Below are 72,089 nucleotides of genomic sequence, written 5' to 3' on the forward strand. Positions count from 1 at the left end.
CTACTACCAATTAAGCATATTAGGTGATGTGCATCTCTGTAATGAGAAGGGGTGTGGTCTAATGACATCAACACCCTATATTAGGTGTGCATAATTATTAGGCAACTTCCTTTCCTTTGGCAAAATGGGTCAAAAGAAGGACTTGACAGGCTCAGAAAAGTCAAAAATAGTGAGATATCTTGCAGAGGGATGCAGCACTCTTAAAATTGCAAAGCTTCTGAAGCGTGATCATCGAACAATCAAGCGTTTCATTCAAAATAGTCAACAGGATCGCAAGAAGCGTGTAGAAAAACCAAGGTACAAAATAACTGCCCATGAACTGAGAAAAGTCAAGCGTGCAGCTGCCAAGATGCCACTTGCCACCAGTTTGGCCATATTTCAGAGCTGCAACATCACTGGAGTGCCCAAAAGCACAAGGTGTGCAATACTCAGAGACATGGCCAAGGTAAGAAAGGCTGAAAGACGACCACCACTGAACAAGACACACAAGCTGAAACGTCAAGACTGGGCCAAGAAACATCTCAAGACTGATTTTTCTAAGGTTTTATGGACTGATGAAATGAGAGTGAGTCTTGATGGGCCAGATGGATGGGCCCGTGGCTGGATTGGTAAAGGGCAGAGAGCTCCAGTCCGACTCAGACGCCAGCAAGGTGGAGGTGGAGTACTGGTTTGGGCTGGTATCATCAAAGATGAGCTTGTGGGGCCTTTTCGGGTTGAGGATGGAGTCAAGCTCAACTCCCAGTCCTACTGCCAGTTTCTGGAAGACACCTTCTTCAAGCAGTGGTACAGGAAGAAGTCTGCATCCTTCAAGAAAAACATGATTTTCATGCAGGATAATGCTCCATCACACGCGTCCAAGTACTCCACAGCGTGGCTGGCAAGAAAGGGTATAAAAGAAGAAAATCTAATGACATGGCCTCCTTGTTCACCTGATCTGAACCCCATTGAGAACCTGTGGTCCATCATCAAATGTGAGATTTACAAGGAGGGAAAACAGTACACCTCTCTGAACAGTGTCTGGGAGGCTGTGGTTGCTGCTGCACGCAATGTTGATGGTGAACAGATCAAAACACTGACAGAATCCATGGATGGCAGGCTTTTGAGTGTCCTTGCAAAGAAAGGTGGCTATATTGGTCACTGATTTGTTTTTGTTTTGTTTTTGAATGTCAGAAATGTATATTTGTGAATGTTGAGATGTTATATTGGTTTCACTGGTAAAAATAAATAATTGAAATGGGTATATATTTGTTTTTTGTTAAGTTGCCTAATAATTATGCACAGTAATAGTCACCTGCACACACAGATATCCCCCTAAAATAGCTAAAACTAAAAACAAACTAAAAACTACTTCCAAAAATATTCAGCTTTGATATTAATGAGTTTTTTGGGTTTATTGAGAACATGGTTGTTGTTCAATAATAAAATTAATCCTCAAAAATACAACTTGCCTAATAATTCTGCACTCCCTGTATATTCTAACACAGAGGCGTTCCCATGGTGATGGGGACGCTTCAGGTTAGAATATACTAACAGAACTGTGTACATGACTGCCCCCTGCTGCCTGGAAGGTGCCCCCCTGTAGTAAACACATTGGTGGCCAGTGCGGTCGCCCCCCCCCCTCCCCTGTAGTTAACTCATTGGTGGCCAGTGCGGCCGCCCCCCCCCCCTCCCCTGTAGTTAACTCGTTGGTGGCCAGTGGGCCCCCCCCTCCCTCCCCTGTAGTTAACTCGTTGGTGGCCAGTGGGTCTTAGGGGCCTTTCACACAGAGCTGCTGCAATCCTCTCCTTTCACCTGGGACAAAGTGCATAATGTACTTCGCCACATCTCTGGGCACTTTGCGCTTTGCACATTGTCCCATGGGGAAGGAGAGGTTTGTCCTATAAAGGTAAAAAAACAAAAACAAAAACAAAAAATCACAGGTAAGCAAAAAAGTTAATGTTCCAAAAGTTCAATAAAGTTTATAAAAGTTAATGTTCTGTTTTAAATGTTATATAAAGTTAATGTTAATAAATTTATTGTGTTACGGCCTGTTTTTTTTTTTTTTTTACCTTCTAGGTGGACCAACCGATCGACCAGCTGCAGCACTGATGTGCATTCTGACAGAAGCATTGCGCTGCTGTCAGATTACACAAAAGTCGGTGTATGCGGCGCTGCAAGACGAGATTTCTCCTTTGCAGTAAAAAAGATACGTTTGCCGAGGCTTATAAAAAATAAATAAATTCCGGCAATGATTTATTCATCCACATCGATTGATGTGAATGGAGAAATAAGGTTTGCCAGGGCATACGAGCTGAGTGGGTTTGGATGTTGGGCGGAGCTCCTATGTCCTGGCAGACGCCTTTCCCCTCCTTTTTTTTTTTGCACATTTTTTTGGCAGAGATTTTTTCATCCACATTGATCGATGCAAATGAAGAAATCTGTGCCGTTCATTTTTTCTTTCAGCCCAGAGGCTGAACGGAAAAAAAAAATCTCATTACCCGTATGCTCAATATATGGAGAATAGCAGAAACTCCTAATGCTGGCCATACATGTAATGATTGTGGAGACCCTCAAATGCCAGGGCAGTACAAACACCCCACAAATGACCCCATTTTGGAAAGAAGACACCCCAAGGTATTCGCTGAGGGGCATATTGATTCCATGAAAGATTGAACTTTTTGTCCCAAGTTAGCGGAAAGGGAGACTTTGTGAGAGAGAAAAAAAAAAAAAAAATTTCCGCTAACTTGTGCCAAAAAAAAATAATCTTCTAGCAAATCGCCGTGCCCCTCACGGAATACCTTGGGGTGTCTTCTTTCCAAAATGGGGTCACATGTGGGGTATTTATACTGCCTTGGAATTTTAGGGGCCCTAAACCGTGAGAAGTAGTCTGGAATCCAAATGTCTAAAAATGCCCTCCTAAAAGGTACTCCTTGGAATTTGGACCCCTTTGCGCACCTAGGCTGCAAAAAAGTGTCACACATCTGGTATCGCCATACTCAGGAGAAGTAGGGCAATGTGTTTTGGGGTGTATTTTTACATATACCCATGCTGGGCGAGAGAAATATCTCTGTAAATTGACAACTTTGTATAAAACAATTGGAAAAGTTGTCTTTTACAGAGATATTTCTCTCCCCCAGCATGGGTATATGTAAAAATGCACCCCAAAACACATTGCCCTACTTATCCTGAGTACGGCGATACCACATGTGTGACACTTTTTTGCAGCCTAGGTGCGCAAAGGGGCCCAAATTCCAATGAGTATCTTTACGATTTCACAGGGCATTTTTTACGCATTTGGATTCCAAACTACTTCTCATGCTTTAGGTCCCCTAAAATGGCAGGGCAGTATAAATACCCCACAAGTGACCCCATTTTGGAAATAAGACACCCCAAGGTATTTCGTGAGGGGCATGGCGAGTTCATGTAAAATTTTATTTTTTGTCACAAGTTAGTGGAATATGAGACTTTGTAAGAAAAAAAAAAAACATTTTCTGCTAACTTGTGCCAAAAAAAATAATATTCTAGGAACTCGCCATGCCCCTCACGGAATACCTTGGGGTGTCTTATTTCCAAAATGGGGTCACTTGTGGGGTATTTATACTGCCCTGGCATTTTAGGGGCCCTAAAGTGTGAGAAGTAGTTTGGAATCCAAATGCGTAAAAAATGCCTTGTGAAATCGTAAAGATACTCATTGGAATTTGGGCCCCTTTGCGTACCTAGGCTGCAAAAAAGTGTCACACATGTGGTATCGCCGTACTCAGGAGAAGTAGGGCAATGCGTATTGGGGTGTATTTTTACATATACCCATGCTGGGTGAGAGAAATATCTCTGTAAAATGACAACTTTGTATAAAAAAATGGGAAAATGTTGTCTTTTACAGAGATATTTCTCTCACCCAGCATGGGTATATGTAAAAATACACCCCAAAACACATTGCCCTACTTCTCCTGAGTACGGCGATACCACATGTGTGACACTTTTTTGCAGCCTAGGTGCGCAAAGGGGCCCAAATTCCAATGAGTATCTTTACGATTTCACAGGGCATTTTTTACGCATTTGGATTCCAAACTACTTCTCACGCTTTAGGTCCCCTAACATGCCAGGGCAGTATAAATACCCCACAAGTGACCCCATTTTGGAAAGAAGACACCCCAAGGTATTTTGTGAGGGGCATGGCGAGTTTATGTAAAATTGTATTTTTTGTCACAAGTTAGTGGAATATGAGACTTTGTAAGAAAAAAATAAATAAATCATTTTCCGCTAACTTGTGCCAAAAAATAATAATTTCTAGGAACTCGCCAGAATGTTTGGTATCGCCGTACTCAGGAGAAGTAGGGCAATGAGTTTTGGGGTGTATTTTTACATTTACCCATGCTGGGTGAGAGAAATATCTCTGTAAAATGACAACTTTGTATAAAAAAAATGACAAAAAATAAAAACTTCCATGAACTCACTATGCCCATCAGCGAATACCTTAGGGTGTCTACTTTCCAAAATGGGGTCATTTGTGGGGTGTTTCTACTGTCTGGGCATTGTAGAACCTCAGGAAACATGACAGGTGCTCAGAAAGTCAGAGCTGCTTCAAAATGCAGAAATTCACATTTTTGTACCATAGTTTGTAAACGCTATAACTTTTGCGCAAACCAATAAATATACAATTTCTTTTTATCAAAGACATGTAGAACATTAAATTTAGAGAAAAATTTATATAGAAATGTAGTTTTATTTGAAAAATTTTACAACATAAAGTGAAAATTTTCATTTTTTTTGCCAAAAGTTCGGTCAATTTTGATTAATTTCAAAAAAAGTAAAAATGTCAGCAGCAATGAAATACCACCAAATGAAAGCTCTATTAGTGAGAAGAAAAGGAGGTAAAATTCATTTGGGTGGTAAGTTGTATGACCGAGCAATAAACTGTGAATGTAGTGTAGGCAGAATTGTAAAAAGTGGTCTGGTTATTAAGGGGAGCTGAGGTGGTTAAACTCCTTCACTGTATTTGCAGCTACCACTTCTGCAGGAAGGCTATTCCATGCATCCACTACTCTCTCAGTAAAGTAATACTTCCTGATATTACTTTTAAACCTTTGCCCCTCTAATTTAAAACTATGTCCTCTTGTAGCAGTTTTTCTTCTTTTAAATATTCTCTCCTCTTTTACCTTGTTGATTCCCTTTATGTATTTAAAAGTTTCTATCATATCCCCTCTGTCTCGCCTTTCTTCCAAGCTATACATGTTAAGATCCATTAACCTTTCCTAATATGTTTTATCCTGCAATCCAGGTACTAGTTTAGTAGCTTTTCTCTGAACTCTCTCGAAAGTATCAATATCCTTCTGGAGATATGGTCTCCAGTACTGAGCACAATACTCCAAATGAGGTCTCACTAGTGCTCTGTAGAGCGGCATGAGCACCTCCCTCTTTCTACTGTTAAAACCTCTCCCTATACACCTAAGCATTCTGCTAGCATTTCCTGCTACTCTATGAAATTGTCTGCCTATCTTTAAGTCTTCTGAAATAATGACCCCTAAATCCCTTTCCTCAGATACTGAGGTAAGGACTGTATCACTGATTTTATGTTCTGCTCTTGGGTTTTTACACCCCAGGTGCATTATCTTGCACTTATCAACATAAAATTTTAGTTGCCAGATTTTTGACCATTCCTCTAGTTTTCCTAAATCCTTTTCCATTTGGTGTATCCCTCCAGGAACATCAACCCTGTTACAAATCTTTGTGTCATCAGCAAAAAGACACACCTTACCATCGAGGCCTTTTGCAATTTCGCTGATAACGATATTAAACAATATGGGTCTCAGAACAGATCCCTGAGGTACCCCACTGGTAACAAGATCTTGCATGGTGAATGCCGTAAAAAAAAAAAAGGAAGGAATTGAAGTTTTTTTTATTTTCCACAAAAACATTGAATAAAAAGAGAGAAAAAAAGTCATATGTATCCCAAAACAGTACTAATAAAAACAACAGCCTGTCCCGCAAAAAAAACAAGCCCTACACATCATTGTTTTTGTCAATGATTTCCATCAGTGATTGAGATTAGAAAATCTAGGTGAAAGAAAATCCTTCCCTTCTGAACTCTGCCATGTCCCCAAACAACAGTCTATGACCAGATATGGGTGTTGCTGTATTCAGGAAAAATGCATAACAATTTATGGAGCTAACAATTTAAGGCTAAAAAACATTTTGTTTTTGTAACAGCCAAGGGTTTCTAAATTTCTTGAAACGCTTGTTGATTCATATCGCTCACTCTGCCTCTCAATCAATTCCTTGGATGGTGTACAGTAGTTTTCAAAATGGGGTCACTTTTTCGGAGTTGCCACTATAGTGGTATCTCAGACTATCTTCAAATACAACATGGTACCTGAAAACCATTCCTTCAAAACCTGTCCTCCAAAAACAATATTGCGCGCCTTCCCTTCTGTGCCCTGCCAAATGCCCACACAGCAGTTTCTGACCACATACGGGGTGTTTTTGTAGTATTGAGGTTTATTTTGCAGTTAACTCTTGCTGTGTTACAGGAAAGAATGGATTAAAATGGAAAATCAATTTTTAATTTTAACTCCATTTTCCTTTAATTCCTGTTAAACACCTAAAGGATTAACAATGTTTAAGAAATAAGTTTTAAATAATTTGAAGGGTGTAGCTTCTAAAATGGGGTAATTTGGGTGGTTTCTATTGTCAGCCCCTTAAAGTAATTTCATACACTTCATAGTGACATTTACAAAATTATGGAGAAAAAAACCACAATGCAACAGCACTCTGCAAAATAAAATTAAGTTCAATGATACCATAGTAATAGAAAATATTCTGGTGCTAATGCTACGCCTATTTTGTAAATTGAGATTATTGGCAAATACATTTTGTACAAAATTATTTGGGCCCGTCTGCCACACGTCAAGGTGATCTCTGTAAGACAGGAACCTAACACTAAATGCTACCTGTTATGTGCCATAACGACCACCATAAAATCCAGGGAATGCAGTTACCAACATGCATGCTGAGCCCACTCTATACCTCTCCCGGTGCCAGATGGCTTCCAATGAATGCAATTAGAGTCCATTCTATACTTCTCCTGGTCCCAAAAAGCTTCCAGTGAGTGCAGGGAGAGCAGGCTACAGCTTTATACTTACACTAATTAAAATAAGCCTATGGGGAAGACACGCTAGTCAGGAGTGCATGACTAAATGGAGTCAGCCACAACTCCAGTACAAATTGTAAAGAAAAAGGGGGTCAGACAGCACATCCCAATGTGCAGGTGAGCACTGCCATGGCTAGAAACACAAAGAAAACAACAACAACACAACAGCACTCTGCAAACCAAATAAAATAAAGTACAATAATGCCATAGTAATAGAAAATATTCTGGTGCTAATGCTACGCTTATTTTGTAACTTTGAGATTCTTGGCAAATACATTTTGTACAAATTTATTTGGGCCTGTCTGCCACACATAACAGGTACCATTTAGTGTTAGGTTCCTATCTGATAGAGATCGCCTTGACATGTGGCAGATGGGCCCAAATAATTTGGTACAAAATGTATTTGCCAAGAATCTCAAATTTACAAAATAAGCGTAGCATTAGCACCAGAATATTTTCTATTGCTATGGCATTATTGTACTTTATTTTATTTGGTGTGCAGAGTGCTGTTGCATTGTGTTTTTTTTTTTGTGTTTCTAGCCATGGCAGCGTGCACCTGCACATTGGGATGTGCTGACTGACCCCCTTTTTCTTTGCCATTTACAAAATGATGTCAAATTTGATGCTTGTGTGCACCATTATGTGCATATTTTCGGAACATTTGGTTACATTTCGTGACATTTGGTGAGCCTCAACACTTTTAGAAGTGGAGTGAAAAGTAAGTCAAGATTTCAGATTGAACACCTTTAAGTCTCATTTATGATCGACTTTTTAAAAAGCATTTCCACGCCAGGCAACCCCCTTTTTGTATTTTTACAGGTGTAATCACACTGAAATTGCACCAACTATATTATTTTTGTGCTCCATTTCATACATTTTTGCATCTTCACAAACCTAAGACTGACCTAAAACTGACACCGAAACCACCTCAAACAATAAATTTCCCCCTTTATATCATGCCATACTTTCTTGATAGTTACAGGTCCTACATCTTTGACTTTCCCCTATCAGGATAATGGATATAAAGGACAAGCTACTTTACCATTATGTGAATATACCATAAATGCGAGAATATCATGTACTTATTTCAGATTACTTTATAGGAACTCAAAGAATCATTTTAAATGTGGTGACAAAATGTCATTTATGTAAAAATAAATAAATAACCACAGCAATAATATAAAACCTCGGTGTGCTTCTGGACAGTGAGGCACATTGAAGTATAGTACAGTATGTTTCCATAATATGGTAAGGGAGCTAAAATGTCAGATCCACATAACATAAATCTGTGTATACACAATGTACTGTACTGTACATGAAGCTCCTACAGAACACTTCTTATTACTTCTCACCACTGGTGGTCCATGGAAAAAAATGTAATCATTTTTTAAATATTCAGATCCAAACTTATGCTACTGTTAAATGGATGGTACCAAAATGTCAATGAATGAATGCGCTAAAAATTGTTTTTTATTTGTTCATAATGTTTTAAAATTTGTCATTAGGAATATGAAAATGCTCTACATCTTTCATTGAACCTTGCACACGGTAAATGTTGACCATAACTCTTGTGCTGAGGAAACGTTTTGTACAGTATATCACGGTGAGTTATCAGGTTGCAGATATAGCAGAGCATTAGTCAGGTTTGTACTCTACCTGAAGCAATAATATTACATGATACACAACTCTGTACAAATACAGCTCTGGAGCCACACACCTGGTGACATTTACTTGTGTTGATATACAGGACCAAACAGGCTGTCACTGAGGTATTGTCAATTAGCTCTTGCCATCCCTTAATACACACAAGACCTTTTATCAATAGAACTGAGTACACAAAAGGAAAGAAACATCTTAAAGGGGCATTTCTGTCTCTTGATACTGATGACTATCCTCAGCTGAAAATATACACTGTAGACAATACGACTGTTACATCTTCAGACAGCTTAAAATTATCTTCTCAAATGCGGGAAGATAAAATCTGGGGGTTGCTTGAGCTTAGACCCCAATAAATTCTGGCAGTAATGGGGTGGTGTTGATAGGCCATAGTTTAATTTCCCTCATAAATGACCCCTGTGGCCCAGAAAAAGTCAAAATTCATTTCCGCAAATAGCAAAAGCTACAGATTCCTGTTTACTGCCATATCTCTAATTATAACTTTTATTTCAAAGCAATAAAACACTATATGTATTTAACAAAAAGCCCTATGTAACCTTAAAGTGGACCTTTCACCCATTATGACATTGTGAACTAAGTATACAGACATGGAGAGCGGCGCCCGGGGATCTCACTGCACTTACTATTATACCTGGGCGCCGAGAAAATAACCTCCCAAGCTGTGAGCTCTGCAATGCGATTGGCCAGCGCTACAGCAGAACAAGGGCAGACTCCGCCTGCCATAACTTAGTGACTGAAATCTCCGCCTACCATAACTTAGTGAGCGGAGATACCGGAGGGCATAACGGGAGAACGGAGCGGCGCCCAGGTATAATAGTAAGTGCAGTGAGATCCCCGGGCGCCGCTCTCCATGTCTGTATACTTAGTTCACAATGTCATAATGGGTGAAAGGTCCTCTTTAAAACCAATATTAAGGCTTTGATATTTTTATATTTTTTTCTGACAACTATTATCTATTATTCAGAGCTGAGTGTCAGTGTTCAGGCTGGGAGAGTGTTATTTTCACACTCTCTCCTATTATATCCTCTTTATTTGGCTTAGATTACTGGCCAAATATACACTGTTGCAGGAGTAGGTTCATGGTATATGAGACTAGGGGTAGAGAGGTATATATTTAGTCGGGTTTCAATATATGATCATCTCTCCTTCTCCAAAAGATTATGTAATTGTCTCAGGTGCCTTTCTTTCACCCTATAGTCAGTGGTTACTGACACTCGTTCTACCTCTCATCACTGAGGCTGTTATGGTTATCACACAGGGTGAGAGAGAGCGTCTGCTGTACTTCTCTCACACCTCTTTGACAAAGCCTTAATTTTTAAAATCTAAGTCCCTATTGCTCCCCCAACATGTTTCGCCACACATGTGGCTTTATCAGGGGTAAGGAGCAAACAAACCAAGCTCTTAATTCTCCATCTCTTTAAAGGAGGTAGAAACTATCCTCCTCTTTACTTATCCATTAGGATCGCGTCTCGTGTCTAACTAGGTGGGCAGTGCTAATTCGTTGGTGGTGTGGCCATGTCAATTTCAGCCTTCACCTATGGCTTACCTCGTCTATAAAAATTCTTTAGCCAATACCCTCCTCGATTAAAGAGGCTATAATAGGAGAGAGTGTGAAAATAACACTCTCCCAGCCTGAACACTGACACTCAGCTCTGAATAATAGATAATAATTGTCAGAAAAAAATATAAAAATATCAAAGCCTTAATATTGATTTTAAGGTTACATAGGGCTTTTTGGTAAATACACATAGTGTTTTATTGCTTTGAAATAAAAGTTATATTTTATAATTAGAGATACGGCTGTAAACAGGAATCTCTAGCTTCTGCTATTTGTGGTAATGAATTTAGGCCATAGTTTATAGCAGAGGTGAAAATAAAATGTATTCCGAATGAGAGCTGTAGATACAGGTTGTATGTTAATGAAATGATTAAGGGTTGGCCACTTCCTGGTTACTTGTGACCTATGTGTATGTATGATGTTTATATGGCACTTACTAATATAGTCTTTGTTGAAACTCAAATCAGGTATTCTCCCTTCTTAGCCAAATCATTTATGCTGTCCACAGAGGTTCCTCTCCATAAAATGGCCACTGATGGAGGGTGATGTGACCAGTCACATCACTCAGTCCCTTCCATTCAAACACACTGCACGTGCACTAAACTCTCAACATATGCATATGCAGATGGCAGATGTGGTGTATTTGAGTGGAGAAGGGTGAGTGATGTGTCTGGACTGGAGTTATTTTTGCCTGAAATCCTGTGTGGACATTACAAAAGATTTGCCCAACAAGGGGACATGACTTATGAAAATCAACAAAGGCTATATTAGTAAGTGTCATATAATCATCTTACATATACATTGGTCAAAAGTAGCCCAAATGTGGCCAATCCCTTTAAATTAAATCTTTATTTTCTATCTATCTATCTATCTATCTATCTATCATATCTATCTCTCATATCTATCTATCTAACAACAAAAGAAGCAGCAGCACAGTCAGACCAAAGCAGAAGTAGGGTGCAAAATCCCCCGGGACGACCCGGCTTGACAAAGGCCTCATTAGGTGGGCTAAAACGTTGCCTTGGGAATAAATTAGTGCACCATTTTTCACCATTTTGGAGTGCTGCCTCATTTTTTGGAGATATCTATCTATCTATCTATCTATCTATCTATCTATCTATCTATCTATCTATCTATCTATCTATCATCTATCACTTGTTTTTCTTCTATCCTGTACAGTCTTTTACAGTTCACTATAATTTAGCTGACACCAATTATGGTATCTACAGTAAATGCTGTAATAATTCTTCAGGAAAGTCAATGGATATTAGATCATCTTCAACTGGGTAATTTCCATGTGACTGAACTTAGAATTTCACATTATCTTCTAGGTCATATAATGGTCAACTGGTGATTTGTAAAACCATGTGTATATCTGTGTGTGTACATGTGTTTGTATGTTTAACCGCAGTAACCTGTCGCAGTATATTAAAATGTGTATTGCAGCACAGCATATTAAGATGTCTAATGTTCATGTATAGAGACATTTCAGAAAGCATGAAATACTGTTAAGCTCTCATGGTCAAGACCGATGCTTAATATTGGTTTCTGCTGGTATATTTCTGTAGCCAATTCATCGCTGACTGCTTCGTAACACAGAACCGGCACTGTTAGTCGTAAATGGCGGTCAGATTCGGTACTGACACACGCTTACACTGGGCAGCAGTTCTTACACCTGTAGCAATTATATAAACAGCAAGATCAGTGCAGCTCTGCAGTCTAATAGCACATCTCGTGTTATTGTGTCTGCCTTGTGCTGAGCTAAGCACCCGGGAGGAGCTGTCCTCTCAGTCATGGTGCTGAAACAGACACAGCTCTCACAGCGTCAGTCACACAGAGCCTGCATTTTCTGCCCTTTCATTCCATTCATACAGTGTTATACCCAGGATAAAGAGAGATGTTCATAATTAGCCAGCGTCTTATTGATGCCGTGAAGCTAGGCCTACACCAGCAGTAGCAGGCAGATCAGACATATTATGAATAAAATATACGAACCCAACTCTCCGAAGATTAAGGATGTCGTGTTCCCGAAATGAAGGTGGCTTTGTTGCTTTGTATTTTCCCGTGCTTTCCCTTTCTGTCACTATATTTCGGCGTCTCTCTACCACTTCACAGCTCTCCCACTCCTGCTCTGCAAGAAAGAGGTTGCTATTAATAGCTTGCTCACGCCTGGCAGCGAAACTAGCACATCCTATACATTGCTGGAATTTGTATCATCCACATCTCAGGCCGGCTCTACACTATCGTCTAATATCTGTCCATTTCTATACCGCTTCTAGGCTAACATGTCTCCTTTCCTGGTGCAAGAACTTTTCCTTCTGTGGAGAGTAAAAGCCAAAGAGGAAGCGTTGTGTTGAGACTACTGATGGACATGTAATATATATTTGTTTTTGCAGAATTGCTATACTGTTGTGTTTTACAGTTAATACAACATATTTAACATATATAACTACATTACATTTCAGTTTCAATAGACTGCATTTCATTTACTGCTACATGGTTACAGAGGAGAACCTGTTTGATTTAGTTAAGGATGCCATCTGATATTTTTGGACCTTGTGCAGACAATTGGCAGATCCCTCTGGGCTTCCCCTACAATTTGTAAGGATATTTTGCATATTGGTTTTACCCAGTGATACAGTTTATACGCAGGGTAACAATGTGTTGAACTTTTGAATTTCAGGCTCCATATCTCACCATCTACTATGGCTTTGAACGTGAAACTACCATAATTTTATAGACAATCATCTTGGATATCTCATATATAAATTAGACTTGCAACTATTTAGCATATGATTATGTATGCAGATTCTTGTTATGTAACCTTATTGTTACTGTTTTGCTCCTAAAATTCTAAATTTTAATTTTTATTATTTGGTTTTCAATACTGCCTGAATCCTTCTGGGCATGCTCTCGATCAGATTCAAGCATGTCTCAATGGAAACTGTTCCCAGGTCTCTTCTACATGTTCCCAATATTGGTACATAATGGTCGACTCACTTGAGTACAAGTACAGATTTTTCTTCAACTCTACCCACAAGTGTTTGATTGGGTTGAGGTCTGGGGACTGTGGAGGACAATCTCAACGTATGCTTTGGGTCGTTGTCCTGCTAGGACACTATGTTGTCCTTTTCATACCCATAGTACTCGAGTGCATGAAGTAACTAGTCTTGTAGGATACTCACATATAGCTCAGCATTGAATCCTCCATCAATACTGGTCAGTATCCAATGCCTTTGGCTGTAAAACAACCCCATATCATCAGGCTTCCCCCACCGAACTTGACATTTCTTTCAATTTCTCAATCCATTAGCCCCCTTTTCCCTTGTTTTTTCTAGACCAATTTGCACCCATCAAATCACCCATTTGCTTTGACCCCTATGTGTCACTCCAGAAAGGAATATATGGCTGCTCATGCTTACTGCTCTCTCCATTGTAGTTTATGGGAGTTGTGAAATGTTAGTCTGTTACCACAAACCCATAATTAACAATGGAGCATGCCAGATGCAAGGATTGTCTTATCTCTGTAATGTTGGTGGTTATTGGGTAATATGTTTAGGAAGTGTCCCATATTCTCCAGATAGGCGGGAATGAAATCTGCAATTGTCAGACATGTATGACACATACTTTTGATATGCCATACATTTCTCAGATGTTAATGCCCTTTTAAGTTTTATCACAACCCTTGGGAATTTTTCAATATGACAACGTGGCCCTTGGGCCAGAGAAGGTTGTGCACCCTTGCTCTATACCCAGGGGTGCAAGAGTTCAACTGGGGCCCTCCTTCCCTCAGTGCTTTGTGGCCAGAGGCAGGGGAGCACATAGCCTTCCTGCTGCCTGAGGGAAAAATTGAAATGCCCCTCCCCTCATGCCAAATCTTTACCTAACTCCTTCACTCCAGACAGAGGTGTGACCTGCATGCTCTTTCTATAATACCAGTGTCTTCTTATGTAGCCCCACAAGGGTCTTTGGGCCCCCTAAGGATCCTGGACCCAGTAGCAAATGTTACCTCTGCACCCCCTATCGCTACGCCCCTGTCTATAACTTTTCAGCAGACATAGATTTTATTGCAGAAAACTGCCTGATTGCTTGCATTCTGCTGATGGATAAGACCAATGGCAGGTATGTGATCCCTTATTTTCCTCTAACTTGCCTATTATGAGGTTACTCCTGCTTATAAAGGAAAAATAATTCTGATAGTAGACACACAGGAATTTCCCAATATGTTCTATTTGCTTAATTTTCTAATCTATGTATACATTTTACCCAGTGTCAAATCTACCCATCCAAGAAACCTCAATTCATTGAGTGCAGTTAACACCTTCAGGACCAAAGCAATTTACTTTATCTATTTGTATAATTTTCTCCTCACCATTAATAGTTATAATTTTTCCTTTCATATAGCCATACGAGAGCTTGTTGGTTGTGAGTGTCGTTGCAATTTAAAACAAGCCCAAACTATGGGACTAAACTCGCTTCTCTGTGGGATTCAAATTGGTTAATAAGTTTTCCCCAGGTGCCAGGGGATGCGGTCGACCTAAAGAATTAAAACAGCCAGACAGGTTTGCTGGTTAAACGATTCTCTGCCAATTTTATTAGATGTACATTGTGGATCTAGCCACCCCCCTTTAGCCATTTATTTTAATATGTCCAATCACAAGTATTTATGAAAGCAACCAATCAGAAACATGATGGTATATGATAGTATGATAAATGACACGTAGACACACACGCAGGCATTACTCACATATATCATAAACATGAGTCATCTATTTGCAAAAGTCCCCCTGTCTGTATACTGTATATTACATTCTGCCAAGCGGTTCCCTATTTGGCCAACTTCCTTTAACGAATCAAGTGATGGTGACTTATATTTCTCAATCATAGATTTTAGACATAAAACCCAGAAAATGAAAATTTTGACAATTTAAATACAATTAGCACAATTCATGTTCATTAATAACTTAATTTTAGTGCTGAGCGAACCCGAACTGTAAAGTTCGGGTCTGTACCGAACTTTGCGAGTTTGGGTACCCGGACCCGAACCCGAACTTTGCTGGAAAAGTTCAGGTTTGAGTTTGGTGTTCGGCATTTAAAGCGAACCTTTCACCTCATTTTCACCTTATAAACCAGCAACAGTACCTTATAGATTATCTTGAGTGTGTTGTTATCCATGTTAGTGCCGCTTTCCTGGGCTCTTTATACTTCCAAAAATCGTCTTATAAACTTCACATTCTGTGCTCCAACAGTCATGCAAACAGTCAAGGGGGTAGCCCTTCCATCTCCTCTGGCCGTACCGCCCCTGCCCTAACCCCTCCTCTATGCTCCTAAACTGACAGCCGGCTCAGTCGCCAGGACGGCGCTCCTGAAACCTGCGCATGCGCCGTCCTCCTGCTTCGCCGCGCGATCCCGTCTTTCTTGATGACAAAAGCGCGATCATGTACGAAAATCGCGCATGCGCCTTATGCGATGCCTGCCTGTCTGCTCTCCTGCCTGCTCTCCCTCCCGTGCGCGCGCTCCACTATCTTCAGGCTCCAAGTGCCCCACGTGATCACTGTAGACTTGCCGCAGATTGCAAGCCAGTGATCATCGGGAGCGGAGCATTGTTCTAATAATCAGAAGGTATTTTATGTGTTAACACGGCTTATTATATGGGCCTAAGTATGTCTACATATATATATATTTAAACATGTGACAAACACAGATGTAATTAGTTTGGAAAATGCAAATCACTCTATACATTTCTAAAACAATAGTACTTTGTGATAAAGCTCCTCCAACACTAACTGGCTATCTATGGCCACAAAATGAATAGATTAACCCCTTAGTCCCCATATTGTAATTACAGCCCATGTTATGCACCTATAAGAATTATTATTGGTTCCGTGTTGAAAATATGAACACAACATTATTAGTCATTGCCCCCAAAGTCAACATCTTGCTAATAAGGTAGAATAAGTCTCCCTTTCAAACTCACTATTTATTGTTATTACTGCTTCGACGCCACATTTACCTGCCAACCTCATTACTGTCACTGACGCCACCGTGACATGGCGCTTATTAGCCACATTTACCTGCCCAACCTCATTACTGTTACTGACGCCACCGTGACATGGCGCTTATTAGCCGCATTTACCAGCCAACCTCATTACTGTCACTGACGCCAGCGTGACATGGCGCTTATTAGCCACATTTACCAGCCAACCTCATTACTGTTACTGACGCCAGCGTGACATGGCGCTTATTAGCCACATTTACCTGCCCAACCTCATTACTGTTACTGACGCCAACGTGACATGGCGCTTATTAGCCACATTTACCTGCCCAACCTCATTACTGTCACTGACGCCACCGTGACATGGCGCTTATTAGCCACATTTCCCTGCCCAACCTCATTACTGTCACTGACGCCACCGTGACATGTCGCTTATTAGCCACATTTACCTGCCCAACCTCAATACTGTCACTGACGCCACCGTGACATGGCGCTTATTAGCCACATTTACCTGCCCAACCTCATTACTGTCACTGACGCCACCGTGACATGGCGCTTATTAGCCGCATTTACATTCCCAACCTCATTACTGTTACTGACGCCACCGTGACATGGCGCTTATTAGCCACATTTACCTGCCCAACCTCATTACTGTCACTGACGCCACCGTGACATGGCGCTTATTAGCCGCATTTACATTCCCAACCTCATTACTGTTACTGACGCCACCGTGACATGGCGCTTATTAGCCACATTTACCTGCCAACCTCATTACTGTCACTGACGCCACCGTGACATGGCGCTTATTAGCCACATTTACCTGCCCAACCTCATTACTGTTACTGACGCCACCGTGACATGGCGCTTATTAGCCGCATTTACATTCCCAACCTCATTACTGTTACTGACGCCACCGTGACATGGCGTTTATTAGCCACATTTACCTGCCAACCTCATTACTGTTACTGACGCCACCGTGACATGGCGCTTATTAGCCACATTTACCTGCCAACCTCATTACTGTCACTGACGCCACCATGACATGGCGCTTATTAGCCACATTTACCAGCCAACCTCATTACTGTCACTGACGCCACCGTGACATGGCGCTTATTAGCCACATTTACCTGCCAACCTCATTACTGTCACTGACGCCACCGTGACATGGCGCTTATTAGCCGCATTTACCTGCCCAACCTCATTACTGTTACTGACGCCACCGTGACATGGCGCTTATTAGCCGCATTTACATTCCCAACCTCATTACTGTTACTGACGCCACCGTGACATGGCGCTTATTAGCCGCATTTACCTGCCAAACCTCATTACTGTCACTGACGCCAGCGTGACATGGCGCTTATTAGCCACATTTACCTGCCAAACCTCATTACTGTCACTGACGCCAGCGTGACATGGCGCTTATTAGCCACATTTACCTGCCCAACCTCATTACTGTTACTGACGCCACCGTGACATGGCGCTTATTAGCCACATTTACCTGCCAACCTCATTACTGTTACTGACGCCACCGTGACATGGCGCTTATTAGCCACATTTACCTGCCAACCTCATTACTGTCACTGACGCCACCGTGACATGGCGCTTATTAGCCACATTTACCTGCCCAACCTCATTACTGTTACTGACGCCACCGTGACATGGCGCTTATTAGCCGCATTTACATTCCCAACCTCATTACTGTTACTGACGCCACCGTGACATGGCGCTTATTAGCCACATTTACCTGCCAACCTCATTACTGTCACTGACGCCACCGTGACATGGCGCTTATTAGCCACATTTACCAGCCAACCTCATTACTGTCAGTGACGCCACCGTGACATGGCGCATATTAGCCACATTTACCTGCCCAACCTCATTACTGTCACTGACGCCACCGTGACATGGCGCTTATTAGCCACATTTACCTGCCCAACCTCATTACTGTCACTGACGCCACCGTGACATGGCGCTTATTAGCCACATTTACCTGCCAACCTCATTACTGTCACTGACGCCACCGTGACATGGCGCTTATTAGCCACATTTACCTGCCCAACCTCATTACTGTTACTGACGCCACCGTGACATGGCGCTTATTAGCCACATTTACCTGCCAACCTCATTACTGTCACTGACGCCACCATGACATGGCGCTTATTAGCCACATTTACCTGCCCAACCTCATTACTGTTACTGACGCCACCGTGACATGGCGCTTATTAGCCACATTTACCTGCCAACCTCATTACTGTTACTGACGCCACCGTGACATGGCGCTTATTAGCCACATTTACCTGCCAACCTCATTACTGTCACTGACGCCACCGTGACATGGCGCTTATTAGCCACATTTACCTGCCCAACCTCATTACTGTTACTGACGCCACCGTGACATGGCGCTTATTAGCCGCATTTACATTCCCAACCTCATTACTGTTACTGACGCCACCGTGACATGGCGCTTATTAGCCACATTTACCTGCCAACCTCATTACTGTCACTGACGCCACCGTGACATGGCGCTTATTAGCCACATTTACCAGCCAACCTCATTACTGTCAGTGACGCCACCGTGACATGGCGCATATTAGCCACATTTACCTGCCCAACCTCATTACTGTCACTGACGCCACCGTGACATGGCGCTTATTAGCCACATTTACCTGCCCAACCTCATTACTGTCACTGACGCCACCGTGACATGGCGCTTATTAGCCACATTTACCTGCCAACCTCATTACTGTCACTGACGCCACCGTGACATGGCGCTTATTAGCCACATTTACCTGCCCAACCTCATTACTGTTACTGACGCCACCGTGACATGGCGCTTATTAGCCACATTTACCTGCCCAACCTCATTACTGTTACTGACGCCACCGTGACATGGCGCTTATTAGCCACATTTACCTGCCCAACCTCATTAATGTTACTGACGCCACCGTGACATGGCGCTTATTAGCCACATTTACCTGCCCAACCTCATTACTGTTACTGACGCCACCGTGACATGGCGCTTATTAGCCACATTTACCTGCCCAACCTTATTACTGTTACTGACGCCACCGTGACATGGCGCTTATAAGCCACATTTACCTGCCCAACCTCATTACTGTTACTGACGCCACCGTGACATGGCGCTTATTAGCCACATTTACCTGCCCAACCTCATTACTGTTACTGACGCCACCGTGACATGGCGCTTATTAGCCGCATTTACATTTCCAACCTCATTACTGTTACTGACGCCACCGTGACATGGCGCTTATTAGCCACATTTACCTGCCAAACCTCATTACTGTTACTGACGCCACCGTGACATGGCGCTTATAAGCCACATTTACCTGCCCAACCTCATTACTGTTACTGACGCCACCGTGACATGGCGCTTATTAGCCACATTTACCTGCCCAACCTCATTACTGTTACTGACGCCACCGTGACATGGCGCTTATTAGCCGCATTTACATTCCCAACCTCATTACTGTTACTGACGCCACCGTGACATGGCGCTTATTAGCCACATTTACCTGCCAACCTCATTACTGTCACTGACGCCACCGTGACATGGCGCTTATTAGCCGCATTTACATTCCCAACCTCATTACTGTTACTGACGCCACCGTGACATGGCGCTTATTAGCCACATTTACCTGCCAACCTCATTACTGTCACTGACGCCACCGTGACATGGCGCTTATTAGCCACATTTACCTGCCCAACCTCATTACTGTTACTGACGCCACCGTGACATGGCGCTTATTAGCCACATTTACCTGCCAACCTCATTACTGTTACTGACGCCACCGTGACATGGCGTTTATTAGCCACATTTACCTGCCCAACCTCATTACTGTTACTGACGCCACCGTGACATGGCGCTTATTAGCCGCATTTACATTCCCAACCTCATTACTGTTACTGATGCCACCGTGACATGGCGCTTATTAGCCACATTTACCTGCCCAACCTCATTACTGTTACTGACGCCACCGTGACATGGCGCTTATTAGCCACATTTACCTGCCCAACCTCATTACTGTTACTGACGCCACCGTGACATGGCGCTTATTAACGCATTTACATTCCCAACCTCATTACTGTTACTGACGCCACCGTGACATGGCGCTTATTAGCCGCATTTACCTGCCCAACCTCATTACTGTCACTGACGCCACCGTGACATGGCGTTTATTAGCCACATTTACCTGCCAACCTCATTACTGTCACTGACGCCACCGTGACATGGCGCTTATTAGCCACATTTACCTGCCCAACCTCATTACTGTTACTGACGCCACCGTGACATGGCGCTTATTAGCCACATTTACCTGCCAAACCTCATTACTGTTACTGACGCCACCGTGACATGGCGCTTATTAGCCACATTTACCTGCCAACCTCATTACTATCACTGACGCCACCGTGACATGGCGCTTATTAGCCACATTTACCTGCCCAACCTCATTACTGTCACTGACGCCACCGTGACATGGCGCTTATTAGCCACATTTACCTGCCCAACATCATTACAGTGTAAACATACACTAATGTTAAAACGCATGTTATCGATATTTTTTAATCATTTTTTATTTGTTTTATTTTGTGATTAATGTAAATTTCTTTAAAATTATTTTTCAGGTTTACAAATATAAAAAAAAATGCCTAGTTGCATTATTCTGCAATGCAGTAACAGAACAGTTAAAAAAAAAAATGGTGATGAAGTAATACTTCATTGTTTTCCAAAGAATGTAGAAGGCATAAAAATGTGGCTACAAAATGTCCCTCAATCATTTCCAGATATAGATAATTTTGCACAAAGAATTCTCAACGAAAACAAAAACAACAAATTTCGCATTTGTTCTATACATTTTAGCCCGGATTGTTATATTATTTCACAACATAGCCATGTACTCCGTCCAAATGCTGTCCCGACTATATTTAAATTTAATGAAGGTGAAATTTTAATATCGGACGATCTTCAAAAGAAATGGCCTCAAAAAAGGAAACGTGCTTTACAATCTTCATCAACTGTAGTGGATGAAGAACTAAGTGGTGAACTCAATAGTGATCCATCCTTCACAACATCATCTTTAGGATCGGTAGAAGTCAGTACTCAAACAGAATTCAATCTGGAAAATTGCATCATAATTTGGAAGACGGTGTTTGAAAATACAAATGTAGAAAGGAATATTCACTTTGCAGGTGAACAAATAATACCTTCCACATCAACTCCACAACCAGTGAGGCAGAGGGATGATTCTGATTCACCATTAAAGAAGAGGCAAAATAAAATTTCATTCGAACCGGATTTAGTCGAAGAAAGTGAGGACGATTTCACTAAATTTTTTACACCACTTTCTCCACTAACAGAAGATTATTTAGATACTGAAACAGTGTCTAATGAGGATGTGATAGATGAAGACAAAGATAGTGACTATGTACCCAACATCTCAAGTTTCTTTGAATCTGAACCGGATGAACTTGCACCAATAATATATTGCAACAAATTGCCTGAAGTTCCACAATTAACTGACTTGAATGAGAAAGATCAATTTAATGAGCGAAAATTGATTGTATTCGAATCACACCTTGACAATTTACTCTATAAAGTCAAATGCCAAGGTAGACCAGAGTGTAATTTCCTTGTGAAAAATTTTCGGAAGACTTTTGACGGCTCGTATTGTAAAATCACCGGTAAATGCTATGCTGGACATCATTTTGAAATTATGCAAACACAGCCTAGAATGGAAAATTATGCATCAGGTAATCTTCAACTGGCTGCTTCACTGTTACTTAGTGGTGGAAATTTTCAAAAAATAAAAGAATTCATGGATATCTTCGGTCTAGTGAGTATATCAGAAATAACCTACTACCGTTACCAATCAAAATTTCTATTCCCATCTATTGACCTTGCTTGGAGAAGTAACCAGCATTTGAATTTGGAACTGCGTAAAAATATAAAAATTAGCATTTCGGGAGACGGCCAATGTGACAGTCCCGGCCACAGTGCCAAGTACTGTGTTTACACAATAATGGACTGTGTCACGGATACGATTATTGACTTTGAAGTTGTTCAACGGAGCCAGTGTTCCTCTTCAGTTGCAATGGAGAAACATGGTTTTGGAATAGTCATGGATAGACTATTAAACAAAGGGCTTCAGATAAAGATTTTTGCCTCTGATCGACACGTAGGCATTCGGAAGATGATGCAAACAAGTTACCAAAACATTAACCATAAATTTGATATATGGCATTACTGTAAATCTTTGGGAAAAAAAAATGACAAAAGTTTCCAAAATGAAACTTTGCAAAGAAATCAGTCCATGGGTAGACAAGATTGGCCTTCACTTCTGGTGGTGCGTGAAAACATCTCACAGTAATGTACAGTTATTCCAGGAAAAGTGGTTTTCCCTACTGTGTCACATTTGCAACCAGCATGAATGGGATGGAAACCTTTACAGAAAATGTTCTCACAGAATGATTGAGGATGAAATTGAAGAAAAAATGATTCTATGGCTAATCAAGGATACACCACCCTTTACTAATATTGAGAAGATTGTCAAAAGCAAACAGCTAACAAAGGACATACCACATCTCATCCATGGATGTCACACTGGTGCACTGGAGACTTTCCATAGCTTAGCACTAAAGTACCGGACCAAACGTATACATTTTGGGATGGACAGTATGGAGGCAAGAACTAAATTAGCCGTTTTAACCAACAATAATAACACAGAAAGATTCCAAGCAAGAGTTACAGTTTCTCGCTCAAACACTGAGGAGATTGAAACCAGAAAAACAAAGCTTTATGTACCAAAAGGACGTAAGCGTTGGATAGTGCGTAATGTGTATGAAAAATATTCTGTGGACTTCATGTCCGAAATTATGGAAGATGTACTAAAAATGGCTGGAGGTAAACTGACTCATGACTGGCAAAGTCGTACCCCTTTGCTACCACCAAATATAGCAAATTTGGAACGTCTAAATAAAGAAGAAATAAAACAAATGAAAATCAACCGCTTCCGTAACACCGCAAAATAGAAATTAATGGAAATTTTTGTAATTTCTTTTATTACATTGAAGCGTGTTCCAAATTTATTTTTGGAGATATTCGAAACAGATATTCGAAGTTAAAATTTAGAAGGACCAATTTTAAAATATTTATCACAGTTATTTAAAAAAAAAGAGTTGATTTGTTTTAAAGAAAGTTTTTTTTCAGCAAATGTTTTTAGTTGAAATCAACCACCGTGCTAATGCCGTAGATGTTGATATATCTCTAAAGTGAGTATGATTACATAGACATTTGATTGCATTATAAAATTGCAAATGGAACCTGTGGCCTCACAAAGACATTCAAATACCTGAGAGAAGCTGTCAGCATTACCTGAGAGAAGGCAGCAGTGTGTGTCAGACGTTCATCTTCTTCCAGAAGCCAGATGAAGGGAAACTTGTAAAAACCAGGTATAATCCACGGCTGGCAAGCTTCCCAAGTCAGGCTTGAAGTCAAGGGGGCAGTGTCCTCCTTGCTTCAAGCTGCATTAACCTTGCCATTTTGCCAAGCCTTTTCTTTGATTGACAGATCTTATGCTAGACTGTTGAGCTGACTATGCTGAACAGCCGGCTGTCATTCACAGAAATTAGTTGTAGAAGGGCCCGTGTTTATCGTGGCCTAAACCAAGGAGGTCACTGTCCCCTTGACTTCAAGCCTGACTTGAGAGGCTTGAGAGGCTTGCCAGCCGGGGATTATACTTGGTTTTTACAAGTTTACCTTCATCTGGCTTCTGGAAGAAGATGAACGTCAGACACACACTGCTGCCTTCTCTCATGTAATGCTGACAGCTTTGAATGTCTTTGTGAGGCCACAAGTTTCTCTACAATAATAACTATTAGTATAAATTTTTTTTTTGTTTCTTCCTTAGTCTGTCAAAAAAATAATAAAAATAAATAATCCACCTACAGAATATGCCAAGATCGTTTCAAGATTCTTGGTGAGTGATGATCGCAATACTGATTCAAATTCTTAATTGTTTGTTTTTGAAATTATTAAATTAATTATATGCTTTATATTTTCATTTGCAGATGACGTTATTGTTGAAAAAGAATCCACAATTGTTAAGGATACAACAAAACATTTATTTATAAGACATAAATAATATAGCACATAGATGTTTACCCTGTTATTTTTTTAATAAATTTTTTTGTCTGAATTGAGGTTTGTTTAAAGTAATTTTTTAACAATTGGACATAAATTCGAAGCATTTAAATATATGAAAGAAAACAAACTTTGTATCAATTATCTTTTTTTTTTTTTTTGATTTATTCCAAAAAGTCAATTATTCTAGTGCCAGAAATTCTGCTGGCTGATCATTGCATTCCTTAAAACCAGTGTATTGGTTTTCCGGATCTGGGAAACAATTACGAACTTTATTTACAACACAAGAAGGTATAGGTCGACGATTTCCAATTCCTAGGTATCCATGCACCCACGCTGTAAATGATCTATATGCAATTTTACGATGGTGTCTGAAAATTAAAAACAAAAATAGAAAAAAAAGTAAGCAAAATATTGACATTCACCTCATGAATCCATAGTAATTTCTATATTTTAAATTTTGAACAAATCACATTACATACTTGTAAAGTCATCACAGTGTGCCAATTCTAACGGATCCGACCCCATTGACTTACATGCGGGGGGTCTGGGCGAATCCGTATGTCTCCGCCTCGCCAGACAGAAAACAAAACCCTGCAAGCAGGGTTCTGGTATCCATCCCCCAAATGTATCAGAGGCGATGGGGATGCAAATCGGGTAAAACTCTGTATGGATCCGATTCCATTACAAATGCATCCAATCCAAACGGTTACGTTTGACCAGAGCTAGTCAGATCTGTATGAACGGATCTCACTAGCGCTATTGTTATTGTAGGCTTTTTTTTTGGTGCACGCAGGTACTACATGCAAACATATTTTGCCTGGACAATTGGTTCAAAAATCAAGCTTGAAAGAATGGATACATTATTAATAGTATACTGTACCTATTTTCTTGCTTTTTCGACGGTGGACTACGTATTTGGCCAACAATACGTACTACAACATTTACAGTGTCTTCTCTTTGACAAAATATAGAAAAAAATTCATGTTGGGTTATGCAGTCGAAAACTGACATGTATTGAGCTGCATTATCCACCTCTTTGCAGCATATAGATTCAATCTCGGTTGTCATCTCAACACAATGACCACATTCGCACCAGTCTACTCTAGCCTCGTTAAAAAAAGGCAAAAAATCTTCGTATCCGCTATTCTCCATTCTTAACGGATTGGTTTGAAAGCATTCCTCTTCGACCGAATCATATCCAAATTTCATACGCAGTTCTTGTATTAACTCAGACATCTATTTTTACATAATATAATAAAATTTTAGAGTACATTTGATGCATGTTTGTAATTAAAACTGTCTATGAACGATATAAGTTTTTCCATAGCCGGCTATACTATAATGGAATTAACACTAGTTATTTTTAACATGACGCCAAAGAGAATTCTGACTAACCCCCGGCCTTAAACGTAGTTTAATCGTAATATGTATAAAATAAACAATTTACTTCCTATATAGTCTGGAAGGTTATTAGCAGTCGGTTGAGAGGTCAATATAGAAATTATAAATAATTTTTTTTTACCTCGCTAGGATTGCTTTCAGGATTCACGGGTAAATTAGATTGAATTTCTTCGCTTGTATCAACAGATAGATCATTATTATCACTTATTGCAATGTCAAAATTTCCCTCAAAAAGAGACTAAAAATGAAAAATAATTTTAGGTGTTTCAAATTTTTCCTTCAAGTTATTTTCCCAAAAAAAAAATAGTGTTTTAATATAAAGAACTTGATTGTTACCTGGAGATTCACAATATCACCGTCAACATAGTCATCTTCTATACAGTCAACAATGTCATAATTGGACTGAATCAAGACAGAGGAATCTGGAAGTTGAACGAAGGTTAGAGAAATAGTTTCTTCTTCAAAACATTGCTCATTGTTCTAAAAAAATAAACATAATTAGTCAAATAAAATAAAATTATAATTTAAGATTATTATTAATAAATAATACGTACCTGTTCCATGATTTAGTTTTTTTTTTGAAGTAATGTGATCTATGAAATATTTTTTAAAAGAGAATACATTTAAGAATTTTTAATATTCAAATCAAATAAAATTAAGATAAAAAGGGATACTGATTATTATATATAATTTATGTTAATTAATCCAATTAATGAAACAAATAGCCATAAAATGTGGCTAATAAGCGCCATGTCACGCTGGCGTCAGTGACAGTAATGAGGTTGGCAGGTAAATGTGGCTAATAAGCGCCATGTCACGGTGGCGTCAGTGACAGTAATGAGGTTGGCAGGTAAATGTGGCTAATAAGCGCCATGTCACGGTGGCGTCAGTGACAGTAATGAGGTTTGGCAGGTAAATGTGGCTAATAAGCGCCATGTCACGGTGGCGTCAGTAACAGTAATGAGGTTGAGCATGTAAATGCGGCTAATAAGCGCCATGTCACGGTGGCGTCAGTGACAGTAATGAGGTTGGGCAGGTAAATGTGGCTAATAAGCGCCATGTCACGGTGGCGTCAGTGACAGTAATGAGGTTGGCAGGTAAATGTGGCGTCGAAGCAGTAATAACAATAAATAGTGAGTTTGAAAGGGAGACTTATTCTACCTTATTAGCAAGATGTTGACTTTGGGGGCAATGACTAATAATGTTGTGTTCATATTTTCAACACGGAACCAATAATAATTCTTATAGGTGCATAACATGGGCTGTAATTACAATATGGGGACTAAGGGGTTAATCTATTCATTTTGTGGCCATAGATAGCCAGTTAGTGTTGGAGGAGCTTTATCACAAAGTACTATTGTTTTAGAAATGTATAGAGTGATTTGCATTTTCCAAACTAATTACATCTGTGTTTGTCACATGTTTATATATATATATATATATATGTAGACATACTTAGGCCCATATAATAAGCCGTGTTCACACATAAAATACCTTCTGATTATTAGAACAATGCTCCGCTCCCGATGATCACTGGCTTGCAATCTGCGGCAAGTCTACAGTGATCACGTGGGGCACTTGGAGCCTGAAGATAGTGGAGCGCGCGCACGGGAGGGAGAGCAGACAGGAGAGCAGACAGGCCGGCATTGCATAAGGCGCATGCGCGATTCTCGTACATGATCGCGCTTTTGTCATCAAGAAAGACGGGATCGCGCGGCGAAGCAGGAGGACTGCGCATGCGCAGGTTTCAGAAGCGCCGTCCCGGCGACTGAGCCGGCTGTCAGTTTAGGAGCATAGAGGAGGGGTTAGGGCAGGGGCGGTACGGCCAGAGGAGATGGAAGGGCTACCCCCTTGACTGTTTGCATGACTGTTGGAGCACAGAATGTGAAGTTTATAAGACGATTTTTGGAAGTATAAAGAGCCCAGGAAAGCGGCACTAACATGGATAACAACACACTCAAGATAATCTATAAGGTACTGTTGCTGGTTTATAAGGTGAAAATGAGGTGAAAGGTTCGCTTTAATAAAGCTTTTGAAAAGCTGCAGGGCAGTCAATCAACAAGCTTTTAAGCTGTGGGCACTTAGAAGCCATCACAGCCATGCCTAGTAATGGCATGGCTGTGATTGGCCGATGCATCATGTGACCCAGCCGCTATTCAAGCTGGATCACATGTAGCACCGCCCATCAGCTCTGAGTAGTCCAGTGGAAGGAAGCAGGCAGCAGAAGCGAGGGAGAGTGCTAGGAATCTATGTATTTGTTTTCTGGGTGACCTATAATTATTTTTTGTGGGTGTTATACACCAGCTTTGTACCCCTGATACAGAAATATAATAATAAATCTTGCTGTTAACTCTATTGGTGACCTATAGTGATTTTTTTTGGGTGCAATGCACCATTTTTGTACCCCTTACACAAAAATATAATAGTTAATCCATCTGTTAGTTTGATGGGTGACATACAGTCAGGTCCATAAATATTGGGACATCGACTCAATTCTAAAATTTTTTGCTCTATACACCACCACAATGGATTTAAAATGAAACAAACAAGATGTGCTTTACCTGCAGACTGTCAGCTTTAATTTGAGGGTATTTAAATTGAAATCAGGTGAACAGTGTAGGAATTACAACCGCTTGCATATGTGCCTCCCACTTGTTAAGGAACCAAAAGTAATGGGACAGAGGCATAATCATAAATCAAACTTTCACTTTTTAATACTTGGTTGCAAATCCTTTGCAGTCAATTACAGCCTGAAGTCTGGAACGCATAGACATCACGCTTTTCATCCCTGGTGATGCTCTGCCAGGCCTCTACTGCAACTGTCTTCAGTTCCTGCTTGTTCATGGGGAATTTTCCCTTCAGTTTTGTCTTCAGCAAGTGAAATTCATGCTCAATCGGATTCAGGTCAGGTGATTGACTTGGCCATTGCATAACATTCCACTTCTTTCCCTTAAAAAACTCTTTGGTTGCTTTTGCAGTATGCTTTGAGTCATTGTCCATCTGCACTGTGAAGCCCCGTCCAATGAGTTCTGAAGCATTTGGCTGAATATGAGCAGCTAATATTGCCCAAAACACTTCAGAATTCATCCTGCTGCTTTTGTTAGCAGCCACATCATCAATAAATACAAGAGAACCAGTTCCATTGGCAGCCATACATGCCCACGCCATGACACTACCACCACCATGCTTCACTGATGAGGTGGTATGCTTAGGATCATGAGCAGTTAATTTCCTTCTACATACTCTTCTCTTCCCATCACTCTGGTACAAGTTGATCTTGGTCTCATCTGTCCATAGGATGTTGTTCCAGAACTGTGAAGGCTTTTTTAGATATCATTTGGCAAACTCTAATCATGTCGTCCTGTTTTTGAGGCTCACCAATGGTTTACATCTTGTGGTGAACCCTCTGTATTTACTCTGGTGAAGTCTTCTCTTGATTGTTGACTTTGTCACACATACACCTACCTCCTGGAGAGTGTTATTGATGTGGCCAACTGTTGTGAAGGGTGTTTTCTTCACCAGGGAAAGAATTCTTCAGTCATCCACCACAGTTGTTTTCCGTGGTCTTCCGGTGTTGCTGAGCTCACCGATGCGTTCCTTCTTTTTAAGAATGTTCCAAACAGTTGTTTTTGCAACGCCTACTGATTTTGCTATCTCTCTTATGGGTTTGTTTTGTTTTTTCAGCCTAATGATGGCTTGCTTCACTGAGAGTGACAGCTCTTTAGATCTCATCTTGAGAGTTCACGGCAACAGGTTCCAAATGCAAATAGCACACTTGAAATTAACTCTGGACCTTTTATCTGCTCATTGTAATTGGTATAATGAAGCAAAAACACACACCTGGCCATGGAACAGCTGAGAAGCCAATCATCCCATTACTTTTGGTCCCTTAACAAGTGGGAGGCACATATGCAAACTGTTGTAATTCCTACACCGTTCACCTGATTTGGATGTTAATACCCTCAAATTAAAGCTGACAGTCTGCAGTTAAAGCATATCTTGTTCGTTTCATTTCAAATCCATTGTGGCGGTTTATAGAGCAAAAAATGTTACAATTATGCCGATGTCCCAATATTTATGGACCTGACTGTATACCCATTTTTGGTGTGAGATACAAGTGCACTTTATACGTGACAGGGAAATTAATATAGTTAATCTGTCTGTTAGTTCGGTGGGTGACATATTCCTATTTTTGGTTTGAGGTACACCTACTCTGCATCCGTGACAGGGAAATTAATATAGTTAATCTGTCTGTTAGTTCAGTGGGTAACATATACCCATTTTTGGTGTGAGGTACACCTGCACTGCATACATGACAGGAAAATGAATATAGTTAATCCGTCTGTTAGTTCGGTGGGTGACATTCCCATTTTTGGTGTGAGGTACACCTGCAATGCATACTTGACAGGGAAATTAATATAGTTAATCCGTCTGTTAGTTCGGTGGGTGACATATACCCATTTTTGCCGTTCGATACACGTGCACTGCATATGTGACAGGGAAATTAATATAGTTAATCTAACTGTTAGTTCTGTCGGTGACATATACCCATTTTTGGTGTCAGGTACACTTGCACTGCATACGTGACAGGGAAATTAATATAGTTAATCCGTCTGTTAGTTCGGTGGGTGACACATTCCTATTTTTTGTGTGAGATACACGTGCACTTTATACGTGACAGGGAAATTAATATAGTTAATCTGTTAGTTCGGCCGGTAAATTTATACCCATTTTTGGTGTGAAATAGACGTGCACTGCATATATGACAGGGAAATTAATATAGTTAATCTGTCTGTTGATTCGGTGGGTGACATATTTCCATTTTTGGTGTGAGGTACACCTGCACTGCATATATGACAGGGAAATTAATATAGTTAATCCATCTGTTAGTTCGGGGGGTGACATATTCCCATTATTGGAGTGAGATACACGTGCACCTTATACGTGACAGGGAAATTAATATAGTTAATCTGTCTGTTAGTTCAGTTGGGGACCTCAAAGAATGAGGAGAGCATCAATTAGGGACGTGGCCCTGGTCATAGTCCTGCTGGTGCTGGTGGAGCTCCTGTTGCAGGGAGAGGATGTGATCGATCTGTGCCAGCTACACGCCCAAATGAAACACCTTCCTCAGGTACACCTAGGCGACAGGACATTCAGCGTCATTTTGTAGACCCGAATACCGGTGTACGAATGGTGAGGCCAGAACAAGTAGAGGCGGTAGTTGATTGGATGGCTGACAGTGCCTCTAGTTCCTTCACATTGTCTCCCACCCGGTCCCCTGCTGAAACCACAAAGTTGGCACCTGCAGCCCATAGGCATCTGTCTTTAACCTCACGCCCATGCAAATCAGCCAAGCAGTCTGAGCCCCAAGTCATGGAGCAGTCTCTTCTGCTTTTTGATGACTCGGTTAGCAGGGTTTCCATGGGCCGTCCACTTAGCTCTGCCCCAGAAGTGGAAGAGATTGAGTGCACTGATGCCCAACTACTTATGTTTCAGGATGTGGACATGGGAGGACCACCACAGCACGTCTCTGATAATGATGACGAAACACAGGTGGCAAATGGTGCGGCTTTCTGTCATGTGCAGACCTTCAAGGAGGGCAGGGGTGAAGAGTGGGTGTAAGATAATGTGGAGGATGATGAGGTTATAGACCTCACATGAATCAAGGTCATGTGAGTGATGTGTGCAGTTCAGAGTCTTGGAACCACGGGCGTATCTAGATTCCACTCGGTCACGAGGGGAATAAAGACAAAAAGAGGGGTACGGGGCGCACAATAGGATAGTACGTCCAATACAAATATAAAATGATTGGAGGACAAAAGTGCTCACCTTTTAGGGTTGTGCTAAAGATAGGCACAACACTAGTGTAGACTTGTAGAATTATAGACCCTTTTTATCCAGGACTGCAGCCGCAGAAAGAGTTTTGTTGGGTCGGATGCCCCATCCCCCAAAGGATACTTGTAGGAAGGGAAGTTCTGGTCAGGCGCAAAATCACTGGTGGAGCAGGTCTTTCGAGATCAAATCGTCTTTATTATATAAATACCGTATATACATAAAACAATGCGTTTCTGGGCTCAAAACATCCCCTTCATCAGGTTTTGAGTAATAATCTAAGCTAGAAATGGACAGATGTATATACAGTTGCAAGAAAAAGTATGTATGGGGGGGCACTCACAAAAGGGACCACCACGGCAGTGACAGTGATGATACACTTTAATTAATTAAAATTTTAAGAACATACCCCTAAAATCATACAAATACATAAACCACATATACAACCAGCGTATGCCCCACACTCAGTCTCTGCGTCAAAGCGTAGGTAATCACAATCAAAGCAAAGCAAACAAAGCATCCCGTACGGATTCCAAAGCAGTCGCTCAATAGTGACGTCATACGAGCGTGTATCCGGTCCCCAAGGCAACCAGGTCACGTGGGACGCCACGTTCAGGCCGAGCACACCGCGTGAGACGCTGTGTGGTGAGCGGCCGCCTGGATCGCCGCTGCGGATGAGGCAGTGAAGACGGGTAAGACCGGGCTCGATTCTGAGCACTGTAGAGGCAAGTGAAATATATCCACGATTGTGGGGCCATACCGCATTGTGTTTGGACTTGTGCTTTACTATTCTAGTGCACTGGACATTGGAGCGGTGTATTGAATTACTGCACCAAAGCAGTACACTGGTGCTGGCTCATTTATCCACGGAGAGCCTATCACAGAACTGGTGTCATTACCACAATAATTTTTGCACGCGGTTCTATTGTGATTACCTACGCTTTGACGCAGAGACTGAGTGTGGGGCATATACGCTGGTTGTATATGTGGTTTATGTATTTGTATGATTTTAGGGGTATGTTCTTAAATTTTAATTAATTAAAGTGTATCATCACTGTCACTGCCGTGGTGGTCCCTTTTGTGAGTGCCCCCCCATACTTGCTATATTTTACTTCTCTACCGGTCCTGAGGGTGGGACCTGGGGGTGAGCACCTGTTCCGTATAGAGAGAGGGTGAGCCGCTGTATTCCTTTTCTACTAAGAAAAAGTATGTAAACCCTTTGGAATGATATGGATTTCTGCACAAATTGGTCATAACATGTGATCTGATCTTCATCTAAGTCACAACAATAGACAATCACAGTCTGCTTAAACTAATAACACACAAAGAATTAAATGTTACCATGTTTTTATTGAACACACCATGTAAACATTCACAGTGCAGGTGGAAAAAGTATATGAACCCCTAGACTAATGACATCTTCAAGAGCTAATTGGAGTAAGGTGTCAGCCAACTGGAGTCCAATCAATGAGATGAGATTGGAGGTGTTGGTTACAGCTGCCCTGTCCTATAAAAAACACACACCAGTTCTGGGTTTGCTTTTCACAAGAAGCATTGCCTGATGTGAATGATGCCTCGCACAAAAGAGCTCTCAGAAGACCTACGATTAAGAATTGTTGACTTGCATAAAGCTGGAAAGGGTTATAAGTATCTCCAAAAGCCTTGCTGTTCATCAGTCGGCGATAAGACAAATTGTCTATAAATGGATAAAGTTCAGCACTGCTGCTACTCTCCCTAGGAGTGGCCGTCCTGTAAAGATGACTGCAAGAGCACAGAGCAGACTGCTCAATGAGGTTAAGAAGAATCCAAGAGTGTCAGCTAAAGACTTACAAAAGTCTCTGGCATATGCCAAAATGCCTGTTAGAGAATCTACGATACGTAAAACACTAAACAAGAATGGATTTCATGGGAGGATACCACAGAGGAAGCCACTGCTGTCCAAAAAAAACATTGCTGCACGTTTACAGTTTGCACAAGAGCACCTGGATGTTCCACAGCAGTACTGGCAAAATATTCTCTGGACAGATGAAACCAAAGTTGAGTTGTTTGGAAGAAACACACAACACTATGTGTGGAGAAAAAGAGGCACAGCACACCAACATCAAAACCTCATCCCAACTGTGAAGTATGGTGGTGGAGGCATCATGGTTTGGGGCTGCTTTGCAGCATCAGGGCCTGGACGGATTGCTATCATCGAAGGAAAAATGAATTCCCAAGTTTATCAAGACATTTTGCAGGAGAACTTAAGGTCATCTGTCCACCAGCTGAAGCTCAACAGAAAATACGTAGGTGTTGCAACAGGACAACGACCCAAAGCATAGAAGTAAATCAACAACAGAATGGCTTAAACAGAAGAAAATACGCCTTCTGGAGTGGCCCAGTCAGAGTCCTGACCTCAACCCGATTGAGATGCTGTGGCATGACCTCAAGAAAGCGATTCACACCAGACATCCCAAGAATATTGCTGAACTGAAACAGTTTTGTAAAGAGGAATGGTCAAGAATTACTTCTGACCATTGTGCATGTCTGATCTGCAACTACAGGAAACGTTTGGTTGTAGTTATTGCTGCCAAAGGAGGTTCAACCAGGTCCAAGGGTTCACATACTTTTTCCACCTGCACTGTGAATGTTTACATGGTGTGTTCAATAAAAACAAGGTAACATTTAATTCTTTGTGTGTTATTAGTTTAAGCAGACTGTGATTGTCTATTGTTGTGACTTAGATGAAGATCAGATCATATTTTATGACCTATTTGTGCAGAAATCCATATCATTCCAAAGGGTTCACATACTTTTTCTTGCAACTGTATAAACATTAAAAAAAGCCAAAAACACAATACCTGTGGGCCGCCCCCAAGTGGGAGGGGCTAACCCCAGGTGTAGTAGTGAATACATATTAGGACAACTTTATTAAAACATTAAATATTCCTGAGCTTCCGAAATTGACATATAGAAGAGCACGCACTTTAAAAAACATTCTTGCACCCAGCAAACTAAACTCAGTCGAACACCATACTGATAACCATGGTACCACTGCCCCTAAAGGCAGCTTTAGATGTGGTCACAAAAAATGTTTATGTTGTTCAATTATATGCCAAAAATCTATCTTCCACAGTCGAGTGAATGGAGAGTCTTCTCCCATCCTGAGCAATCTTAACTGTGAATCTAATCATGTCATATACCTTTTGGAATGTCTGTGCCATCTACAATACGTGGGCTGCACGATTCAAACATTGTGAAATAGGTTTAATAAGCTCCAATCAAATATCAAGAAAAAGTACTTGAAACACAGCGTGTCTAGGCACGCGGCAGAACCTCACGAGGGGAGTCCAGTAGGGTTTAATGTGACACCAATTGAACAAATCCCGGTCCATCTACATAAAGATACCCAGTACATTAGACGCAGGGAGATATACTGGATCTTTAAACTTAATAGTCTCAACCCTTACAGTCTTAATGAAGCTTTTGAGATAAACCTATAAAGGTGAACATACCGTATATTGGTATAGACTAACATACACTGCTCAAAAAAATAAAGGGAACACTTAAACAACACAATGTAACTCCAAGTCAATCACACTTCTGTGAAATCAAACTGTCCACTTAGGAAGCAACACTGAGTGACAATCAATTTCACATGCTGTTGTGCAAATGGGATAGACAACAGGTGGAAATTATAGGCAATTAGCAAGACACCCCCAATAAAGGAGTGGTTCTGCAGGTGGTGACCACAGACCACTTCTCATTTCCTATGCTTCCTGGCTGATGTTTTGGTCACTTTTGAATGCTGGCGGTGCTTTCACTCTAGTGGTAGCATGAGACGGAGTCTACAACCCACACAAGTGGCTCAGGTAGTGCAGCTTATCCAGGATGGCACATCAATGCGAGCTGTGGCAAGAAGGTTTGCTGTGTCTGTCAGCGTAGTGTCCAGAGCATGGAGGCGCTACCAGGAGACAGGCCAGTACATCAGGAGATGTGGAAGAGGCCGTAGGAGGGCAACAACCCAGCAGCAGGACCGCTACCTCCGCCTTTGTGCAAGGAGGAACAGGAGGAGCACTGCCAGAGCCCTGCAAAATGACCTCCAGCAGGCCACAAATGTGCATGTGTCTCCTCAAACGGTCAGAAACAGACTCCATGAGGGTGATATAAGGGCCCGACGTCCACAGGTGGGGGTTGTGCTTACAGCCCAACACCGTGCAGGACATTTGGCATTTGCCAGAGAACACCAAGATTGGCAAATTCGCCACTGGCGCCCTGTGCTCTTCACAGATGAAAGCAGGTTCACACTGAGCACATGTGACAGACGTGACAGAGTCTGGAGACGCCGTGGAGAACATTCTGCTGCCTGCAACATCCTCCAGCATGACCGGTTTGGCATTGGGTCAGTAATGGTGTGGGGTGGCATTTCTTTGGAGGGCCGCACAGCCCTCCATGTGCTCGCCAGAGGTAGCCTGACTGCCATTAGGTACCGAGATGAGATCCTCAGACCCCTTGTGAGACCATATGCTGGTGCGGTTGGCCCTGGGTTCCTCCTAATGCAAGACAATGCTAGACCTCATGTGGCTGGAGTGTGTCAGCAGTTGATGCTATGGACTGGCCCGCCCGTTCCCCAGACCTGAATCCAATTGAGCACATCTGGGACATCATGTCTCGCTCTATCCACCAACGTCACATTGCACCACAGACTGTCCAGGAGTTGGCAGATGCTTTAGTCCAGGTCTGGGAGGAGATCCCTCAGGAGACCGTCTGCCACCTCATCAGGAGCATGCACAGGCGTTGTAGGGAGGTCATACAGGCACGTGGAGGCCACACACACTACTGAGCCTCATTTTGACTTGTTTTAAGGACATTACATCAAAGTTGGATCAGCCTGTAGTGTGTTTTTCCACTTTAATTTTGAGTGTGACTCCAAATCCAGACCTCCATGGGTTGAAAAATTTGATTTCCATTTTTTAATTTTTGTGTGATTTTGTTGTCAGAACATTCAACTATGTAAAGAACAAAGTATTTCAGAAGAATATTTAATTAATTCAGATCTAGGATGTGTTATTTTTGTGTTCCCTTTATTTTTTTGAGCAGTGTATATACTGGAAAATACGGAAAGACTGTGCTCCCCATTTAGATAATTTTTTGCAGTAGACGGTCATACCACTATCCCGCCCCTTCCCTCTCCTCTTATGGTTTATATAGGTTTTTATATGAAGATTTATATATTTATTTATATATATATTTTTATGTATATTTTTTATATATATATATATATATATAAATAGAAAAAATATGGCAGCACTCCGGTCTTGTAAAGAAATTCAGTGATGTTTATTCACACTTATTTGCAATGCAGCATTTCAGCCCTCTCAATGGAGCCTTTGTCAAGCTAGTGAACACAGTGTTCTCAAACATATTTATGTGGGTGAGTCCAATTGAGGTAACATGATTAATCATTAAATACAATTTACACATATCCATATAAAACATGATAATTACAATTCATTACAGTGTATACATATACATGTGCCATTATAGTTCAAACGTAGCGTATATGTCAATGTGAACACAACTTTAAAAACTCATGTTAGATCAGCATAACAACATAAGTATCGCTGATTATTATATAAAGTGCAGCTGTGCCAAAGTGTGTATATATCAAAACAATAAGGAAGAAATTAAAAGAGGGACAAACCCACGTCATGAAAACCGTTAGCGATTCAATGTTGGCGTCCCCTGGCGTCTGGTGCGCAGGCGTCAGTGTATGCCGGTGAAGCGCAAGATCCTGTCAGGTCCCGCGCATGCGCACAAAACGCTCAAACTGGCGTTCGTACGTAGCGCGTCGGGGCCCAGCAGGGCTCGCGAGATCTCTCCATTTCTCGCGCATGCGCCCCGTATGGTCACAATCAGCACACTGGCATCACGCCAATGCGCATGTCTACGGGAACGGAACCAATATTGTTGTTACCATGTCACCATAGCAACCATATTTGTATGCGATCTTAAGGGTACAGAAACCACCAGGCAGCGGGCAATGTCTATGGAGCAATGCGCACATGGGGGTTAATCCAGTGCGCAAAATTCCATCGTGGCAAGAGTCCCAAGGCTAGTCTTAACCAGGGATCCAGTCACTACACCCCCGTCACTCGTGGCTGTATATGGAATCAAAGTGGAGGTAGACATATATCACTGGCCCATATGTCCATCACTGGGCACGTGAACCTGCGTGGGACGGAGGACCAGACACTCTCGTGTCCCATGTCCCCCGCTCCTATATCCACCCACACCGACATCCTTCTGCCCCAATGGGAGACTATCGCAGATAAATAAATAATATTAATAACATTGGCTTCGAATCCCCAACCTGAATAGTGAATGGAGAGATCTACAAAAAAGAGATATACACAAAATTATATTGGTAACAATCGCTTGAAGTTTTCATGTCGGGCGATGTCCTCTCAATTAAGACAAACGTTTCCATCAAGATAATCTATAGGAGACAAGAGAAAAAAAAGGAGAATGAATAGAGAATACAGTCTCATCCTATACACTGTCAGACTATAGTCACGTATTCCACTGGTACCCAGTTATATAACCCTAAATTCAACGTTAAGTCCATGTGGTTTTAAGGTACGTAATTGGAAAATCCAATATAGTTCTCTCTGTTTCAGTGTGACCGACCTGTCGCCCCCACGACGTGGCATGGCGATCTGGTCGATTACCCTGAACCGCAAATCCTTTTCAGTGTGTCCTGCTTCCGTAAAGTGCTTAGACACTGGAAGATCTAACCTCTTTTTCCTAATAGTGTACCTGTGATGATTCAGTCTGGTCTTAACATCCCACGTAGTCTCCCCTACATAGAGGAGATGACAGGGGCATTCAAGCAGGTACACTACATAAGAGGAATCACAAGTCAGGTGATGTTTTATCTTAAATTCCTCTCCTGTCTGTGGGTGTATAAAGCTCGCTCCTCTTAACATAAGAGGGCAATTTACACACCCATGGCAAGGGAAACTTCCTTTCCTGGATGCTCCAAAATAACTGCTGAATGAGATTTTACTGGTACCGATGTCTGCCCGCACTAATTGATCCTTGATGTTACGTGTGCGCCTGTAAGACATCATAGGGGGATTGGCAAATTCGGGAATATCCTTGAAGTTACTGCCCAAAATGGGCCAATGCCCCTTCAGGATCCCTCCGATTTTATCACTCAGGGGTGAAAACCGCGTAACAAAGGGTATGCGTTTTTCATCCCTTGTCCTGTTTGTACATTTCTTCAAGAGGGTTTCCCTGGACTGTTGCATGACCCTTACTTTATGTTGTTCCACCAGTTTACTCGGATACCCCCTATTAATAAACTTCTGACCCATTGTGGCGAGTCTGTCTGTAACCTCCTCCTCTCCTTGTACAATTCTCCTAACCCTAAGCAACTGGCTATAGGGCAAAGTCCTAACCATGCTTCTGGGGTGACAGCTGTCATATTTAAGTAATGACTTGTGATTCCTCTTATGTAGTGTACCTGCTTGAATGCCCCTGTCATCTCCTCTATGTAGGGGAGACTACGTGGGATGTTAAGACCAGACTGAATCATCACAGGTACACTATTAGGAAAAAGAGGTTAGATCTTCCAGTGTCTAAGCACTTTACGGAAGCAGGACACACTGAAAAGGATTTGCGGTTCAGGGTAATCGACCAGATCGCCATGCCACGTCGTGGGGGCGACAGGTCGGTCACACTGAAACAGAGAGAACTATATTGGATTTTCCAATTACGTACCTTAAAACCACATGGACTTAACGTTGAATTTAGGGTTATATAACTGGGTACCAGTGGAATACGTGACTATAGTCTGACAGTGTATAGGATGAGACTGTATTCTCTATTCATTCTCCTTTTTTTTCTCTTGTCTCCTATAGATTATCTTGATGGAAACGTTTGTCTTAATTGAGAGGACATCGCCCGACATGAAAACTTCAAGCGATTGTTACCAATATAATTTTGTGTATATCTCTTTTTTGTAGATCTCTCCATTCACTATTCAGGTTGGGGATTCGAAGCCAATGTTATTAATATTATTTATTTATCTGCGATAGTCTCCCATTGGGGCAGAAGGATGTCGGTGTGGGTGGATATAGGAGCGGGGGACATGGGACACGAGAGTGTCTGGTCCTCCGTCCCACGCAGGTTCACGTGCCCAGTGATGGACATATGGGCCAGTGATATATGTCTACCTCCACTTTGATTCCATATACAGCCACGAGTGACGGGGGTGTAGTGACTGGATCCCTGGTTAAGACTAGCCTTGGGACTCTTGCCACGATGGAATTTTGCGCACTGGATTAACCCCCATGTGCGCATTGCTCCATAGACATTGCCCGCTGCCTGGTGGTTTCTGTACCCTTAAGATCGCATACAAATATGGTTGCTATGGTGACATGGTAACAACAATATTGGTTCCGTTCCCGTAGACATGCGCATTGGCGTGATGCCAGTGTGCTGATTGTGACCATACGGGGCGCATGCGCGAGAAATGGAGAGATCTCGCGAGCCCTGCTGGGCCCCGACGCGCTACGTACGAACGCCAGTTTGAGCGTTTTGTGCGCATGCGCGGGACCTGACAGGATCTTGCGCTTCACCGGCATACACTGACGCCTGCGCACCAGACGCCAGGGGACGCCAACATTGAATCGCTAACGGTTTTCATGACGTGGGTTTGTCCCTCTTTTAATTTCTTCCTTATTGTTTTGATATATACACACTTTGGCACAGCTGCACTTTATATAATAATCAGCGATACTTATGTTGTTATGCTGATCTAACATGAGTTTTTAAAGTTGTGTTCACATTGACATATACGCTACGTTTGAACTATAATGGCACATGTATATGTATACACTGTAATGAATTGTAATTATCATGTTTTATATGGATATGTGTAAATTGTATTTAATGATTAATCATGTTACCTCAATTGGACTCACCCACATAAATATGTTTGAGAACACTGTGTTCACTAGCTTGACAAAGGCTCCATTGAGAGGGCTGAAATGCTGCATTGCAAATAAGTGTGAATAAACATCACTGAATTTCTTTACAAGACCGGAGTGCTGCCATATTTTTTCTATTTCTATTGAACGGCTCCTATCCAAGAGCAACTGTGGAATTGCACCCGGAATCCAACAGAGTGCTGCTGATTTATTTTCTTTTTTTATATATATATATATATATATATATATATATATGTATTTATGTACATTTTTATTTTTATATGGTTTATGATCATCATGATAGGTACCTAGTCCTATATGTACACACACAGTTTTATTTTATATATAATTTTAGGTGTGTGTTTTTAGAAAATATCCTTAAATACATATATAGGGTCTCTTTACTAAGCCTGGAATAAAGCACCTCCCAGGGTGTCAGCAAGGGGGGAGTGTGTTACCTGGGGACAGAGGCCTGGAGGTTCTGTCTGTGTGGTTTCAGCTGGGCAAGGCTGAGGGACCACAAGGCTGGAAGATAGCCTGGAGTTGGGTGACAAAGCGATGCCTGGGAGGGTCGCAGATCCATAGGCGGACTATTGAGCCCCAATCCCCCACAAGAGACACTGGACTGGATACAGTGGGCGCACTGTGCCCTGTACAGCCAGGAGGCTGTGGGACATTGGTTGAAAAAGCTGCATGTTTTCACAGGGTGTAAACGGTGACTTAGGTGAGTCAGGAATTTTGTGTTTAGTTAGAGCCTGGACGGGCGAGTGTTTATTGTTTTGTTTTTGCTTGGGTGGCACAATAAATACACTGTTTGGACCTGAAACCTGCTGTCCAGAAGCCGTATCTGTGAGAATGACCCCCAGAGAAGAGCTAACCCCCCACAATATATATATGAGCATCTATACATTGGGTAATCCCCCCCCAGAATAACAGTGCTGAATAACTATGGGTACTAACAATACCTTATGATTTTATATATTTATATATGATTCATATGTATTATCCATGTGTAAGAACTACGGTCCATGTATGAGATATCTTATGAATATACATCGATATATGTAGGCTATTTTAAATTTTTATTACTCCTTATCTTTTAATCTTACTATTTATTTAAATGTCCCTCCAGCAGCCATGCTAGCACATTGGAACTCCTTGCAGGGGCGTTGCATTCCTGTCTAAGTATCCAAAAAATAGAAAGACCGCAGCACTTCCTTGTATCTTTAAATCCCTTTATTTCATCAAATTCATGCGACGTTTCGACCTGTGTGGTCTTTTTCAAGCAACTGACAATACAGCTTTACCAGGTTTAAATACCCTCCTACTAGGAGGAGCTAACACGCATGTCAAAAAAATTGTCAAAACAAAAATAATTGGGCTACTTTCACACTAGCGTTCGGAGCGGGTCCGTCTGATGTTTCATCAGACGGATGCGCTCCTATAATGCAGACGTTTGCATCCGTTCAGAACGGATCCGTCTGCATTATAACAAAAATTTCTAAGTGTGAAAGTAGCCTGAACGGATCCGTCCAGACTTTACATTGAAAGTCAATGGGGGCGTATCCGTTTGAAGATTGAGCCATATAGTGTCATCTTCAAACGGATCCGTCCCCATTGACTTACATTGTAAGTCTGGACGGATCCGCCTGCCTCCGCACGGCGTTCAGGTGTCCGCTCGCTGAGCGGAGTGGAGGCTGAACGCTGGCAGACTGATGCATTCTCAGCGGATCTCCCTACAGAAGCGTTGTACTCCCTACATAAGCGTCCCTGTTCCCATGGCCACTAGTCATGCGGTCGCAAGCTTTGCGATCACATGACTTCTCTGTCTCCTAGCGCTGAAAGCATGCGCCGGCGCTCCGACGGCAGGCCATTTCACTGCGGGCCCGTCCCTATTTACTAGGCGATCATGTGACCAGGGAGAGGCGGTCATGTGACCCTCTCCCTTCGGCCAGCTAGTTTGGTATTATTAATATAACTTTTTTACTTTTAGAAGAATCGCTTTACATAACCAACTGGTGGACAGACCAGATTAATGTTTTAATAAAGTTGTCCTAATATGTATTCACTACTACACCTGGGGTTAGTCCCTCCCACTTGGGTATCGTGTTTTTGGCGTTTTTTTAACGTATATATATATATACACACATCTGTCCATTCCTTATTATAGTGGCGTTTCAGCTGCAGCACGCACGGGTGTGTGAACCGAGAGCAAGGCAGGTGGTTTGACTCCGCCACCAGAAAAGAGTGCGTACGCAGAAGTCAAGATTAAGAAAATTGAATTTACTATAAATTAATAAAAGCAGGTTAACAATGCAGTTACAGAGGTAAAGACAAGCAAAATATTCAAAACAGTATAAACAATACAAGTTAAACACTAAAAATTTTCACCTTTGCTGTGTCCGTATTCGCAGTGCGGACACTAAGAAATAATAGTCCCAGAAACTATCCCTAACTGACCCTAACGTTCAAGCGGGTTCCCACCCCCCTTACCCCACTGGTCCAAGTGGACCGCTTACAGTTTGTGGAAGTGCACGGTGGGGCCCGATGTCGTCCTTTTCCTTTAACCAGTGCAGGATCCACAACAAAGAAGTCCTCCGCAGCAGGCCGTAAAAACCAGTTGAATATAATCCAGAATTTTATAGTTACTGTCCGGTACCTCGACAGCTCTGTGAGTCTCTTTACTGTTTGGGGCAATCCACTCAGCCCAATGTCGGCTCCACAGGTTAGTTGCTGCACACAGTCCTTTTAACTTGGCTTCACTAAATGCACGGTTTCTTTGTACTCCATCCGTCTCTAGACTAAAGTTCACACAGCTTGGCTGTACAGGGAAGTCCTTTAGTATCTCCACACACGTCTTACACAACACAGAACTTGTTTTCTATCTTGCCAATATGGCGGCAGCTGCAGTTCCAGTCTCTCTTCCTCCTTCTTCCTGCTCACACTGAGGCAGGCTGACATCACAAGGGGCGTGTCACTTCAACACTTAGGTGCTGCATTAAAGAACCAGTGTCACTAATACACTTTTTCTATGGTAAACTCCAATGCAAATTGGTCCTATGCTGCCATCTATTGACCAAACAAATACTGCAGGCATTTTACATTAAATTTTAACACAGTTTACCAGGATAATGAAACTTAGAGACATTACATGACTGTTTCTTACAGGTGAGTTGCTCTGCAGAACAGCACCACTTCACCACCAACAAGTAGGCCTCCATGCAGGACGTGTGTGCCATGTTGCGCTGTTTTGAGTACTCCACCAACATGGCCAGTGACATAGTCCTCAGCGTTACTATCCCACTTCTATGTCTCCTTAAAAAAACACTTTGTTTGATGATGGAAGAGGATGTGGCGCAGGAGGAAGAGGGATCATTTCCATGGTTATCAGGCCAGTCATTCACAAGTGGCTCGGAGGGTGGTTTCCTGCACCAACAGAGGCCAGGTACACAACTGTCCAGCCAGGGCACAGTTCTGCAGGATGAGGAGGATGATGATGAGGAGGAACCGTGTTCACAGCAGGGTGGCACTCAAAGCAGCTTATGGGCCTCAATGGAGCTTGGGTGGGGGGATACAGAGGACACAGACGATACACCTTCCACAGAGGACAGCTTGTCGTTTCCTCTGGGCAGCTTGACACACATGAGCGACTGCGCAACAACCGCCGAGTTGACCACATTCTAACCAGTGCTGATTACTGGGTGGCCACCCTGCTGGATCCCCGATACAAGGACAACGTGCTATCCTTAATTCCGACACTGGAGCATGATCGGAAGATGCGCGAGTACAAGCACACGCTTGTAGACGCGCTGCTGATGGAATTCACACCTGACAGCGGGGGCTCAGTGGAAGCACAAGGCGAAGGAGGAGGAAGAAGTCGCCAACACAGCTAGGGCACCCCAGCACCTCATAAGGGAGGGTTAGCATGGCAATAATGTGGAAAAGCTTTGTCAGCATGCCACAATAACCAGCACCACCAGCTGATACAAAACGTCTTAGCAGGAGGCAGCATTTCAGGAACATGGTGGAACAGTACGTGTCCACATGCCTACATGTACTGACTGATGGGTCTGCCCCATTCAACTTCCAAATTGGGCTTGAGCTTGCGCTTTATGCCTTGGAGGTGCTGCCCGCCCCGCAGCAAGTGTATTGGCCAAACATGTGTTTAGCAAGGCAGGGGGGTAATCACAGACAAGCGCAGCCGCCTGTCAACAACCAACGTGGACAAGCTCACATTCATTAAAATGAACAGGGATGGATCCCACAGGACTTGTCCGTACCTTGTGCTGATTAGAAAAGTATACCGGCCGCACCCAGCCATTATTATATATATTTATATTATATTATTTAGATTTTGGCGTCTTCCCAAATAAAAAATACAAAATTATAAAATAAATAAAGGATTTTTTTTAAAAAAACAACAAAAACAGTGTTGGCTACCTCCTCCTCCTCCACCATTGCTTCCACTTATACCGCAACGTCCACCGATTCCTCAACCTCCTACTCCACTTTGACCTCTGCCTCCTAGTTCAAGATATTTTTTTTTTCTATTCTATGTTATTTTAAGTCATTTCCCTATCCACATTTGTTTGCAGGGCAACTGTCCTGCTTTTATCCCCATTTTGCTTTCTTTTGCAGCCCTCTAGCCCTTACTATGATTATTTTACAGCCATTTTAGTGCACCAAAATTTAGGTCCCCATTGACTTTAATTGGGTTCGGGTTCGAACATCCATGGGTCTGCTCATCCCTACTTAATTTCTTTCACATGAGCCAATTGTTTTATTTAATGGCACCATTTAATTTACCATGTCTTGCACTGAAGAATGTACAAAAAAAATTTTGTGGGGTGAAATTGAAAAAAATACAATACCACCATTGATTTGGGGTTTTCTTTTTACTGCAATACAATAATTATATAGCTTTTATTATGTTTTACTTGAACCTTTGAATTTTTTTTCAATTTCCATCTCTAGAGCTGTGTGAAGGTTTTTTTTTTGTGGGGAGAGTTGTACTTTTTATTGGTACCATTTTGGGGTACATAACACTTTTTGAACACTTTTTTATACTTTTAGGTTAGACAACTGTAGCCTACATAGGGGTCAGCCAACAGATATCTAATTTTTATAACCATCATAAGAGTAGATATCTGAGCTGCTACTTACTTAATTCCCTTACTTCCTATTTTCAGATATGTATACTAAAGGTGCCCATATTCCTTAAATAACTGTCGGCCAAACACTTGTTCAGCAGACATCTACAGTACTTTTTGCTTTATAAGACGCACCCCAGATTTTAGAGGAGGAAAATAAGAAAAAAATATTTTTCATCAGACCTCATATCAGATCCTCAGATCAGACCCCCATAAATATCAGGACATCACATGAGACCCACATATCTGACCTCCATTTCAGAACCCCATCAGTCCTCCATGTCAGACCCCCAACAGACCTCAGAACAGTCCTTTTCTTTCAGACCCCCATCAGATCTCAGATCAGCCCTTTTCTTTCAGACCCCAATCAGACCTCAGATCAGCCCTTTTCTTTTAGACCCCCATCAGCCATTTTCTTTCAGAACCCCATCAGACCATAGATCAGCCCTTTTTTTCAGACCCCCATCAGACCTTTTCTTTCAGACTTTCTTTCAGGCTTTTTCTTTTAGACCACCATAAGACCTCAGATCAGCCCTTTTTTTAGACCCCCATCAGACCTCAGATCAGCCATTTTCTTTTAGACCCCCATCAAACCTCAGATCAGACCTTTTCTTTTAGTCCCCCCATCAGACTTCAGATCAGTCCTTTTATTTTAGACTCCATCAGACCTCAGATTAGCCCTTTTCTTTCAGACTCCTGCCCGCACTGCACTGTCACCTGACTGCTTACAGCGTCAGGTCAAAGTGTGCACATGACATCCTGACGTTGTACCCGGTCAGGATAGTGGAGCGGGGGCCCTAGCATGAAGACCAGGGAGGGTGAGTATCGGAAGCACTTGCAGCGCTTCTTCCCCGCTCCCGGCACCTAATGTATACCAGTGAGCACTTCCATAATGGAAGTGCTCACTAGTATTTGCTTTATAAGACACACAGACATTTTCCTCCTACTTTTGGAAAAAGTACGTCTTATAAAGCAAAAAATATGGTATATCTTCCAACTCCTTGAAAGAAAGTCGCTGCCAGTCACCACTAAAAGTACCAGTGAATATAATATTTGTGACCAGAATGGAGAATAGAATTATCCATTTTAGCCACCCCTGCTCAGTTTAAACCATCTAGGCAAGCATTGTCATGTGTCCTCCACTCTTTGCCAATTCCAATCAAACCTTGTACTGGGATTTCGATGAACATTATCAAGGATTTGCCTCTGATTCAGGGATTTAATACCATTTGAGTAGTGGTGGATCACTTCTCAAAAGTGATCTATTTTGTTACCGTTTTTGGGTTATCCTCAAGGGGATATTTTGCCTCCATGGTCTTCAAGCACATATTTTCTATAATTGTTGCATGGGGGTTCAATAATACTGAGTGAAAACCACACCACAGTTCAATTTTGTATTCACTTCTACAGACAGAATATAATACTCCCAAGAACATCACACAGATGATGCATTCACTGCTGTCACCTGCACTCTAGCAGTCAACAGGTAACATGGACAAACCAGCACTTATCCTCTATAGAAATACATTAGAGCAACAAAGCAAAACTATTTAAAAAAAAACACAGGTAACATTTTTAGAAATATGTAATGTAAGAGTTACAAAAATAAAGAAATAATTAAACAAATACGGTATATATATATTTGGGCTGCGTTGGGCTTAAAAGTTGCCACTGGGGGAATAAACGGGTCTGACATCCTTTAACCACTTTCGAGTGCTGCCTCATTATTTGTTTTTTAGATACTATCTGTGGACTTTTTGCCTAAAGTTCAGGAGGAATTGCACCCTTCTCTACATTAATGTGCTGCTGTTATTTTTTGATATATATACACTCAGCTAAAGAATTATTAGGAACACCATACTAATATGGTGTTGGACCCCCTTTTGCCTTCAGAACTGCCTTAATTCTACGTGGCATTGATTCAACAAGGTGCTGATAGCATTCTTTAGAAATGTTGGCCCATATTGATAGGATAGCATCTTGCAGTTGATGGAGATTTGAGGGATGCACATCCAGGGCACGAAGCTCCCGTTCCACCACCCTCCCAAAGATGCTCTATTGGGTTGAGATCTGGTGACTGTGGGGGCCATTTTAGTAGAGTGAACTCATTGTCATGTTCAAGAAACCAATTTGAAATGATTCGAGCTTTGTGACATGGTGCATTATCCTGCTGGAAGTAGCCATCAGAGGATGGATACATGTTCTCATTCTGTTTACGCCAAATTTGGACTCTACCATTTAAATGTCTCAACAGAAATTGAGACTCATCAGACCAGGCAACATTTTTCCAGTCTTCAACAGTCCAATTTTGGTGAGCTCGTGCAAATTGTAGCCTCTTTTTCCTATTTGTAGTGGAGATGAGTGGTACCCGGTGGGGTCTTCTGCTGTTGTAGCCCATCCGCCTCAAGGTTGTGTGTGTTGTGGCTTCACAAATGCTTTGCTGCATACTTCGGTTGTAACGAGTGGTTATTTCAGTCAACGTTGCTCTTCTATCAGCTTGAATCAGTCGGCCCATTCTCCTCTGACCTGTAGCATCCACAAGGCATTTGTGCCCACAGGACTGCCGCATACTGGATGTTTTTCCCTTTTCACACCATTCTTTGTAAACCCTAGAAATGGTTGTGCGTGAAAATCCCAGTAACTGAGCAGATTGTGAAATACTCAGACCGGCATGGCTGGCACCAACAACCATGCCACGCTCAAAATTGCTTAAATCACCTTTCTTTCCCATTCTGACATTCAGTTTGGAGTTCAGGAGATTGTCTTTACCAGGACCACCCCCCTAAATGCATTGAAGCAACTGCCATGTGATTGGTTGACTAGATAATTGCATTAATGAGAAATAGAACAGGTGTTCCTAATAATTCTTTAGGTGAGTGTATATACGCACGCAGCGGTATTTGTCCAGTTGATTCTCGGCATATATGGTTTGTCGGGTTGCAGCCGGATCTCCACCGGTCCCAATTATAGTTAATGGGGCCAGACAACATCCATGTAGCTTCTGGCGAATGCTAGTGCAAAACTAGCCTAAGAGGAAACCTTTAAAACATATATACTCACAAGCATGCATACTGTAATTACAATTGCAAGTGGATGTTGGAGGTGTCAGCAGTGTAGGGGCATTTGCATTGCTATCACTTCAGAGCAAGTACACAGCCAGATTGAGAATGTTTTTCATATCACAGTTTAAAAGTGGTGGTGCAGGTAGGCTGGTGTTGAAAATTGGTTTAACATATTAGGTAAATATGTTACTAACCTTGTATCCTGTGTAGATAGAGATTCCCTTAATATTTAACGGATCACATCTCAAAGACTAGTTTTACTACACTTTAGTTCGTTTTTTATTCCAAAATTTGTATTAATTTTCAAAGAAAGGAATAATAATAGTTGATACAATCCAAAAATAAGCATGCATTAAATACAGAAAATCAGCGTAGTACAGGTGTCTAGGGCCTACATACAGTATGTAACCACCATTATCCCGACTGGCTAAACACATGAATGCAACAAAAACACATTACAAATTTGGAAGGGCGTTGTGAATGCTCCCTTCTTCTGATTATAATCCTCAAACTTTATCATCTCAGACTTCTTTTGCCTCCAGTCTCATATTGCCATCTGATTTTTTGGGGTTAAGCATATTCTGGATTATAAGAAGGCCTGTGTGAAACTCTAGTATCTAATTTACTGGAAGGAATATGGTCCTGAGGAGGGAATCTGAAGGCTAGTTTCATACTAGCACTAAAATGTTATTTGTCCAGCCAAATCTCGGCATTAATACTGGAAAGAGGCCGGATCCCCACCGGGTGCCATTATAGTCAATGGGACCTGGCAGTGCTGCTGCAGTTTCCACTGCTGATGCAGTGAACTCCAGCATAATGTTTCTCTGCTGGAGCAGCCTGTCGGGACATCTTGACGCTAGTGTGAAACTAGCCTAAGGTACAGTCTTTCTTCAGCTTTTGCAGACCCGGATTCTTGCATTGACCTTGATCTTGGACATGGATTACCCTTCTGTCTTTAATTGTTACCTGGTTCCTGTGGGTCCACTCCTGGTATTGAATATGACTGCAAAAGTCTATATGTCCACGTGGTGCTTAAAGGGGTCGTCTCACTTTAGAAAGTGGCATTTATCATGTACAGAAAGTTAATACAAGGCACTTACTAATGTATTGTGATTTTCCATATTGCCTCCTTTACTGGCTGGACTCATTTGTCCATCACATTATACACTGCTTGTTTCCATGGTTATGACTACCTTGCAATCCAGGTAGCTGTGCTTACACACTATAGGAAGATCATTTTTCCTATAGTGTGCAAGGCACTGGAACCTCTCCTAACATGTCTCTTTTAGCCACTGCTTGCATTCCCCATGTAATAACTCTAGAGAATCATTTTTTTGACTCCATTTTGTACCATTCCTTTATTATTCCTACTAGAAGTTATAAATGAATTGCTATGAAGTTCCAGATGGGTAATTCTAGTTGGGGAAGGGGGGAAGGGGGGGTCCATTTACAGTGTGACACTATTCAATCAGTACAGTCAGTGTCAGACTGTACATGGACACACCCATCACTGGCAACATCCATTTGGACCTTCACTGCAAACTGCATCTAGCAGGAATAATAGAGTTAGAATAGATGCTCTAGAATTGTTAGTACATGGGAAATGCAACTAGTCAGGAGAGGTGACAGGTCCTCTTTAAGGAAGATCAATTATTCACATGACTGTATTTATTTAAAAAAAATAAAGCTTTTCATGACATATGCTTCTCACGCCATCTTTTACACATACAGCAGAAATACAGTATATAATCTCTATTGATCTACAGTGCTCAAAGTAAATACTTGTAACCATTCTCTAACTCCTAATCCATCTAACGTGTTTGCCGCCAGTCCAGAGGTCATAGTGATGGGGCTGAGGAACCATTACTGAAAGCAGATTTTGTACCACCAAACAGGATTATACCCTATAAATCTAGATAGGCCGGAGAAAGTAAATAATGCTGAGAGCTTAAAGAATGATAAGCTGCCATTAAACCTATTACTACAAAGCAGTTTATGCTCAGTGATAACCGATGTTACTAGGTTTTATAGCATTAAATCTAATCAAATGAAATGTACCAGTTGATTTCAGATATAACATCACTGGTTTCCGTGTGAGTTCTAAAAGCCATTTCTACCTTGCAAAATTTCCAAAATGCAGTGTATAGTCCCCTATTTAAGGGTTCATGCACACGACCCTATGTATTTTGCGGTTCGCAAAAAATGGATCCGCAAAACATACGGATGATGTCCGTGTACATTCCGCATTTTCTGACTTCGGACCTTACCTTGTTTTGGACTATTTGCCTTGTTGCAGCACATACAGGTCTCCGTACAGCATTAAAACAAAGTTTAGGAACGAATCAACTTCAAATCTTGGATCCGAACCTTACTCCTACTGATGACACCCAACTATTAATTTCATCCCTTTACTGCAAAGCACCAGTGATTGTCTGGCAACTGCCTCTAACATCATGTCCTCTCTCTATCTGAAACTAAACCCCCCAAAAACTGAACTTCTTGTCTTTCCTCCTTCTACTAACCCACCTAAATTTGATATTTCAATTTCGGTCCGTGGTACTATTACAAGTCTTGGACAGCACACCCGCTGTCTTGGGGTTATGTTTGACTCAGGCTTTTCCTTCGTTCCCAATATTGAATCACTTGCAGGCTCTTGTTGTCTGACCCTCAAGAACATCTCCAGAATCCAGCCTTTTCTCACAGTGGAAACGGACAAAACTCTTGTTATTGCTTTGATTCATTCTTGTCTTGACTATTATAACTCATTAGTCTGTCCTAAATGCAGCAGCCAGGCCCATCTCTCTGTCCACCCGCTATACTGATGCTTCTAGTCTGTGCCAGTCACTTCACTGGTTGTCTATCCACCACAGAATACAGTTCAAACTCCTCACCCACAAAGCTCTCCACAATGCGGCACCTCTGTACATCTTCCCCCTCATTTCCGTCTACCACCGTACTCGTGCTCTCTGTTCTGCCAATGATCTAAGATTAAAATCATCAATAATTTGTACCTCGCACTCCTGTCTTCGCACCCTCTAAAATGCTCTGCCCCGGAATATCAGGTCAGTCGCCAACTTCCCTACCTTCAAACGTGCCTTAACAACACATCTTTTCAGGCAGACATATCATGCTTCCATAACTGACCACTGATCCCCCTCATCCCCCCACCCACCAACTCTTATTCTTCAGACCGGAACTCAATCTTCTGACAGTAATCCCCACACCCAAGGCACTAGCACATGTAGATTGGCCTACACCGCTCCTTTTAGTACAGAGATGGCTGGACCACTTCATATAACAATAAACTACCTTTTGTGTCACCCCCCCACTTCACTCCTAGTATTTCAGTTGTATATTAGCCGGGTACTTTGTGATGTCTTTTGATTTGTACATGAATCCTCTGACTTGTAAAGTGTTTCGGAACATGGTGACGCTATATAAATAAAGATTATTATTTTTATGTACTATTCATATTATATTGTGACATATTCTGCTTTTTATTATATGTAATAATTGTTGCTATGAACTACATCTACAGTGGCAATAAAAGTGACATTATTAAATTCAATGAAAAAACATACTTATGCCTCGAATAAAAGCAACAATTTAAACTGCTTAATACATTCATATTTTATAAAAATAAGTCCAAACTCTGATGTCAATATTTGGCTCGGAGATTACTTTCCCTTTGGAAAAGAACATACACAATATATCTCACGTGTGACTTTCACTTGCATAGATGTAGCATGTAGTAATATGTCATTGCAGCATGGTATTACTTTGTACTAAATCATATCAGTGAGTGACATGTATTGCATTACACAAGGCATTCTGTTCACATTAGCAAAAGCAAACAATTTTAGCGAGTGGCTGCTTTACTGAGTGTTCTGCCAGCACTATATGTGCTATGCTTGAACCTCTTTGCTAGTTCCCATCATTGCGCCTGCTTAAGGCATCTTGTCCAGTGGGATGCTGACCCTCATCTGAAACCCCTCCTCTCCGTTATTGTTGTCCGCATTTTGAGAGGAGAGCAGTAACTGATACAAAAGGGTTATCCCATGATTAATGTAAAAAATTAAAAACAGACCTCACATAATACATGACAATCTTCTTCTAAGAAAGCTAGAACCAGCCTTGCTCTGCTGGATTCTCCTCAGGGTGGCAGTTCAGTGGCAGTTGAAGGGTGGAACTGAGCATGCACGACCACCTCAGTAGGTGGATGTGCACATTTCTATGCAGATTATGGGACATGTCCTTCCTTGGGGGAGGGTGTCCTTTCTTCTGCAACTCTCTCCCTATCACAACTCAGGGGTGTGTCCCTTCTCCTGCAGCACTTTCCTTTTAAAGCCTCATGCACACGTCCGTGGAACACGGACCGTGAGATACCGGCCTGGATTCCTGCTGAGTGCAGGAGCGCACGGCGTCATTGGTTGCTATGACGCCGTGCGCTTCGTGCCGCTGATGCTGTACAGTAATACACTCGTATAGATAATACCAGTGTATTACTGTACAGCAGCGGGCGCACGGCGTCATAACAACCAATGACGCCGTGCGCTCCTGCACTCAGCAGGAATCCACGCCAGTATCTCACGGTCCGTGTTCCACAGACGTGTGCATGAGGCTTAACTGTCCAAGCTTCTAACAGTAGATAGGGCTGGTGGCAGTTGAAGGATAGAAATGGACCACCTCAGCGACGTTCACAAAGAAATAAGGAAAATAATAAATAACAAGTGGCACTATACAAATACATTTATTGAATAACTCAGAGGCTATACTAAATGTTTAGGTACCAGTGCTCTTTCTTTATTGATAAATAATGTTACATGACAACTTAGGAACCAATATGATGGTGTTATTCTCAAGATGTTGTAATCAATCTTGGGATATATAACTTTAGAAGCCATTCATATATTGTTATGGATTTATGCTGGTCCACGGTGCCTTAAAATGGAAAACACCGCAAGGGTGGAATCCAGATAGAAGGCAGCTGACCTAAAGGTCAGTACACACATACACTTTATCTTGTTCAGACTTGAATCAAGACTTCTGGAAACCAGACATGCACAGACATGGACTTGGAACTTGTTCAGACTTGGCTCAAGCCTTCTGGAACTCAGACATACGGAATACCAGCCCAAACATTAATAACTGCATGGACCAGTGCACACATGACAGTAACTTCTGGAACTGAACATACAAGAAACAACAAGCAGACATGGCAATGACTTCTGGAACTCAGACATACAAAACAGGCAGATATAAAGCAAAGCCTCAGGAACAGGCTTGAGACTTCAGAAGCAAGCACAACAGTACAACAAGGATCTGGCCAAAAACTTCACACAGAACTTCTCTCAAACAGACAGAGCTTAGGAACAGCTAGCAGAACAGCAAGCACATGGACAACAGGTGCAGATTCAGACACAGACTGGGGAATTAACCCCTATGGAACAAGATTAGAAAGACACATGACAGAATAGAGCAATTCACCTTCACAAGTAATTCTGCCTTGTGCTCCAGCCTCTCTCCTTAGGGCACGTGCACTCACCTCCAGTCTATTAAATGGCCATTGCATGCACTTCCAAATCCTAACCCAGCCAATGGTTGAAGGTCCTTATGTATTTAAGGCACCCTCCCCAGTCAATGGGTGCCTGAGCTATAGGTTCTCTGGTGACCAGCAAAAGTGTTCTGAAATCTAGTGCTTCTGATTTATCTGTGTAAATACTTTGTTATTTATTAGGAGGTATCTCTTAATTAATTAGGTGTATCTTATTCAGGTGCTCAAGGGATCAAGACTGGTGTATGGGAATGCCAGTCTTGATAAATGCCCCTCTGTGTGTGTTACCACTAACATTTTCTTCATGGCGTTTTTCCCCCATAGAAAAAGTGTTTGCAAAACGCCCACAAAAAGACAAAAGCTCCAGCATGCTGCATGAAAAGAACGTAAAAATGAACAAAAATGCCAGTTCCAAAAGAACTGAGTGCAGAAAATGGCAATAATTCACTAAGATGAAATACGCCTAAATTAGGTGTATTTCAGGCATATATTACAGTTAGTTGCGCCACAATCTGTGACTTTTACCCGCTAATGCCAGGTCTAAAATTGTGGGCATGGCGTGGGCGGGGAAGAGGACGGGCTGGCAGGCCTGTCTCATTCACCATTTTCTACACCTGTTTCAGAAGTAGAAACAGGTCTAAATCTGTCATCAACTTACCTGTCCGAGCTCCAGCGCCGCAGTCTGGGCCTCAGGCACTGCAGTGCGGTGTCAGACGCTTCTAGGCCGCGCATCCCTGTTGATGTGCGCCCCTTGCTGAGCTGTCATATAGACCACGCCCCTATTGATGCCACGCACCCTGGTAATGCACCACTTTAGTCACGCCCCCTGGTGATGTGACCCTTGAGCTATGCCCCTCAGTGATGTAAGCTTGCTGGCGGTGATTAGTTCTCCATTTAAAGCACTTGCTGGCAATACTCCTTGCCAGTTATAGGATTTACCTTGCTGTGCTCCTGTGCATTTTTGGATTGGTGATATTTGGATTTGACTTCGGCTTGACTTGGACCTCTCTCTCTGCCCTGCGAATTTGTACCCTGTTTCCCATCCAGTTTTGACCCTTGGATTGGCTATTTGTGGCTACCCTTCTCTCTGTGATTAGGTACTGTATTGACCTCCCGGCTTGACCTATTTCTGTACAACCCTTCTGTGTGTTTGTCAGTTTTGTTTTCTGATGTGTGTGAACGGGTCCTTGCGGTTTTTACCACAGGTGCTTGGTTTGGCTCCCTGCACTTACCAGTATAGGGACGGTTGACTAGTTGTGGACTTGCAACTTATGGCTTACTCTGCAAGTAGGCAGGGACAGTGGTTTGGGTTTCAGCTAGGGCTCACTGTGTGAGTGTGTCTCCCTGTCTACAGTCGTGACAAATGTAAGACAGCTCGGAAGTGGTCTTACATTTAGAACTGGCAGAGGATTCGCTGAAATAATTGAGAGGCCTGCGCCTCTTCATAACTCCCCAGCTAAATGTGTCTGTATATGTAAAAGCCCCAAGACCAATGATTTCATATGCTACAACTCCATTGTGCTAGTATAAAGAAATTATAGATTTATCTAGAATAAGTAATATTATACCTTGAAATAAGATCAGACAGATATGGTACATCTGTAGCATGCCTAGGGGAGAGGATAGGAGTGGTTGTAGCAATAATGGAGGTAGTTGTATTCACTCTTGACACTCCCCTTGCTCATGCAGTGATGGGAAGGCAGCACCTTTTCTTCCCTTTGGGGCATACCCTGGCTTTGGGGTTCTCCTGCATGATGTTAGGTGATGTGTCCTCTGTGGTGATTAATTCTGAGGTGCAAGGTGGAGTTCCCTGAAGCATGAAGCAATGATGAGGCTGATTTTATAACCAGTGGCATAACTAGAACTGACTGGGCTCCATAGCAAATTTTTGAACAGCACTCCCCCACCCACCCAGCAATCACCTCATCGCCTCTGTGCAAACCTTCACTCCTGTTGCTAGTCAATATAGCTCTCTAAGACTAGGCCAGGTAGCGTCTCTGTCTGTTTTCTACACGTATATACTGTATGCCATGTTAATGTATATTCTGTCACTGTATAAAAGGCCATTATATAATACTGTTGTGGGAGCCCTGACAATAAAAATTTTCAGTCCTCCTCCCGGGCAGGCCGCTTCGTAGATCGAAGCCTGCTTCTACTATAGCTATGCCCCTGGTTATAACAAAGAACACTTCTTTACTATAGGGAATGGTGGCAACTTACAAATACACAGTAGTAATCCCACAGTTCTTTTCTACACTTCACACAGGTGTATTTCCAAGGCTACAGTATGTACAGGTGGGTTCAAACAGCATAAAGTTCCCCTATGAGCTCCTTTTACAGATAACTATGCAGGATTGAAAAGCGTGGTCTGTTACGCATTTGTATCCCTTTTTTTTCAATGTATACTTTAAATGGATGGCAAAAACATGATGTGAACCCACTCCAACTGGCACACTCCTCCACTCAGCCAAGATATGCAATCTTCCGCTTAGACTTTTTCTATATCAACATTTTTCCACAGTATCCTGAGTCGGAAATGGTCTTGCAAACAGATGGCTATTCTGTACTCTTTGGTATGATAAGCGCCCTGAGAATTATAGCCTTAACCAAAATGCAGGGAAACCAATATTCAGGTGCATCAGGCTACCTTCTCTGACAGGTACTCAGTACTCTCCCTATAAGGTTACTATATATTCTGCTGTATCCAGTAGTGCTCTCCCTCAGGGGCTGTTATCATTGCTGCTTGTTTGCCGGCTACTATTAATTCACAGGACAGGAGTTTTTTGCTTAGCTCTGCTCTCTTGCTGCTCACTCCGCCTTCACACAGGACTCCTCCTCAGAGGAAGTGGGTTGACCAGCCACCACCTAACAACAGTTTCTATGGGGCTGGCTGGCCATTTAACTCCCTCTTCCCCATACACAGCCTTTGAGATACAAGGAGCATACTGACATAACATTAACCCCTTAGGAAAATAGAGCTGACAAAGTATTAATGTTTTCAAAGCTTAACTCCTTTGCTTAATATCCAATCAGTTGTACTGTAGCTATAAAACGACCAACATAAGCAAGATATGATTAATAGTTAAGGCTGCATGCAGCCTGTTATTGTGGGAGGAGCCAGGTCCCCTTACTTAAACCCCCTCGTACAGCTCACCATCACCGCGCCCGCCGACCAGCACTTCCTGTGACGCACGTCACTTCCGGTAAGCACGCGCCCCAGGTAAGTATCACCACGCGCCTCCCGTGGTGGGCTCCGGTCTTTCCGTCTGCTGGGCCGTCGCCGACCGCTGGCCCGCTCCTCCTCATCGCCTTCAGCCGCCGCAGGCTCCCCTCTCCGCCGTCCGGTGGCGTCCGTCCTCTCGCGAGAGGCAGGACGCATGCGCGGCGCCTCGGGATTTGCTCACGGCTGCACGCTGGCCGCCCGGGGGGGGGGGGCCGCACAGAGGGGAGCTCTATCCCCCGCCACGGCCGGGCTGCGCACCCACTGCCCGCCTCCCACACTCCGGCCGGGGCTGTCTCGGCTGACGGCTGCCATGCCCCCGGTTGGGGGCTGAGACATGCGGGCACCTTGTCCTCCCACTCCGGTGGGGCTGCCGCTGCTGCCGCTCAGCCGGGGTGCTCAGGCAGCCGCCACCCGCGCTGTCCCGCGGCCACATCTTAGTTACACAAGTGGCCTGGGGCAGGCGCTTTACTCCCCCACTAGGTAGCTGGTTAAGCTTCCTCCCAATTCATGGCTCCTGCAGCCATGGATCCATGGTGGCCAGCCTGCACGCAGGCAGGCCACGTCCCGCTCCAGGCCCGGCCTGGGCCGGCGGGGACGGCTCTCTGGTCATGACCAACATTAGGGTGGTCTGAGCCCTGGCACGCGCTAAATTGCCCATCACAGGTGGCCAGATGGGCAAGTCACGGGCCACACCCCCTCCACGTCCCACATTGCCCCATTCAGGTCACCGTGCCTGGCCCGGCATGTCCACCCCCAGGCCCCGCTCCTGCCAGGCTGGCATACGCCACGGTCTCCGTCACACACATTCAGGTCAGATCCGTGGCGCTCCGGGCCCTTCCACGCCCCGGCCTACCCACGGCCTCCCAGCGGGGCCCTTGGGGGCTCCGGCCTTGTTGCTCCCTATGATTCACATATGTGTTCCTTTCCAGGTGCCAGTAGCGTTCGTGGTCCCCGTCGTACCTTATCTCGTCTTCCCTGACGTCAGGTTAGGTCCTGCAGAAAATCGCTGTCGGCCGCTCGCGGGAAAACTCATACTTGAGGGTTCAGGTAGGTAATCTGGGGCTGCTCCTGGCAGTTCCTCTTCCCGACATCCCGGGTTGCCTCCCAGGAGGCACGCGGGGATGTTTTTCACGCTCTCAACCCGAGACGTTCAGGTGTCTCCTCTGTCTTGCTTAGCCTGAGGCGTTCAGGTGTCTTCTCTTTCCAGGTACCCTGAAGCGTTCAGGTGTTCTCTCTGTCCATCTTGGCCTGAGGCTTTCAGGTGTCTTCTCTCTCCAGGTTCCCTGAAGCGTTCAGGGGTCCTCTCTGTCCATCTTTGCCTGAGGCGTTCAGGTGGCTTCTCTGTCCAGGTACCCTGAAGCGTTCATGGGTCTTCTCTGTCCATCTTTGCCTAAGGCGTCCAGGTGTCTTCTCCGTCCAGGTACCCCGAAGCGTTCTGGTATCTTCTCTGTCCTTCCTTGCCTGAGGCGTTCAGGTGTCTTCTCTGTCCAGGTACCCTGAAGCGTTCAGGTGTCTTCTCTGTTCATCCTTGCCTGAGGCGTTCAGGTGTCTTCTCTGTCCAGGTACCCTGAAGCATTCAGGTGTCTTCTCTGTCCATCCTTGCCTGAGGTGTTCAGGTGTCTTCTCTGTCCCAGCACCCTGAAGAGCTCAGGTGTCTCCTCTGTCCATCTCAGGCGAGACGTTCAGGTGTCTTCCCTGCCAGGGGCCCTGAGGCGCTCAGGTGTCTTCTCCGTCCACGGTGGCTGGTAGCGTCGGGGTCGGCCCTGGGCTCGTCAGCCTCAGGTGCAGCCACCTTCCCGGTAGGCAGCCGGTGCATTCAGGCCACGCATCGCCACGCGTCTCGGTACTCCCAGGCCCTCCTTACCACAGTCCTTAGTCTCCGCCTCCTGGTGCCCTTCTTCCTGGTCCATGTTTTATCCACGTCTCCCTGTCTCCACATTAGACGACACTACGCTGTGTCCTCGCGCACCCGCGATGGCTTCCTGTCTCGCGCAGCTTTTTGCTCACGTCACTCCTAACTTTTCCAGTCCTCAGGGCCAGCCGGTTCGTTCCCGTCCATCCTCTGACGGTAAGACAAGGGTGTTGATTCCACGCTCTCAGGTACGTCATCGCATACGTTCATCCACGACCTTCTTAGTCGGGGTGCACGTCCCCATGACCTCTCCAGCGGCCATATTGTTGTCTCTAATTCCAGGTGTTGCAAAGTCTCTGCTATTGTTGAAGCCATGTCACAGGTCTCTGACGTCGATGACACGTTGTCCCTCCCGGGTACGTCGGTCTCCAGCCAAGGCGGCCCAGTTGCCCTCCGTAGATGGACTGTGCCGAGGCTCGTTGCGGAATTGGCCAAGAGAGGCATCAGACACCCAGCGTCAGCCAGGAAGGCCGAGTTATACCGCCTATTGATGACCGAGCCCAGCGCTCCTGAAAGGGAAGATCCACCCCCAGCCATCCAGCAGTCCCTGGTGCTGTTGCAGGCCTCCTTGGATTCGCTCATCTCGTCCGTTGCCGACATCAGGACCAGGGTGGTGGACTTGGAGTCCAGAACACCGGCGTCTTCCCAGGCGGTGGTCCCCATCTCCGATCCCCCTCTATTTCAGCTTCCGGCTCCAGGTACGTCCCCGGCTTCTCCGGTGGTGGCTCCTGCGCACTTGGTGCCGGACCACATCAGGAGGGACATCTTGGCGGGCAAGGACGTGAATCTCGCGTCCATCCTGATTGCGTCCCACGATGCCGCAGACAACAAGACTTTTGACTGCGGGGAGGTCTCGGTGGTCCTTCGGGCCAAGGATGGACGTCTCAACCGCAAGCTCTCTGTCGTCGAGTTTGTTTTGGCCTTCGGCCTGTTTAGAGACGTGCTCTGCTCCGCTTTCCCGGCCCGCCGGGAGGAGCTGGACACGTATCTACACAGGGTCACGGGACTTGGGCACAAGTACGGCGGCACGGCTTTTTATGACTACCACCGCTCCTTTTCAGCCAAGGCCACCGCCGCGCTTGCCCAGTTTCAGTTCTCCGTCAACTGGGCCATGCTGGACATGGAGTTGTTCTGGCAGCATTTCGCCGGTCTCCGGGCCCCCGCTTGTTCGACCTGCCAGTCGATTTTCCACTCTACTGAGTGGTGTCCTCAAACGGCCACGGCCCAACCAGACAAGGCTATTCCAGGCCCCTCTGGGGTCCCCCGCAGTCCCTCCACCACCGATAAGTTGGGTAGACCCATTGTCTACCTTGGCAACAGCCAAGTTTGCAATAACTTCAACTTTGGTTCCTGTCTATTTAGCGGTTGCAGGGCCCTGCACATCTGCTCCATCTGCTTCAGGGCTCACCCCAGGTCCACATGTCCCAAGAAGGCTTACAAGCGCCTATGACTAGCCGACTGCGACATTGACCTCCTGGCTCTCCTGTTACGGGACCATCCAGTGCCAGGGTTCGTGGACTTCCTGGTCTCTGGCCTCTGCTCCGGGTTTGACACAGGGTTGGTGGCACTACCCCATTCCAACTGGGAGTGCGACAATCTGCAGTCAGCCAGGTCAGATCCCACCGCTGTACAGGAACTCCTGAATTCGGAGGTGGAGAAAGGGTTCCTCCTGGGCCCCTTCAACCAGGTTCCTTTCTCTCGCTGGCGGATCAGCCCCATAGGCATCGTGTCCAAAAAAGATTCGAATAAAAAACGTTTGATTTACGATCTCTCCGCCCCCCATGATTCCGTCATCCCCAGCATCAATTCACTCATCCCTTCTGAAGAATTTTCCATGACCTATGCGTCCATAGACAAAGCCATTGCCCTCATCCTTAGCGCCGGGAAAGGCGCCTGGTTGTCTAAAACTGACATAGCGGACGCCTTCAAACTGCTGCCCATTGCCCCTCACCTTTGGCAGTTCTATGGCATCAGGTGGGAGGGCAGGTTCTATTTTGCCAACAGGTTGACCTTCGGCTCAAAAAGCAGCCCGTGGTTATTCGACCAATTGGCGCAGGCCCTGCACTGGATCCTGATCCACCACGGCAGCGCCCCAGCGGTCATCCATTACCTGGACGACTTCCTCTTCATAGAACCTCCACGATGTCGGCCATCCGGGCTGCTCTCCCTCCTGGAGATCTTTGCCGCCCTTTCCATCCCAATTTCGCAGGGAAAGACCGCGGGGCCGGTCACTTCCATCACCTTCCTGGGTATTGTCCTGGACTCAGACAGAATGGAAGCCAGGCTTCCTGAGGCAAAGCTGTCCCAGATACGGGAAGTCCTGGCCAGGGCCATCACCTCTTCCCAGGTGACCAAGGTCGAGCTACAGTCCATCCTGGGTCGGCTGAACTTTGCCTTAAGGGTCATGCCCCAGGGCAGGGCTTTCATTTCCCGGCTGCTCTCGCTCCTTCCCTCAGCCTCCGAACCCAGCAGCATTGTCCACTTGGACAGGGCTGCCATGGCAGATTTGCACATGTGGGACAGCTTTCTGTTATCTTGGAACGGGGTCAGCCTGTTTGTCCCCTCATGGTCCCAGTCATCTACCAGGGTGTTTGCTGATGCCGCAGCATCCCGGGGTTTCGCGGCCATCTTCGGGTCCCAGTGGCTGGCTGGCCCATGGCCTCCTCAGGTCAGTTCCGACCCTCAGTCCCTCAGCTCATCACCGTTCCTGGAATGTTACCCCATCATGGCGGCCGCATCCGTCTGGGGTCACCTCTGGGCGAATTCCAGCGTCATGTTTATATCTGACAGTCAGGACCTGGTGGACATCATCTCCAAAGGCCGAGCTATTTCGGCCAGGGTCATGTCCCTGTTGCGCAAACTGGTCTGGCTGGCCATGACCCATAACTTTCATTTTTCATATTCCCATATCCCAGGTGCCAGCAACACGGCGGCCGATGCCTTATCGAGGTTCAATTTTCACACCTTCTTTCAGGTATGTCCAGAAGCAGACCGGACCGGGGCCCGGATTCCCGGTTTCAGCGACCTGATGTTGGACTGAGGTCTCTGCTGGCAACCGCCGAGGACCTCAGGCACCGATCCCTTTCGGTCAACACGGCTCGCAACTACGGCACAGGTTGGAACCACTTCCAGAAGTTTTCCAGGGACCATCCCCAACAGGAGATGTCCTTCATTGCGTACATCATGGCTTTCATGGCCCATTGCCATGTCAACCTCAAGCTGGCACCCAGCACCATCCGTTTGTACCTGGCCGGGGCACAGCATTTCTTAGCCCTTCAGAACCCAGAAGTACGCGCAGCGTTCACATCCCAAGCCGTCAAGGCCACGCTCAGGGGCATTGAGAAAAACAGTAAAGACTCCAACCCGTCCCGTCGGCCGGTCTCCGGTGAGCTGTTTAGGCAGCTGTCTGCATCACTAGATGGCAATCCTTTTGGCCATTTCACTAGTCTGGTCATCAAAGCCGCCATGTACCTAAGCTTCTACGGCTTCCTTCGTCCAGGAGAATTTTCAGTTTCTTCCCTGAAGACGATCTTCCTGAAAAAGAAGCAGCTATCCTGGAGCCAGGATCATCTGGTATTAAGCCTGCCTTCCACCAAGACGTCCCAAACCGGTCCTCCCATACTGATCCGTTTCTTCAAGTCCGGGAACGCCTGGTGTCCGGTGGTGGTACTCCAACATCTCCTGGGTTCCACACCATCTCCAGATCCAGAGTCTCCGTTGCTGCCATTCCAAGGGAAACCCCTATCCACGTCACAGTTTGTCTCCCACATCAGATCCCTGGTCGCAGGGTTGGGGGTGGACCCCAAAACCATATCAGGACATTCGTTCCGCATCGGAGCGGCTTCAGCGGCTTCCAAGCACGGGACGCCTCCGCACGTCATCCGTCACATGGGTAGGTGGAGATCTGCCTGTTTTTCCCGGTACATCCCGGATCCGCTGACTGAAACCCGGCAGGTATTCCGTTCCTTGGTTTTGTAACCCTGTTCCACATGCATTAAACAGCAGCACTTCTCCTACCTGGTGTCTTTTTGGCCCTCTTTTAGGCAGGCCCACGTCCCGTGGCTCCAGGCACACCCCAGCCACTGTCTAGCCCCCTCCTGTCACCTTACTGACCGTGGCCGCGGCCACAAATAGTTAAGGCTGCATGCAGCCTGTTATTGTGGGAGGGGCCAGGTCCCCTTACTTAAACCCCCTCGTACAGCTCACCATCACCGCGCCCGCTGACCAGCACTTCACCCACCCTTTCCCCCCCCTTTTTTCTTCCTACTCTCCCTAGGGTTGGCCCTCTTTTAGGCAGGCCCACGTCCCGTGGCTCCAGGCACACCCCAGCCACTGTCTAGCCCCCTCCTGTCACCTTACTGACCGTGGCCGCGGCCACAATTCCAGATATGATTAGCCCAGAAATTACCCTACAGACTCTGCATTCACTTCTGCATCACATTGTGGACCACTACTGACCAATATTACTTACCTGTGTTTGCTGTGTGAATAATTTAATCAGTTCCTTTCTAATACAATTAGCAGACAAGCTATAGGTGGTTTCACACATCGTATTTTGTTTGTTTCTTTGAAAAAAAATTTTTTTCTTGTCATTTAAAAAATGCTGCAGCCAGATGTTATCTGGAAGTCAATAGACAAGTATGTAACACACTACAAGCAGTGCATTTTGCTGTGTTTTACTATCTTTTGGTGCATTTTTAAGTCCAAATCACTAGAATTCTCTACAGAAATCTTTCTTTATAATTTCCCCCTTTTTTGAATATCCACTCCTTGCCTGTACAATTAAACTGGATAAAAATGGAGAGGTGTACCCGTTGGTTCGAATGTCAAACCGGTGTCATTCATAGAGCTGTAAATCTTAATGGATCCTAATGAATTCAAGTTTTAGACGATTTCCCTTACTGGACATTTTTTTTCCCTTCGAGGTTCCCACTTCAAGAGTCTGTGCAAGGTATTCTTCCAGCAGGATGAAAGCTTGTGTTTGCATCTCATAGGGCCCCTTTGCAAAATTTAGTCTGGGCCCTTCTTGCCTCATCCAGTTTCCTAATACATGTCCATCAAACACTCCGAGGCAACATGGTGTTGTGGATATGAGACTGAAAGATCTGAAGCCATTACAATATGCTGCTGGCATCCAGGATCACTCCCCACTTATCAATAGTTTACATTCCTTAGCTATGCTAATTGCGCAGAAGTGAAAATGTATTTTTGTATAATGACCAATGGAACATTGCTACGAGCCTCAGGGGGGGACGCCCCCTCTGATACACATATATACTGCTTAACTTCCTCCAATAAACAAGAGAATTCTGCTTCGATCCTTGAGAGGTATCAGTGTGGTTTACTCCATCATGCATGACTCACTAACAACTTGCAATTTGGAGCAGACAGTTGATAAGGTAGCACAGTTTGTGTGCATCCAAAACAGTTGGTGCCCAATGTGGAGAAAGAGTGAAATCGTTCAGACTGAGCAGAGGCATGAATCATCCACTCATGTGTCAAACATACAGTACAGACCAAAAGTTTGGACACACCTTCTCATTCAAAGATTTTTCTTTATTTTCATGACTATGAAAATTGTAGATTCACACTGAAGGCATCAAAACTATGAATTAACACATGTGGAATTATATACATAACAAACAAGTGTGAAACAACTGAAAATATGTCATATTCTAGGTTCTTCAAAGTAGCCACCTTTTGCTTTGATTACTGCTTTGCACACTCTTGGCATTCTCTTGATGAGCTTCAAGAGGTAGTCCACTGAAATGGTTTTCACTTCACAGGTGTGCCCTGTCAGGTTTAATAAGTGGGATTTCTTGCCTTATAAATGGGGTTGGGACCATCAGTTGCATTGAGGAGAAGTCAGGTAGATACACAGCTGATAGTCCTACTGAATAGACTGTTAGAATTTGTATTATGGCAAGAAAAAAGCAGCTAAGTAAAGAAAAACGAGTGGCCATATTACTTTAAGAAATGAAGGTCAGTCAGTCAGCCGAGAAATTGGGAAAACTTTGAAAGTAAGGACTATTTGACCATGAAGGAGAGTGATGGGGTGCTGCGCCAGATGACCTGGCCTCCGCAGTCACCGGACCTGAACCCAATCGAGATGGTTTGGGGTGAGCTGGACCGCAGAGTGAAGGCAAAAGGCCCAACAAGTGCTAAGCATCTCTGGGAACTCCTTCAAGACTGTTGGAAGACCATTTCAGGGGACTACCTCTTGAAGCTCATCAAGAGAATGCCAAGAGTGTGCAAAGCAGTAATCAAAGCAAAAGTTGGCTACTTTGAAGAACCTAGAATATGACATATTTTCAGTTGTTTCACACTTGTTTGTTATGTATATAATTCCACATGTGTTAATTCATAGTTTTGATGCCTTCATAGTCATGAAAATAAAGAAAACTCTTTGAATGAGAAGGTGTGTCCAAACTTTTGGTCTGTACTGTATATGCGGGAGGAGACTGCGCAACTCCGTGAAAGGTAAGAAAACTAGTTATCTTACCTAATATCCTTCTTGTGCCTTCGCTCTGTGTAGTGGGTGGGACGGCTGTCTATCTGGACACCAGACCACATAAGCCCTTGTCCGAAAAACCTGTTCAATTTGTATTATCAACTGTCTGTGGTTAGACAGGGACTTCAGAGGAAATTGTATATTGTAACACGTGTTCCAACTTTAGACAGTTGATGACCTAAAAATATACTCATCCTGCCAGCAATAGACTATTGTCACGTTGGTAGGAGTGTTCCTATTGGTGTCACATATCTGTCACAACGTTAGATGTCTTTCAGTTAATATTAAAAGAGAATCATATTAGTGGATGGAGTATAGGTTGTTGTAACAGAGCCTCGAAAAGGAGGAAGGACTCATGACGTACATGCCAGAATTGTAAAACAAGCACTAAAGTTAGCCATTGCAGAGGCGGGCTGGCATGTCATTAGAGTATAACTGAAGTCACTTTCCAGAAGAAGAGAGCAGTTTATCAGTAGCTGTCCTCTAACTTCAGGGAGTGTAAAGTGTTCAGATAGAATGTACATGCAAAGATAACTTAAGAGAGATTAACAGTACAGGCAGTTTTCAGTGTAGTGAAGAGTTAAAAAGAAAAGTAGAAATGGGGGCAGGCAGCTCAGCATCTGACAGTTATGCTGCCCACCTGATTGTCTTGGAGAGAAAAGGAAAGAAATTAATGAAGAACAGAAAAAAGTTAATTTACCAAGGAGGGAGGATGAATGTGGAGGAAAGGAAGAAAGTGCTGACAAATAAGAAAGAATGCTTCAAGATAACAATGTACTAAAGGATGCATAAGAATGGTATAGAACAGCCATAGAAATGAAAAAATTAGGCTGGACAGAAGTGTTGTCACGGCCGCTATCCCAGCAGCAGTCGTGTCGCACCAGACGGAGGGGAAGGGGGACCCTTATCTACGGATAAGAAATAGAATGGCCACCCCTGACTAACCCTAAGCTGGCACCTGTCTGCCCTGATACCCTAGACGGGGTGTGAACCCATGCGGCGAGCAGTATGCCTAAATCCTCAGTCACCCTAACAAGACTAGACTGGGGAAAGGCCCATGGGAGCACTAGTCACCATCACTCACGTCTAGGAGAACAACAGGGGAAGACAGCAACAAACAAACAATCAACAGCAGAGATAGACTTATCCAGTCATGAGCAGAGAAGGCGATCCCAAACACGACAGTCCACGCCGGACAAGAGCTCCACAGCAACACCGTCAAACGATCTCCTTCAAAGGTCAGAATAGCACTGGAAGTAAGGACTATATCTGGCAATGACTGCAAGTGAAACTGAAACTAATATAGTAGCTGGGAGTGGCAGACAGGACTCACCTGAGAAGGATGCCTACAAACTCCCAGTCAGGACAAAAAGGTTAACAAGGCAAAACCCGGATGACATACCCTGAACCACGGAAAAAACTCACAAGCTATCGCAAGTAGCAAGTCGCTGCGACCTTCTCCTCCCAGACCTGTCTGGATCAGTCACAGTCGTGACAGTACCCCCCTTTCTACGAGGGGCCCCCGGACCCTCAAGACCAGGCCTCTCCGGATGGGAGCTATGAAAAGCCCGAATGAGTCTGTCCGCTTTTATCTCTGATGCTGGAACCCACATTCTCTCTTCGGAACCATAACCTTTCCAGTGCACCAGGTACTGAAGAGAGCGGCGAACATATCGTGAATAAACAATCTTTTCTACCTGAAACTCAAGACAACCACCGGTGGAGGCGGTAGTGGCAATGGTTCAGGAGGTTCTACATATCTCTTAAGCAGAGACCTGTGGAAGACATGGATCCTTAGAGTCTGAGGTAGCTCCAGACGAAAAGCCACCGGGTTAATGATCTTAATTACCCTATAGGGACCAATAAATCTCGGACCTAATTTCCACGAGGGAACCTTCAACTTGATATTTCTGGTAGACAACCACACCAAGTCATTCACCCCAAGGTCCGGACCTTCAGAGCGCTTCCTATCAGCCACACGTTTGTATCTACTACCAATTCTCTTCAAACTTTCTTGCACACTCTGCCACACCGAAGAAAGTGAAGACACAAATCGTTCCTCCTCGGGAATCCCAGACGGCCCCCCTTCACTAAATGTACAAAACTGAGGATGGAAACCATACGCACCAAAAAATAGTGACTTATCGGTAGATTCTTGACGACGATTATTAATGGCAAACTCGACTAACGGTAAATAAGATGACCATTCCTTCTGATTTTCGGAAACAAAGCATCTCAAATATGTCTCTAGGTTTTGATTGGTACGTTCAGTCTGACCGTTGGACTGTGGATGGAAAGATGAAGAAAACGACAGATGAACCCCTAAACGAGAACAAAAAGCTTTCCAAAATTTAGAAACAAATTGGGTACCACGATCCGAAACAATATCGGAAGGGACCCCGTGAAGCTTCACGATGTGGTCAATAAAAACCTGAGCCAGTGTGTTAGCATTAGGCAATGCGGCAAGAGCAATAAAGTGCACCATTTTACTGAATCTGTCAACAACTACAAGAATAACAGTCTTCCCCGCTGATACTGGTAGATCCGTAATGAAATCCATTGATAGGTGCGTCCAAGGCCTGTTGGGGATGGCCAGAGGTATGATCTACCTTAGGTAGCACATGCAGACACAAAATTCAACACCTCCTGGCGCCACTTAGGCCACCAGAACCGACAAGACACTAACTCAGAGGTTGCCCTACTACCTAGGTGTCCTGCCAGTGTGGAGTTATGGTGTTCTTTTAGTATCTCCAGGCGTAAATTTTCTGGCACAAACAGTTTACCCGAGGGGCAGGAGGCCGGGGCGTCCCCCTGAGCTTCCAACACCCTCCCCTCCAAACCTGAGTGTAATGCAGAGACCACCACCCCCTTTTGCAAAATGGGCTCTGGTACATCAACATCACCCCCTCCAGGGAAACTTCGGGACAATGCATCCGCCTTAGTATTTTTTGCCCCCGGGCGATAGGTTATTACAAAATTAAAAAATAAGGGGTTGGGTCAGCACAACCTGCCTGTAGGTGCAGATCACTATGGCGAAATACATATACAAACGGAAAATGCAAATGTGATCGCACACTACATCCAGCACTCTGCCCTCCATGCTGGATGAGACATTGGTTTATATTTTGGCCAAAGCATAGTAAGCCACTCACCGCGTCAAGGTTGTCTCAGGAGTGGTCCCTAACTCTTGTTCCTACCTGTTCATGGGCCATGACAGCCACATAAAATCCAGGGAATGCAGGTCAGCATGCAAGCCAAGTAGGGGACCACTCATGAGACAACCTTGACGCGGTGAGTGGCTTACTATGCTTTGGCCAAAATATAAACCAATGTCTCATCCAGCATGGAGGGCAGAGTGCTGGATGTAGTGTGCGATCACATTTGCATTTTCCGTTTGTATATGTATTTCGCCATAGTGATCTGCACCTACAGGCAGGTTGTGCTGACCCAACCCCTTATTTTTTTCTTTGTAGTATATATTGGAGGCGTGGCGATCTCCTTGGAGTCATTGCACACCTGACCAGTTAATCTGTCCTTGAGGCTGGTTTTAAAGTCAGTATAAAACTGAGTCTGCTTGTATAGAACCTACCATTAGCCATCTGGCTTCAGGAGAAGTATATGGTGGGTTCAGCATGCATGTTGGTACTTGCATCCCTGGATCCGATGAAAGCTGTAATGGCACCGGACGGGGTTACAAGCAAAGTGTACTTGGCTTGCATGCTGACCTGCATTCCCTGGATTTTATGTGGCTGTCATGGCCCATGAACAGGTAGGAACAAGAGTTAGGGACCACTCATGAGACAACCTTGACGCGGTGAGTGGCTTACTATGCTTTGGCCAAAATATAAACCAATGTCTCATCCAGCATGGAGGGCAGAGTGCTGGATGTAGTGTGCGATCACATTTGCATTTTCCGTTTGTATTACAAAATTAAACCTAGTAAAAAATAACGACCACCTAGCCTGTCTAGGGGTGAGATGTTTAGCAGACTCCAGATATAATAAGTTTTTGTGATCAGTAATCACCGTGACGGGATGAACCGCCCCCTCCAAAAAATGACGCCACTCCTCAAAGGCCAACTTAATAGCCAAAAGTTCCCTGTTGCCAATATCATAGTTCCTTTCTGCAGTAGACAATTTCTTCGAAAAGAAAGCACACGGACGCCATTCACCAGGGGACGGGCCCTGAGATAATACCGCTCCCAACCCCACCTCTGATGCGTCAACCTCTACAATAAAAGGAAGCGAGACATCTGGCTGTACGAGAATAGGGGCCGAAGTGAATCTCTCCTTCAGAGATGTAAAGGCAGTTTTGGCTGCATGTGACCATTTGGAAAAATCTGATCCCTTTCGGGTCATGTCCGTCAGTGGTTTGACCACCAAGGAATAGTTCTTTATAAACTTTCTATAAAAATTGGCAAACCCCAGGAAGCGTTGCAATGCCTTCAGGTTCTCAGGCAGATCCCAGTCCATAATCGCCCGGACTTTCTCTGGATCCATGCGGAAACCTGAATCTGACAACACATACCCCAGAAATGGCAGTTCTTTTACGGCGAACACACATTTCTATAATTTAGCAAACAATTTGTTGGCCCTTAATATCTGCAGCACTTGTCTCACATGGATCTTATGTGTATCCAGATCCGGGGAATAGACCAGGATGTCATCAAGATATATCACAACAAATCTCCCGATAAGGTGACTAAAAATATCGTTGACAAAATGTTGGAACACCGCAGGCGCATTAGTAAGACCAAATGGCATGACCAGATTTTCTTAATGCCCTTCCGGAGTATTAAAAGCCGTTTTCCACTCATCCCCCTCTTTGATGCGAACCAGGTTATAGGCTCCTCTGAGATCCATTTTGGAGAACCATTTAGCACCAGCAACCTGATTAAAGAGGTCGGGAATGAGAGGAAGAGGATAGGGATCTCTGATAGTTATCCGGTTTAATTCCCGGAAATGCATCTTTCTTTTTAACGAAAAAGAACCCTGCAGCCACAGGTGAAGAAGAGGGTCTGATGTGTCCTTTAGCCAAACTCTCCGAAATATAATCTTGCATAGCCTTCCTCTCCGGGCCGGAAAGATTGTATAACCGAGTTTTAGGTAGTTTTGCCCCAGGTAATAGATTAATCGGGCAATCATATGGACGATGAGGTGGTAACCCCTGACAACCCTTCTCAGAGAACACATCCATAAAATCTGACAGAAAGGCAGGTAAAGATGTTACAGAGAGTGTAGAGCACCTACTACTCAAGCAGTTGTCCTTACAATGTTCACTCCACTCCACAATCTCCCCGGCCTGCCAATCCACCACTGGATTGTGAGTCACCAGCCAGGGAAGCCCCAATACCATAGGAGCCGGAAGACCGTCCAGGACATAACAAGAGATATGCTCTTTATGGAGGTCCCCTACCTGCAGATGGATATTATGGATGATCTGAGTTAACTCTCTCTGAGAAAGAGGGGAGGAGTCTATGTCAAAAACAGGAATAGTTCTGCGTACCGGTTCCGGAGTAAAACCCAGAGCCTGAGCAAACCGTGAATCCACCAAGTTGACCCCCGCCCCACTGTCCAAAAAGACGGAACAGATCTCAGTCTTATTGCCCGCCTCAACGGTAGCGGACAACAAAATCTGAGACATGTGTATGGAGGAAACAAATACCCCCAGACTGTTATCCTCCGCACAATCTGGGGACTCTAGTTTTCTGGCTGCTCCTTTGTTTGTGGTCTCTTGGGTTCTGAGGGACAAACCTTTACAAAATGACCCCTCCCCCCACAACGAAAAAACAAACCTCTGACCTACGGCGGAACTTAGGAGGATTCACCCGTCTACTGGCACCCCCTATTTGCATTTGTTCGACTGGATCATAACAAACCGATCCCTGCCCTATAGAGGCCTCCATAAAATTTAGTAGTCTCTCCCTGAGTCGTCTGTCGATTCTTATGGACA

Source organism: Bufo bufo, chromosome 1 (assembly GCF_905171765.1).
Source record: "Bufo bufo chromosome 1, aBufBuf1.1, whole genome shotgun sequence".
Classification (NCBI taxonomy): Eukaryota; Metazoa; Chordata; class Amphibia; order Anura; family Bufonidae; genus Bufo; species Bufo bufo.